Source organism: Castanea sativa, chromosome 9, assembly GCF_040712315.1.
Source record: "Castanea sativa cultivar Marrone di Chiusa Pesio chromosome 9, ASM4071231v1".
NCBI classification, from domain to species: domain Eukaryota; kingdom Viridiplantae; phylum Streptophyta; class Magnoliopsida; order Fagales; family Fagaceae; genus Castanea; species Castanea sativa.
Window position 1 is genome coordinate 38721168 of NC_134021.1, and position 72089 is coordinate 38793256.

The 72089-nt window shown below is 34.5% G+C and overlaps 2 protein-coding genes, 1 long non-coding RNA gene and 2 pseudogenes across 3 annotated transcripts; 2 read left to right on the forward strand and 3 right to left on the reverse strand.

The window, feature by feature from the left end:
• Positions 1–20870: 20870 nt before the first annotated feature.
• On the forward strand, positions 20871–25960 carry LOC142609182 (protein FAR1-RELATED SEQUENCE 5-like; annotated as a pseudogene).
• Positions 25961–31022: 5062 nt separating this feature from the next.
• On the forward strand, positions 31023–34422 carry LOC142609183 (F-box/kelch-repeat protein At3g23880-like; annotated as a pseudogene).
• Positions 34423–39534: 5112 nt separating this feature from the next.
• On the reverse strand, positions 39535–43088 carry LOC142611092 (F-box/kelch-repeat protein At3g23880-like). The gene is made up of 2 exons (XM_075783124.1): positions 41816–43088; positions 39535–40013 (listed from the first exon to the last, which is right to left on the reverse strand). The coding sequence occupies exon 1, from the start codon at positions 42977–42979 to the stop codon at positions 41819–41821; it is 1161 nt and encodes a 386-aa protein (XP_075639239.1). The 5' UTR covers positions 42980–43088; the 3' UTR covers positions 39535–40013; positions 41816–41818.
• A 14664-nt stretch (positions 43089–57752) lies between these two features.
• Positions 57753–60598, reverse strand: LOC142609515 (F-box/kelch-repeat protein At3g06240-like). Its single transcript, XM_075781109.1, has 2 exons — positions 59432–60598; positions 57753–58075 (listed from the first exon to the last, which is right to left on the reverse strand). The coding sequence occupies exon 1, from the start codon at positions 60596–60598 to the stop codon at positions 59435–59437; it is 1164 nt and encodes a 387-aa protein (XP_075637224.1). The 3' UTR covers positions 57753–58075; positions 59432–59434.
• Positions 60599–67823: 7225 nt separating this feature from the next.
• On the reverse strand, positions 67824–71695 carry LOC142610750 (uncharacterized). Its single transcript, XR_012839872.1, has 3 exons — positions 71444–71695; positions 71102–71152; positions 67824–68056 (listed from the first exon to the last, which is right to left on the reverse strand). It is a non-coding gene; the product is annotated as an uncharacterized LOC142610750 (long non-coding RNA).
• Positions 71696–72089: the final 394 nt, after the last annotated feature.

Genomic DNA, 72089 nt, shown 5'->3' on the forward strand with positions numbered 1-72089 from the left:
AAAGAGGTATCATTTATGCAACTATTTGTAGTATAAGAGTGATATTAAGGATGTTACAAATTTTATTACGTAGTCTTACAAATTGATGTGTCACCAATTATATAAATATTTTAAACATTAATTTATAATATTGTTGAAATGATATAAATTACATTCATTACTATGTCGGTTTGTAATTTTTTAATATGAAATTTATAATAGTTTTATAATTTATCTTTCAATAACTTAAAAGCATGTTGGGGTAAATCATTTTTTTCTTTCTGGGCAAGAGTAAACTATAAGTTTTTAAGTATGAGAATAACACAAAAATTAATATTGTACTATTTTAACACCCTCCCACTTCACCTCAGTATTGCTGTATGTATGAGATCTCCCATATGCTAGTGAAGTGGGATTGGAATCCGGGCAATTATCTCATTTCCTTCACAATTTTTTTATAAAAATTTTTAATTTAACTTTTTACTTATTTTTAATATTTTTTATTTAATAATTGAGATTAAAAGTTTATTTTTCTAACTTTTAATTTCAATTATTTATTGCTATTGCTCCCTAAGTATTGCATCTCATCTCAACATAGTAAAATGAATGCTGAAATATCAGAAAATTAAGCTTTGGGAACGGGCGAAGCCAAAAGTGACAAGGAATGGAATGGGATCAGCCCTTGCGATTGGGGTTGGTCAGTGTTTGTTTTCTTGAAAGTTGAAACTGATGTTGTTAAGATGAAAAAGATATGGAGATAAGTGGGCCCCACTTTTTGTGGCCCTGATTAGCGGTCCCCACATTGTCAACCTTGAAAGCTTTGTATAACTGTGTCGTTTATAGACCTCATTCTCTGCCATAAAATAAGTCTTATGAAACAATTAATTTTGCTGGGACACAGGTTTTGGTTAGCCACAAAATCAGGGAGACCAGATCCATTTTGAATCACATTTTCAACGTATTCCTCAGAAACCGGTCTTCCTTTTCTTTGACAAAGAATTCAACTGTTTATTTATTTATTGTTTTTGGTAAACAATAATTGGGAGTTAGCTAAGCTCCGTTAGCTCCAAAGCAAAGCGCTCAAATTAAGACTTGCGAGCTAATCCATATGGATATTCATCAACGAAGGACTATTGGCAGCATGATTCGAACTTAGACGAAATATCTGAATCTTACCAACTAAACCATCCCTCGTTGGCAAATTTAACTGTTTATGTTCTTTGACAAAGAGCAACATGGTTTATTGGTGTAGATTATGATGAGCTTGCTTTATATTTTAAAAGATATTCATATTCAGCATTGCAAGAAGATAGACAAGATAACGCCAAATCATCATTTTGTGAGTTCCATTTTTTCTTCTAACCAGTAATAGTCAAATTTTTGTTCAGACATTAATCAATGGGAGAATAAGTCACAATTCTGATTCTCATATCATCCATGGACTATTTTGAATGAAAATTACATATATAATATCAATTAATTAAGAAGATTTTGATTCTTTCGCAATACATTGTGTTAGGCCAGTTAAAATAAATAGTTTGATTTTATCTCTGTGATTTGTTTATCCATGTTTCAATAACTCATAATGTGTCTTCTTACAACTATAATCCGTAACATTTTCCTTCTTTTCTTCAATTTAGGGGAAAAAAATTATAATTACCAAAATTTTCTCATTTATCATAGGATTCTAATGGAAAATTGTTTGGAAGGAGACGAAATTGGTGAACTTCTTGCAAAATTTCCTCTTTCAACAAAACAAAGTTCAAGCGAGAAGCACTTATTTTATGTGCAAATTTTTTACAATAGAGAGTTTTGTATAGAGATGGATCCGATATTTTAAGTTGGAGGAGGCTGCAGTTTAAGCAAAAAAAAAAAAAAAAAAAAACTCCAAATAGCTAGGCATCTATATAGTATTAGCAAATTCTAAATACACAAAATCATTGTTTCTTAATACATTAAGATGCAATTATCTACCAGCTAAGAAAAAAATATTGTTTTTTAATAATATGTTGGTCCAGATTTTTTTTTGGGTTGAAATTAGAGCATTTAAAGTAGTAGTGCTAAAAAATTTAGCTTTTAACACTTCAAAAAATTACGTTATTTATTTTACTACCTCACTTTTACAATAAGCCAAACATTAAATGTTTTATTTTTTTACCGCTTCATTTAAAATAATATAAACAACTCATTAAAATAATAAAGTAAGAGAGAAAATTTCAGTTTTTTTAATTAAAGGAAGATGGAGAATTTTAATAAAATATTGTATTTTATTTTTAATAATTTGCTATAATCAATTGGTATTTATACCAGTTTATAGTAGTTGCAAAAAAATTAGTTTTAACTTTTCTAATAACACATGGTTTTTTGGTTCTTTGGTGGTAAAATAACTTTTTTGCTAAAATACAATCACCGTTATGAATGTTTTTATTGTTTTTGTTAAGTTTTTAGGTTGTATAGTTGTTAGTTGGACAAGACTGATTGGAGAAGAGAGGGGCTAAGGTTTTGGAAGAGGGGGGCCCAACTACAAAAAATTATAAATATAACAAGTAAAAAAAAAAAAATTTAGGCCGGGGCGGCCCCCTTGGGTCTGTCCTTGGTTTTGTATACCATATATATGACATGGAGCAAACTGAATTTAAATTTGAGTGTAAGAAGGGTTATCCATGTAATGGAACTATCAAAAATCTTGAAATATGTTAGAAATATATTAGACATATTAGCTCATAGTATAGGCTGAAGTCCACCTACTTTATATGCAAGACAAATTTCTTACTTGTACTAGAAGTCTAAGATTTGTGCTTGTATTATGGGCTAATATATCTAGCTTATCTCTAACAAAATAGTAAGGTGCATATTTTAGAAGAATTTGAATTTGTATTAATTTTTGAAACCTAACACTGTAACTTTTAAAAACTTGGACTTATCATATAAATTTGAGTTTCTTGGTTAGATTTCTATCCAACGCCAAAAAGTTCAACATAGAACTTGTATCTAAGACAATCAATTAATTAGACAAAATTTTCCATTTTTTCCCCTCCATCACCTTTACCGACAAGAGTTCACCATATTTTTAATTAGTGGTCCTAAAATTGTTTTGGGGGTAATATTAGTGGATAGAGTTGGGGACAAGGATTGAATGAGATACAGCAGCAAGCAAAAGCAGACCTCAACCTCAATCATAGAGGATATGTGGACAAAACAAGGAAAATAATGATATCAATGTGGTTGAGAATGCAAGAAATGAGTGGTCATCACAACCTTTGTCTATTTTGGGAAGTGGAAAATCTGATGCGAATAAGTAAAATGGTCCAATCTTTTGATTCTATACAGGTGCAGAAGGAAAATCTTAGCCTCATATTTTCTTGATTCTTTTCAATAATCAACCATTGCAGTTGGGAACCCTTTCAATTTTCATCCACAAATTTTTATTTATTTATTTTATTTTTTCCTCTCATGCAAAAGTTTTTTTGGGACCTTTGAGTCTTGGCATGGTGTCACTAATTGGGGCTGAAGGTGACATTTCAGTATTTCACATTTTAATGAAGTCCTCATTTGTCTTCACAAAATAACATAATAGATAAATAAATAAATAAATAAATAGATAAACATAAAAAAATAAAAATAAAAGACAACGGCCTTTATAGTTCATATAAGCTCAAAAATAAATTTAACTATCTCCCTTATCCTTCTTTCTCCAATCTGGAACCAAAGAAAAAAAAAAATCCTTCTCCAAACCACAATGATTTTTCTTTTCTTTATTTTCCTATTAAATAGAGTTAAAAAAAACAAGGTTAAGAAAATCTCAGTATTGAACTATTTTTTTCTTTGTAAAATAGAAGTTTACAACTATTAAGATAAGTACCCACATTGCTTGCACAAAAGCATAACTGTGTAAAATAATTATAGTAATTATTATTTTTATTTCCCAAAATTACAGGACTAGTTTTAATTAATTAATTAATTAATTTTAAAAATGAAGTACTTAGTTAAATAAACAAAATAAACTAGAAAATAAGCTAAAACAGGCATAATTGTGAATTATTGCAAGATGTTCCATAGTTCTCCACTTTACGTAATTGACTGGCATCTATGTCTACTTTTTGTGTTCACATAAATCCATAATGTCGCCTTCTTCAATCTATATTGCTTGCAATCCACTCTCACTAGAAAATATGTGAACACTCTTTACTGGAAGTGAGTGAAGTTCAAATGAAATTAAAGTTAGAATAATAGCTATAAGGATTAAATTTATTATTCTTATCAATCAATTTATACTTTTACAAATAATGATAATTTTTTTTATGGTATTAGAATTTATGTGAGTTTAGTTAGCTCAATTGATAAATATTTTTTGCTGTCGAATAAGAGATTGGAGAGTTTGAGCTCTGCTTACACCAAAAATCAATTAATGTCTTGATCTGATGATAATGAGCAATTATTATGGAGTGGATATCATATGTTGAAATTCCATCACATTTATTAAAAGAGAAAGAAAAAGAAAAGAAAAAAAATCACACTTGTAATAAATTGCAAGTTGAAGGATGTGATATTGGGTTGTATTTAATAACTAGAAGGAAAAAAGAAAAGAAAAAGGAGAGCAATTGTTATTCAAACTTACAAAAGAGCCGATTTTAAAATACATTTTTTATTTTCGAAGCCTTGTTTGTTTTTTGGATCACATTTCAATTGCTTTCCTTTCCTGGTGCTTTCCCACATAGTTTCGTTGAGATTAATAAAAGTTTGCAGTTCGCTTATGAAAGATAATGCAAGTGAGATATCTTACTAGCCAGTAGATTCTTTTACATAGCCTGGTTTGCTTGATTCATAAAGAATGAGATGCATTATTGCGAAGTAAATGCCATGGCAATACTTTTATTCAAGCAACTTTAGTGGTAAAACTACTTCAAACTTAGGAAGGGTGAGCTTGCTTAGCTTAATAATAATAAAACTTATTTGAGCTCTCGCAATTATGAGGATGTTTATGTTGATTCTTGCAGCGCTATTGTTCTGAAAAGTTTTAAAAAAAGGAACTATAGATGCTACAAGTTTTACTATATGAAGTGACGTAGCTATGCATACAATTGATGGACTTCAACTACTAAATAACAAATCTTTGAAGTGTGTTTTGATAATTAATTACACATCAGTTTGTAAGTTTCATGTAGTAAAATTTGTAATAATCCTACCATTACTCCTTCAAGAAAGTCTTTGGGATGCTGATATGGCATTTGATGGGGTTAATGGATGCTTGAAATTTTCGTGGTTTTGTTTGAACATTTGTGGAATTGATGGCTGATTTGTGGGTGATTTGGGCTTTATTTTTCCTTAGTTTTGGTAGGATTATTGGGTCTGGTTTTTCAGTTGGGTGCTTTGCTTCATGGTGTTCGCTGCAACCGGTAGATTATGGGTGCTTATGTTATTGGCCTGAAATGAAAAAAATGAAAGAGAAGGAAGAGAGAGAAGGCGCATGCGGTAGGCATTGGACCGTTCTAATGCAGTACAGTAAATGGGTCCCACCATTTTGTGCAAGATTTTGAGTTTGAATTATAAGTTATAGATGGTGCTCAATCCAAACAAGCTTTAAAGAGCCCAAGATTAGATCGTTGAATCCAAATATTAGATAATTTGATATGGTCCGCTATCCATGTCAATTTAATGTTGAGGTGGTATAATTTTCTTTAAGTCCTAATTCGAGATTTGGAGAATTTTTTTGGGTGTCAAGTTGGGTTGATTGCTTAGAGTGTGTTTTTGTTACGTATGAGTTCATGAGGAAAAAAAGAAAAAGAAAAGGAAGGGCATCCGCTTAACACAATCACTGCATGTTGGACATGGTTAGATAGTATCATAGTACTATACCCATGTGATGCACGGATTTAATCCAAATTATAAGTAAACAAGAGCAAATATTCCAATAATTGATAAAATTAACCAGAAAAAACTATAAACCCAGTTATAGTTACATTTGGAAAACTAAAGTATTAAAAAGCATCATAAGTCATAAAGCTTTACAATATAGGAAGGGATCTTGAGACGATGACAAAGTTTCCAACTTGGGTACACCCCAAACTAGCGAACACTTCATTTGGAAGCTTAACTTGGATTGACATCAATATCAGAATCTGCACATTAACATACAAGAAACACCAATTAGGCCTTATGCTTTTGCTTGACAAGATTTGGGATTACACCATGTTTGGCAAAATGGGGACAGAAATAAAGAAAAGGAAAATGAGTAAGGGGAAGAAGAGGTACGGGAAGAGAAGGAAAAAATTACTAATCTCAGTTTTTTGGTTAGTAGGTAAAAGTGAAAAGAAATGATTTATTTTATGAATCAGTTTTTAATTAAAAAAAAAAAAACTAAAGATTCTCTTTTAATCTCTCTCTCTTCCCTTTCAAATTGGAAAGAAAGAGAGTAACAGATTTGGGAGGAAGGGAATCGTATCATTTATTTTCCCTTCCCTTTCCTTCACTTTCACCAATCAAACAAGGTAAAAACCACTTTTTCCCCTTCTTCATTTTTCCTTTTACCCACCAAACAACCAAACAAGTGTTTTTCCACAATTTCTTCCCATCCCTTGTTCACTTCAGCCATAAAAGGAAGTAGTAATTGGCAAAACTTAGGTATAGTTCTTGAACTGTTATACCTTAATTTCTACGCAAATCTTCTTCTTTCCAAAATGTATTCATAAATATATATTAAAAAAAATTAACCGGAAGGGGACTATAATAACAGATTACTATTATACATTTTTTTCTTTTTCTTTTTAGCAGAGATAACTCTTTTATATACATACATACATACATACATACATATATATATATATATATATATATATATAGTGTCTACTGACTTTATAAAAAAAGATTTGGAGGGGGAAGGCCCCCTTTGGTCCCAATGTGGCTCCACCACAGCTGCTTCGATGAACACATTGCCAAAAAAAGCACTTGATTTTGGGAATAGTGGCAGCTTTCCAAACCCGACTTCCCATAAAGGTGCCAGCTTGGGGAGTATCTTCGCCCAAACAAGCTAATCTATAGGCCTCTTTAAGCTCAAACTCTCCACTTGGAGAGGAAGCCCAAGAGATACGATCCTTACCATCTGCAAATAAGGGAGTCGGTGTTATTTTTATTTTCATCAGCAAATTAGGAGGGATCACAAAGGAAATACTCCCCCAATTCCAATGGTTGTGTTGGATAAAATCTTTGAGAAGAAGGGCTTTCTCCCCTTTATTGAGAGTCCCTACAATGAGACTTCTTAAAGGCCTTTCACTCATCCATTTATCAAACTAGAGAGATAAGCAACTATTTTTACTTGCTATCCACTTAATATCATTCTTGATAACTTCTTCACCTAAGAGAGCGGACCAAGTCGTGGAGTAGATTCTAGACTTGGACTGGAGGTTCCTTCTACGATTTAAGTGTTTATGGGAAAGAACACGAACCCATAAAGAATCTTTCTCTTGATGGAATCTCCAATAAAGCTTGGCTAGAAGAGCAGTATTTTTTTCTTCGCTGCTTGAAGGCCTAGACCTCTTTCATTCTTAGTCTTGGTGATTTTCTTCCAACTAAGTAAGTGCATTTTTTTCTTGCTGTCTGTTGATTTTCATAGAAAGTCTCGGCACAACTTATCCACACATTGCATAGTTTTGAGCGGTAGGTCAGCACATTGCGTAGTTTTGTTACATCACTCTATGTTTTATGTTGAATAGATATATGATGTATTCTTATTTACAGTGCGAATGTGTTGTATTATCTTCTCTACTTAATTAAGGTTTAGATGATTAAATCTTTATTGCAATTTGTTTATTAGCAGTATGCATACATGGGTGAGATTTAACGTGTGACCATGAAAATAATTTCAATGCTAATGGACTAATGGTAGTTGTAGTAATCTTTTTGTTCATGTATGTATTTTCACGAAGCTACAACATAAATTTCTCCATCCCTTATTTCTGTTTTTATAATTTTGAATTTGGCACAAGCTACATTTAATTATATTGAGTGGTTGGTTAACATTGAAGGAAATTTTAATTATGTGTAATAATAGATGATTGTACTATTGTTTTTGTATAAATTTGGTGCATCACATGGGTTAGTAGTGGTAGGTAATATGAAGATTTAGTAAGCTTATTTTTTTGAGAAGAAAGATTTAGTAAGGTTGATTATACAAGTAAAATCCCACTTTAATAAATGTGACAACACGTTAATTGTTTTGTGGGGTAAAACATAGCCTTAATAACACACTAGATTCAACAATAAAGAACTAAAAAAAGAAAAAAGAAAAAAAAGAAGAACTAAAGGCTCAACCTAAATGATAAATATATAAACAAGACAACATTTATCTTTTATAAACAATTACAATGAACGTTGAAATTATAGTGCGCAAATTGATAGATCATTTTTGGCAATGACGGGAGTCTTTATTTCTTCAATGATAGTAATTGTTTGTGGGTGACAATCAAATTAACGTGTAGTACCTTCCAACTGGTGGTCATTATATGTGTTACTTGACATTTGGTTCTTCCCCAAGAATACATTCAAGATGGGTAGGAAAACTGCAATCTGCACAGTATAAAAAAACATTGCTTGGGATCTCGTTCTTTTTCACAAATATTACAGTAATATTCACCCGAGTCATCTTCAGGTTTATAATAAAGAGTGAAGGGATGTTCATGTTGGTTGTACCATGCAATTTGTGGTAGTGCGGCACATTGGAAGTCTAGAACAAATTCACAAGTGGCACAATAGAATACTTGGTATCGATGCTCACCACAACTACTACACTCCTGTTTAGTGTTTGTGCCGGAGAGGTAATGTTATGATTCAGCAACAAACCAACAACATCTGCGTGTAACTACACTTGGACTCTCAACTTGCACATCAGTTTCTGCAGAGACTTAGGATAAGGATAAAGAAGTGTAATTGGAGTTAAAGATTAGGAATGACAAGTATTGGGAGCAGTTTAGGAGTTTAAATAAATTAGGAGTTATTTATTCAGCCATCCCTATTACGTAGGAAGAGATAAGTGTAGATTGGTTGTTAATCAGCAGTTGTTTGTATTTGTAATTTGAATTTCTGATGTAACTGTTATATGCCTTTTTAAAGGGCAGAACGTATGAATAAAGGTAGCAGAAAAATTATCCTAAATTCTCTTTCTTATTTCCCCTTCAGGAGAGTGGTTATCTCGAATACAACCAACAACCCTTCATTTAACTCTATAAACATCAGGCCTTAACAGGTAAAGACGATGCTCATGACAGGCATGAGTAAGGGTGTCTGAGATGAAACTGCATTGAACATTGAGATCATAATTGCATAATTGACAATTGTAGCGTAAGCCATTGCACTCTTGGCCACAGAAAGCACAACAAAAAGAATAGCTCCAATAATTGAGGGTGAGTGGGTGTCGATGAAGTGGGTGTCGTTTTATTTTGGATAATTCTACACAAGATTTATGAAGAAAGAAGTTACATCGAGTACAACTATAAAATGGAGGGAGAAAGTCTCGTATGCACCCATCGCATTTTGTGTTATTTAGAACCTCATTAGTAAGCTTTAAAACATGCTCATGACTAAAGTATTTGATTTCTGTGGCTATTTTGGTTCTGTCCTCCCCCACATTGAATTTTTTGACTTCATAAGTTGCTGAATCAACAGATTGATGGAGCCGCTCCTTTACAAGTTCCTGCAGATTTATGTACTCCCTATTTCTGGGGTTCATACCACAACGGAGGTGGGCAATAAAATCGCATATTGAGCAATAGTATACCCAATGTGTGTCCACTTTTTTAACATAGAGTAGACAAATTCGAGAATTAGATTGATGGATTTCTAGAGAATGGATGAGTTGGAGAGGGTGCTCGTGACGTGTAACTTTGACTGTGGGTAGGCAAGCAGCACAACTTGTATGTATACCAAAATTGCACGGGACACAAAGAAAGGGCAGATTGCCTTCTTTGCCACAAAATCGCATGTGAACTTCATTAGCTTCCAAATGTGGGTCAATGAGTGGTCGTGGTCCTTGTGCACTGCAGATTTGATGGTGAGTGGGAAAGAAGAACATCCACTGTGAATGCTGAAGTTGCAATGGGAACAATGATAAATGTATTGGAAAGAAACGAAATTCACTGCAATCTACACATTTATTATATTCTTTGATGCCAAGGGTTTCAGTTTCATTGATGAGAAATAAGAGGATGATTTGGGTGCAAGGGATGGTGCAACTCAAGGGGCAGTTCTGCACACGATTTATGATGGTAGAAAGATTTTCATGTTACACAATTGTAGCTAAGACCCCATACTAAATTACTACACCCCCAACAAGGAGCTCCACCTCCCTTGTTTGCATTAAAGACCAATGGATGCTCTGAATGAGAAAAGTGTTGAAGCGCCATCCTCTAGACAACATTCAATTTGGATAAAAAATAAGAACTTAATAAAACAGGGCTAGGTGCTACCCATACTGAATCCAAATCTATATCACAGAGAAAAACAAACATACAGAGAGAGAGAGAGAGAGAGAGAGAGAGAGAGAGAGAGAGAGAGAGAGAGAGAGAGAGAGATAAGCTTACACAATTCAAAATAGATGCATTCCCACTCCCAGTGTTAGAATCATCTTTATCTTCGTTTAAGTCGCCACAGGAGCAGCTTCATCCGGCTTCCAAATCATACAGGGAGCCATTGAAGAAACCCATCACTATCGCAGGAAAGATAGCAACCGTCAAATCTCTTATTTCCCTCTCTCACTATTAATCTCTCACTCTCTCAATTTGAATCTCAAGTTTTGCATTCTTTTTGCTTCTCTTAGTCTCACCAGATGCATTTGGGTTTCTATAAAAATCATCAAATCATAATGGAGTATGGCTCATTGTTTTATACCGATAATTGATTGTTTAGGACACCAATTTAAAAAATAAAATAAAATAGGAGTTACCAAAAAATAAAATAAAATGCTTACACTAGCATCCGCGGTGTTAAACCAAAATTTTGAACCCACATATTATATTTTAACATTTAATACATTAAAATAATATTATCATCCCATTAAAATAACACATTTTTTTTTTCATTCATTTTAGATTTCACATACTCTCTCCCCCCAAAGCTCTCTCTTCCTCCCCAATTCAACGTTTTTTTTTTCTCAAAACCCAACAGATCAAGCACAAATCAAACATCAAACCCAAATTAGCCAAACCAAATCCCAGTATCAAATGTATGAGAGAGAAAAATAGAAAAGAGAGGCATAAAATAAAATAACACTAAATATTATAACATTTGGCTGTAGCATGTGTCAATTTTTTTTTTTAATATAGAAAATGTAGGTTTTTTTTGGCATTTGCTACTAATATTCTAATCCAAAGGGAATTTTTTAATTAAAAGATAGAAAATTGGGGATTTGAATTTGATTCGGGTCTCCATCTAAAAGTTCAACCTAATAGCCTCTCATTTTGGTGATCTAACACTCCAATATAAAATTATGAAATTAACGAAAAGGACCCTAAAAAGCTAGGAATAAATAATAGTAAGACATTTTTTTTTGAGAGAGAGTATCAACCTATGGTGTTTGCTTCTAATGATAGCTCTTTATCATCAGACCAAGACACCAATCAGTTTTTGATACAGGTGGGGATTGAACCCCAGATGTCTTATTCAACCATCAAATCATGACACCAATCAGACCAAGACACCAATCAGTTTTTGATGTAGGCGGGAATTGAACCCCAGATCTCTTATTCAACCATTAGAGACTTTACCAGTTGAGTTAACTGAAACCTACTAATAGTAAGACATTAATTCTATATATAAAATAGACATTATACTTGCACAATAAAAGTTCCAACATTATAATTTTAATACCACTAACCAATCCACCATTATTACCCCCTTGGACAAAACTACATACATGCTTGGGGCATTCAAAATAGTTTCATATGTTGTGGCCTTTTGTTGTATCCATAGCATCATTTATAATATATCTCACAAAAATATACTATTATAATTCAAGTACTAAATAAGTTCAAAATTTTATTGCATTTAACATCAATATCAAAATTTAAGTAAGCAAATTAGCTTACTATTTATGAAAAGTAACAGAAAAACACATAAGTATAAACAAATTTGCAAAAGCAACCATCATTACTTACAATAAAAATAATTCAATTTTGACTTCAAAACACACCTCAGAAAGCTTCCAAGTTAGCCTTAATTTTAATTTTTTCAAAGATAAGTTCATATGAAACTCATCTATAACTTCTTCTATATATAGGATTATTATGTCTTTGGCATAAAACATTCTTTAACACAAAAGAAAGAATAAAAGCAATTAGACAAGGAATTGATGCTTGCTTGCTTAAATTTATATACTTATCTTTCTCTTTTGTCTTATCATTTTCTTTTATTATCTTCTTTTTATTATTATTATTTTTTATCCATGTCTAGATTTTATACTAACATTTCCTTTTTCTTTTTTTCCTATACATGTACATACTAACAATTTATTTCATCATTCATTTATAAGATTTCTTTAAGCATCTCTATCTTGGTTATACATGCATGAAATTCTATCTCTTATGTTCCTAGGGTTCACTGCAACACTAATGGCTGCTTAAAAAAAGTGATAAGATAGTATTTTTAAGTATTATTTATAATTCAATAGTTATAATAGAGAAGAGGAAATTGAACATTGAATGTTTATGTTAGAAACACTAAAAGGACAAGATGTGCCAATTGAGTTACATGGTTCTTGGTGATAAGATAGTAATTCTTTTTTTGAGAATCAAATAAGATAGTAATTGGGTTATCATATATCAATGCTAATTATGTCATATATTCAACACTTACAAGAAGTATCATATATTGTATTATATTACATTAATTATTTGTGTGACTATATTAGGATGTGTTGTGAAATTTTTATGTCCCTAGCCTTACTTATATGACATAACTAATTGAATTTATTTTATTATCTTTTATATTAATTAATGTATAATTGTTGATAAAGATATGAATAAATCACGTATTTGGTCCCTAACCAATATGCTATTTTTCAATTTGGTCTCTAACCTTTTAAAGATGTCAATTTAGTTCTTAACTTTTTGCTATTGTGTCAAAATGGTCATTTTCATCAAGGGAAAGATGAAAAATGCTGATATGGCTAACGATCCAAATAAAATAGTATTTGTATGCCACATAGACTGAAACATGTACTGCATGTCAGCATTAAATCAAAAAAACAAAGAACCTGATAACTCAAAAACTCACTCACGTGCAAGCAAGGGAGATTTGAGATCAAAATCCCTAATTACTCAGTTCTCAGTTGTTTTAGGGCACCTCAAATTTGTCCAAAGAGAATAGTGAGGGATGAGAGTCATGTGAGTGAAGACTAGCGATTCTACGGGAGCTAGAGGAGGGAACAAAAGATTAAGGAGTTGAAGGTGTATTCAAAGCGTTTGGAGTTGGTGCAGGATCATATAGCATTGGAGAAGTTGCGGTCTGCAAGACAAGAGTCTGATGGAGAATAAATTTGGTTTTAATGAACATTGTAGACTTTGGTCAAAAAGGTTTTACTTTTTTGTCACAAAATTTTCTTGGTGATTGATAGTGTAGCAAGTAATTGAGTTTTGGGTTTTATACATCTTTAAAAGTTGAATTTATTAGAATAGTTTTTTAACAATAGTTTCTGAAGTCTGATAGTTTGTTCAAATTGTTTGGATAAGATTTTTCCAATTGACACATTTGAAAGGTTAGATACAAAATTGACAAATAGCATAAAGGTTAGATACTAAATATGTAGTTTAATTAATTTAACTAATTTCTTTTATCCCCCTCAAAAAAAAAAAAAACTAATTTCTTTTAGAAAAGTAGATTAGTAATTGTAATTAATTTGTAACTTGAACATTTAGTACATTTAATGCTTTTGATTCAAAGTGTTACGGCTTTGTTGGGAGTAATAATTTAGTACTAGAAGCTTGTTTTCCGTTTTTTATTTTTGGTTTCCCCTTTCCATTTTCCATGTTTTTGAAAAATATAAACTTTAGATTGTCCTAGAAAAGAAAAGGAAAGAAGATTGAAAAAAGAAGAAGAAATTATGGTCTGTAAGAATTCTTACCATCTCTTCATATATTCTTTCTTAATAACCAAGAAAATAAAAAACAATGTAAAGGCAAAGATATTTAAAGAAACTGACTTCTTTATCTTTGCAAGTTTGCATTGATTCTACTCAATCATTTTAATACAATAGATTATTCCATACTTGAATGTTATAGTTTGAGTAACTTAATCAATTCTTTATCTTTGCATAAATTCTACTCAATCATTTTAAAAGTTTGATTATTCCAAACTTGGATATTATAATTTTTGTAATTTGATCACCTCTTTATCTTTGCATAAATTCTACCCAATAATTTATAAAAAAATTGATTATTCCAAACTTCCTTGAATGTTATACTTGATGAAACTTTTTTTTTGAGAAAATATAATTAGTGTACTTAATCATGTCAAATGTTATTAATAATATCTAGAGCCTCTAATAATCAAAAATGATTAGTTGGTTATATTATAGTTTCTCAACACCTATAATAGCTTCCAACAATATTATATCACTTAATAAATTTAAATTTTGATTCTAGAAAAAACTAAAAATTTGAAAATTCCACAATCAAATTACTTCTTCTTTTTGTTTCTTAACATGCATTGATACACTAGCAATGCTAAGGAGGAAGTCATGGCCACCTTGGGTTTTTTAAATGGGCAGTGCTTATTGGACAAATTTGGATTTCCTTGTTTATGTTTTATTATTTTATTTTGAGTAATACAACGATATTACAAATTTTACTACTAATGTGTTACTAATCACTAAAAAACCATTTAGACGTTCTTTTGTAATAGTAAGTTGTTATTATTTTAAGCAAAAATATCATTTTGGTCCCTACATTTTAGTGTCATAGTCAATCTGATCTTTACATATTAGTAGCATTCAATTTGGTTCTTGTTATTTTTAACTTACAATCAATTTAATCCCTTCCTAACAAAAAATACTTACGTGACAAATGATTTACATTATTGGTGCACACATGGCTAAAATAATAATATAAAATCAAATGATTAAACATTAAAAACACATAAGCATTTTAGTGAAAAAGAAAAATCCATGTCAGCCAAAAAAACTGAAAAAATTAAGGCAAAAAAAAAAAAATCATTTTAGTTCTTATATTTTGGATCAGATTCAATTTGGTTCCTATATTTTGATAGCAAACAATTGGTTCATGTTATTTTCAACTTATAGTTAATTTGATCCCTATTTTTAATTCACTAACAGAAAAATTTTTAGGTGGTAAACAGTTTGCACTATTGGCATGTCTAATATTAAAAAATTAAATGAGATATTGACGTGCCTAAATTTTAAAAATAGCAACATCACTTTAAAAAAATATTTTGGGTAAATTGCAAAATAATCTCCTGAAGTTTGAGGGTCATTAGATTTTACATCTGAAGTTTCAAATTTTGGATTTACATGCTAAAGTTTCCCTCTGTTTGCATTAGTAGCCATTCCATCTATTTTTGCTGACATGTCCGTTAAATGCCAAGTCAAATTGTCACTTAAGTATATTTCATCCAAAGAAAGAGTGCCATGACAATTAGTAGCGACATATCACTTAAATAATTTTAAAAAAATTTTAAAAATTAAAATAATTATCTAAATATAAAAAACTTATATAAATAAAAATAAAAATTATCACAGATTCACAGCATTTTCTTTGCAATGTTCTTGACACCAAAACAGAGGATCTAACAAACCAAACCATGCCGAAGTCCAGCAAATCCCATAAATTTTACAAATATAGAAGATCAACAAACCTAGAAAATTAGCAAATCCAAAAATATCATTATCAACAAACCCATAAATTTTCTTTGGAAATAAAACACATACAAAAAAAAAGGGCAAAAACACCATTTTGGTCCATACCAAAATCCAGCAAATCCCATAAATTTTACAAATACAGAAGATCAACAAACCTAGAAAATTAGCAAATCCAAAAATCTCATTATCAACAAACTCATAAATTTTCTTTGGAAACAAAACACATACAAAAAAAAGGGTGAAAACATTATTTTGGTCCATACATTTTGGGATCATGGTCAATGTGGTCCTTACATTTTTGTAGTAGTCAATTTGATCCATGTTATTGTCAACTTAGAATCAATTGAGTCCTTATCGTTAATTCACTAACGGAAAATACTTACATGGCTAATGGTGAGCTTTGTTGTCATACACATGACAAATATATATATATATATATATATATATATATATATATATAATCAAATAATTAACATTTAAAAGGCCAAGAAAGCATTTCAATAAAAACATAGAAAGTCATGTCAGACCAAAAAATAATCTGGAAAAATTAATTAAAAAAAAAGAAAACAATTTTTTATTATTATTATTTATAATCCTCAATTTCTTTAATTTTCTTGTGTATTCTTGCACTTTTTTAGCTGCCAAACACAACCAACAACACCAATCTGAAAGATAAATTATATGTCCACAACATTTTTACAACAAATTCTAAGTGGCAAGTTGTTACTGGTTGTTATTGTTGGGACAAAAAAGTAATCTTAGTGTTAGATTCAAATTTGAACCTATAACAACTAACCACCTATGATTTGTTGTAAAATTGTTGTAAAAATGTTGTGGACGTAGCACCTCTCAATCTGAAAATCCCAAACAAAATAAAATCCCTTACAAACATTACTGATTAGCAACTCATACGATAAATTATATACCAAATCCCAACCAACCCCTTACAAAACCAAACACACAAAAAGAACTCGATCAAACCCCCAATCAAGAACAAGTTCTCAGCGATGAAACACATACATCACAAAATTGCAACCCATAAAATAAATTCCTCTATTCGCAAATAACTTGTCGCCTAGTTACACAAATTATAGACCTTGACAACCTCCATTTCACACTCTCTGATTTTAAACCTTGACAACTTCCATTTCACATATCTCGAGCCACGCGGCATTGATGTTCCTTTAGGCACCAGTTTGAGAGAGAGAGAGAGAGAGAGAGAGAGAGTAGAATGTTTAGCTGAAACAGATAGAGAGTTAAGGCTAGAGTGAGGAAGGGCAAAGGAACGAAATCACCATCGGAGATGCTAGTGGTGCAAGCTTGCTAGATTGGCTATGGAGGCCTGATTAGAGGTTTGGGTTGTGTGAGTGAGAGCGTAAGAGAAAGTGAGATAGAGAGAACTTTAGAGTGAGAGAGAAAGAGAGGTTTGCTAAGAGAGCTTCATGGTGAGAAATGAAGGAAAAGGCCATGGAGGTTGAGGTTTGGTTAGAGAGAGAGAGAGAGAGAGGGGTGATTCCTAGAAGAGAGAGAGAGGGGTTTTGGTACGGATTTATAGATTGGCGTATTGTTGGCTATGTTTAGTAGCTAAGAAAGTGCAAGAATACGCAAGAAAATTAAAGAAATTGAGGAATTTTTATTAAAATAAATCATTTTCTTTATTTTTTAAAAATTAATTTTTCTAGATTAGGTTTTGGTCTGACATGACATTTTTTATTGTTATTGAAATTCTTATGCGGCCTTTTAAATGTTACTTATTTGATATTATATATATATATATGTATATATATATATATATATATATATATATATATATTGCCACATGTATGCCAACAAAGCACACCGTTAGTCACGTAGACATTTTTCATTAGTGAGTCAACGGTAGAGACCAAAAAGACTCTAAGTTAAAAATAACAAAGATCAAATTGACTGCTATGTAAATGTAGGGACCAAATTGACTGTGACTTCAATATGTAGGGACTAAAAGAGTGTTTTTACCGAAAAAAGAAAAACTCCAACCAATTCGGCTCACAACAACAGCAAACCAGCCAACAACAAAAAGTTTCTTTGAACAAACCCATAAATTTGCTTTGAACAATTATCACACACCTAATTTAGCTCACAAGAACACCACAAATTCTAAAGAAACCCAGCCAACCATATAATTCTTGAACTGTTATACTTTAATTTCTTCAATTGAATTAAGTCACATGGTTGTATAAACTTGTACTGATCAATGTGGTAAAAAACATTGCTATATTTTCTAAGGGCAAAATTTAGGTACAATTCCTTAGGTGCAATATGTTAGGTTTCCTCACTTTTTTTTGATAGGTTAGGTTTCCTCACTTAAATTCAAACACATGATTGCTTTGATCAATAAAACCCAAACATTGTTATCTTTTCCAATAAAAATTAATTCAAAAACATATAGTTGCATTGCATTTAATTGGGAAACCTAATGTGCTACACATAAGAAAATGTACTTAAAATTTACATACCATTTTTCTAAAAACAATTGAATTTGACCATGTGATTTATTGGTCAATACAATCACATTGTTGAATTCAATTGGAGAATCTAAGGTACAACAAATAAAGAATTGCACTTAAGTTTTAATCCCAATCAATACTACACTAAGAGTGTTTCTTTTTGAGAACTCCACCCGCCCCAATTTCCATCACACCAAACAAGGGAAAACTCCCATTGTCCTTCCTTCATTGTCCGTAGTCCTTTTTCCACCAAACTAAACAAACCATAAACTGGAGAGAGAATGAAGATTCCGATGAGTGACTCACGCAATTAAATTTCAAGAAGTGTGCTACCCTTGAGCTAACAGGTATGAAAAACCAATTTAAGACATGGTTTATACTTAAATTCACTTCTGGCACAAACTTATCAAGCTAAGTATCTAGCAATTCCCCTCTGTTTAATTCTAAGGTGTAGTCATCTGCTTCATGGGGATGGAATCATGAAAAATCATCCTCAATAGGAGGGGAACTCTGTCATTGAGGATGTTTGGCAAGTGGGCAATGGGTAGAACATTTTGCTAAATCATGCTCATTGGTCAACATCGAATGGAAACAAACAAATGGAATGAAGGAAGGTTAATCCAACTCTATGATAGAAACACAGTCTTGGACACTCTGCAAAATGTTCATTCTATCACACATGAAGAAGATTTATTGATTTGGCCATATTGTTTAACAGGAGAATACATAGTGGGACAAGCTTATAAATTGATACAAACACAACAGAGATAGAGGCAGGGGTGCAACCCAAAATTCTGCTGAATTCCATTGGCAATGCCTTTAAAAGCATAAAATCCCTTACAAAGTAACAATTTTATTTGGAAATTTGTGAAAAACTTTATGCTAGTCAGAAAAGAACTCATTAATTGATCTATCACACTTCCTCAAACAAACTGTGCCTTTTGCAATAGGGAATTGGAGACTATTGACGATTGATCACTTCTTTCTTCAGTGCCCATTTGTCAGTATGGTAGCTCTTCTGTCACTCTAAGAACAGAATGTATGAATATTAGCAGAGTCTCCCACTAGGTAGCAAAATGAATTCAAAAGGTTCCCACAAAGAGGCTATAGAGCATTTTCCCCATGTTAGACTGTTGTGTACTCTATGGTCTATATTGATTCACATGAAAGTACCATTTTGGGATCACTTTCAATTTGGTACCCCCTTAAAATTCAGCTGTATGAACCAACAAGCAAATCATACATGGGTAGCTAGGAAATATCACCTTGCACCATTTGTCCTACTAGGGTAGAGAAGCTAAATATGAGAGGACCCAAAACACATACCACTTTCATACAGAAGAACGAACTAGCAAATCATATATGGGTAGGTAACAAATCTCTTTATTTAAATCATCTTTCAGATCGTGTTGGGCTTTGTGGAGCCTAGTTATGTTTGATTTGGTTGACGACCCGATCCGACTCAAATAATGTTGCGCGGTTTTTAAAGGGAGATTTTCTAAGGCTTAGTCCATGGAGCGGAGGCTTGGGCCGCAGGATGTAGAAAACGCTGTTTTTGTGATTAGGGTTTGTTGTTGTCGTGGTGCGTGAGAGAGAAAAAGACTGTAGCCGCACTTTGTATTTTTCCCTGATAATAGTGAAATCCCTGCAATTTTGTGGACGTAGGCAAATTGTCGAACCACGTAAATATTGTCTTGTGCGTGTGATTTTTTTCTTTGGTGTGTGTTTTTTCTATTTTTGTTTCTCACAGGTTTAGAAATTCGTGGAAATTTCCTACAGCAAGCATAGGGAATAACAATAGGAAGCTATCACAAAAAGAGAGAGTATACTGTTAGAAGGTCAGGTTGGCAAGAATATGGTGTTAGAAAGTCAGGACAATGGGAGGAGAGGGTTAAATAGAGAGAGAGAGAGGAGATTTGGAAGAATGACATACTATGATAAATCGATATCAAGGGTTCCCAGAATTCCATAAAAATAGACCCATTTTTGTTGTTTTGATGGTACTGATGTTACTTGAAAAGGCTCTGCTTTATTTGCTAATCAAGGTACTTAGATGGGATTTTATTCATTTGGCTTCCCCTCTGTCATTTATGGCTATGTCCTGTTAGCTAGTAAGATTCAGGTACTTAGTGTTGAAATGTCATCGTGGACCCCTAATAGGATGAGTTACTTAGCGAACAGATTCAGATCTTCTAGAATTTCTAGGGTACTCTACCAGATAAATTTCTTTAAATCCTCACCTCTCATTTAAAATTAATGGTTTAAGATGTTACCATATCATCAATCTATTAACTTACTCTTTTAAAAATACAGAAAAGGAGATAAGCTCAGGAAGTAGCCGTGATATTTAATGTTAGCAAACGGATCTAAACCTTTTTTTTTTTTTGGATGGAACAAATCTCAAACTTGGGAAATTCATCATCCCACAAATTACTCCTGCCATTTTTCCCATCTGAATCCAAAAGACACTCCTGGGCAAGAAGAAAATCGGACTTTCTTTTACAACTCTCCTCCATCCTTGAAATTTTCAATACTTTCAATCATAAATGATGGATCCACCTAGCCCAATCCCTTCAAACCGTCCATGGATGACCATTGAAAGCCCAATGGAGGCCAAGTTTATTAGCTATCTTACTCTCTCTCTAGCCTTTGTTCTCTGTCTATTGTCTACTGATTGTTAGTTTCTTCCTTTCCTTTCCTTTTTTTTTTTTTTTTTTTGTTTCTTTATTTCATACCTATGGTTGATATTAGATTTTTGTTGTTTTGCAATTTCCCTACTGCAAAATTGTTTAATGATTACTCAAGAAGGGCTGTGTTTTTTTGGGGCTATATCCTCTGCTTGTAAGGTGTTTGATAAATGTTCAAGATAAGAAATAGAGCAGACAAAGAAGATAGTTGTACTAGTTTGTTACTTTTAGTATAATCTTAGACAAAGAGCAAGGCCACCATAATCAGAGAGAAGAAAAGAATGATTCAAGTTGAAGATATATGCATAGGCCTAAATTATTAATTAATTAATTAAGATGAAGATACGTAGGGCCATTATAATAAATAATTAATTATTATAATTAATAATTAATTATATATATTGTTAAGTTTTAGATCCCTGTAAACTAGATTGTTTAACCTAATTAATTAACCAAGTGAATACTTAGGTTTATTATTCAGATCTAGGTTAAAAAAAAAATCACAAATATTAAAGCAGCGGAAAATAAAGAACACAAAGATATGATGACCCAGGAAAACCAAACCGGTAAAAAGCCTGGGGAGGATTTAATCTAGCTATCCTCAAGGTAAAACAGATTCACTATGAAAGAATTGAAATTTGTACAATAGAATTTAGACCACTAATATTCTATTACTACATCGAGTAGAAAACTTACTACCACGACCCCATGATAGCTCTGATTCCATGGACTACTTTTTTCTCAGATCCACAACATCAACAAGTATACCACTTGTTTTGCTTTAAACTCTTTATGCAGCAACTGAAACGATCACCAAGTTCTCGACATCAATCTTGATCTTGCTAACCCTAAGTGTGTATGAAGGCAAACACCTTTAGATCTCATAAGAGATTCACACATACAGCATAAGCAACAATTACAAAACGTGGCTAGGGTTTTTCCTTTTATACTTAAGGCAAAACATAAAACCTTACACGTCATATGGACTTGGGCTGAGTTGGAAATTCTACAGAAAAAAATTCTGCATGAGCTTCGATCGATCGAGTCTAATTTTCGATCGATCGAGCCTTGCAGAAATTGAATAGTAATTTTTTGCAATTACTCGATTTCAACTTTACACATACATCACTTTGAGCAGCCTTAATCTAGACTCTAAGTTTTGATCATGGTTTGCCAACATTACATATTGAAGTTCTAATACATTTAGATCCTAAATCCTTAGAACCTAGTGTGTGTGTGTGTATATATATATATATATATATATATATATATATATATATATATATATATATATATATATATTTGGAGTGGCACCACCCCCTGCATCAAGAATCAATTCCTATCTCCTTGTAACACACAATGAGTTTACAATGCATTTGGTTTAGTCCCTTCCATCTATGCTCATGTCCATGCTTATGCTTTGGCTCCTAGAGCACCTCATGCACCTACTACTGGCCTGAGTTTTGCACCCTTAGCTGGGTAGATGAATTCTACTCTTAGAGAGACGGCTTCATTTGGACAGATCTCTACCCATCCTTCGGTTAATTGAGCACATTTAATGTACCTATGTCATCAATTGAATATGTAGATTATCTGATTAATGTACAAATCTTGTTCACAAGCACAACATTATGGCATTATCTGAGCAATGTTGGCTACTTGGCTTGTTTTGGCCAGACAAATTAATGTTAGTCCTGAAACTCAAAAAAGCTCTATATATTTTTAGATGTCACATGTCTTTCAATGCTGTTTTTTACTTTTTATTTACATAATGCTAATCCTCATCTACTCTTTAGATATCCTGTCCTTTAGTTTTAGTCTTTATGTTTTTGGTTTTAGTATCTGACTGAAGGTTTATTATATGTCCTTTTATCTTTGTATCCCTTTTTTTGCACTCTTCTTCTGCTTGTAAGCAATGTTGCATGTGCACTAGAGGAAACTTGAACTCCATTCATTTTTATTTAACTTTTTGTTGTTTTTATTGTCTTTTAGAAGCCAATATATATGTATTGGTGTAATCAATTTTGCTTTGTGTTTTCGCTAATTTTTCTAATGATTTGCAAGCTGTTGGATTTGGAAATCTGCTTTGGTGCTTTTCTTTTCATGTTATTGGGTTTTGCTATTGCGATGATTGTTTCAAACTTGTCTATTTAGTTTGAGTATATTAGTAATGGGACCTTGGTATATTAGTAATTTTTGAAATATTCAGTTTCAGTTAATTGAAATTGAGTTTTATTTTTTTATTTTTTTTGGTTGTGTTTTTATAGGATGATGGACAATTCTTGTCAAAACAAGGGTACCATGAATGATTGTACCCCAAAGGTTGGTATGGAGTTTGATATGTTAGAGGCAGCTTGGATGTTTTGGAAAAATTATGGAAAACAAATGGGGTGTAGTGTTTGAAAGCATTATGCAAATAAAAGTAAGATAGATGGAGAAATAACATCGAGAAGATTTTTGTGTTCTAAAGAAGGTACTCTTAAGCTTGATAAACGAGATCATCTAACCAGTCAACCTCTACAGGAAACAAGGACTAATTGTCTAGTACGATTGGGTGTTTCATTAGTTCGTGAGACTGGAAAGTACAAGGTATACAATTTTGTATCTGAGCACAACCATGTTCTTCATCTTGCAGCAACTACTTTCATGATGTGGTCAGAACGAAAGATGTCTGATGTCCAAGCTTTTGCTAATGATTTAGCTTATGCTTCTGGAATTAAACCTAAGGAGATACATGAATTAATGAGTAGAGAGGCTGGTGAAAGGGCTAATCTTGACTACATTGGAATTCATAAAATAAACTATCTTCGAACTAGACGACAACGAAGCTTGATATATGGTGAAGCCGGTAGTTTATTAAGGTATTTTCAACAACAATTGGTTCATAATCCATTGTTCCATTATGCTGTATAGTTTGATATTGAGGAGCAAATAACTAATATATTTTGGGCTGATGCTAAAATGATAATTGATTATGCCCATTTTGGTGATGTTTTTAGTTTTGACACCACATTTGGCACAAACAAAGAATTTAGACCTTTAGATGTGTTTATTGGTTTCAATCACCATAGAGAGAAGGTGATTTTTGGGGCTACACTTTTATACGATGAGACAGTTGAATCATTCAAATGGCTTTTTGAGAGTTTTTTAAATGCACATGGTGGTAGAAAGCCTAAATCTATTTTTACTGATCAAGATTTTGCTATTGCAAAGGCATTAACTGAGGTGATGCCAGAGACGTGGCATGGATTATGTACTTGGCACATAATGCAAAATGGAATCAAGAAATTGGGAAATTTGATGAAGGATGGCTCATTGCATGTATAAGTATGAGAATGAGAGTGAATTTGAAGAAGCTTGGAATAAAATGATTCAGACCTATACAATTAAGGATCTTAGTTGGTTAAATGGTATATACAAATTGAAGGAAAAATGAGCTAATTGTTACATGAAGAGGGAAGTTACTTTGGGAATGCGAAGTACTCAGCTTAGGGAAAGTTTGAATGGAGATTTGAAAGATTACTTAAAATCAGATTTGAATATGGATGATTTTTTTGAGCATATTGAGATGGTAGTAGGGCAAATGCGGGATAAAGAGTTAAAGGCTGAGTATAATGCTAGGGAAAAATTGCCTCCTTTGTGCTTGAAGAATTCACCTTTATTGAAGCAAGCATCACAAGTGTATACCCCTACAATATTTAAAGTGTTCCAAAATGAGTATGACTATGCATTAGTTGCAATAATAAAAGATCGGAATTGTAGCTAGCCAGTGCATGAATATACTGTTGTGCTTCTTGAGAAAGTTGGAGAATATAAAGTATTGTGTAGTCCTATTAGTAGGACAATCTCATGCAGTTGTAGGAAGTTTGAAACATTTGACATTTTGTGTTGTTGCTTTGAAGGTTTTCAACATACTTGATATAAAGATAATTCGTGGTGCTTACATTTTGAAGCGATGGACAAGAGAAGCAAAAAATGGGTATGTCATAGATAGTATTGGGAAGGATGTCAATGGGGATGTTAACTTAAAAGTTACACAATAGTATAGAAGATTATGTCCCAGGTTAGTTAGATTAGCCTCATGAGCTACTGAAATCAAAGAAGCATATGCTTTGGTAGAGAGTGTTACAAAGGAATTAGAAAAGCAGGTTGAAGATATTGCCATGAAATTTTCAAGTGGGAGTCTTGATAATTCTAAAGATCAAATGTCATTGGGTGGTAGTGAAATTGTGGATCATGGAGAACCTATAAGGAATTTAGTTGAAAAGGTTAAAGGCCTCAAAAAGAAAGAAGGTCGTAAGGGTCGAAAAATATGTAAAAGTTGGGTTGAACAACAATCAAGGAGAAAGAAAAAAACTTCAACGAAAGATACTATTAGACAACAATTATCCAAGGTATGCTCTTGATGCAAAAAATATTGACAAATTTACATGCACTGTGTACAAACAGTTTATTTTTTTTTATTCTTCGTTAAACTAACTCCTTATATTTTACCATACAGGAAAACAATAACTCTTCTCTCATAAATTACAATAACTCTATCTCACGTGTGCAATGCTATTCACATAAGGTGAGCAATCTTGTGAGTTTGTAGGTAAGCAATTTTAAAGAATTTTTACTGCTAAAAATCTGAAAGTTTAACAAGAACTATTTGTGATTTGTCATATAGGAAACAGATCAGGCACCTAATTCAATGGCATGGATGACATATGAAGGTCCCCAAGGAAATAGATGCCAAAACAGTTTCATTGAATCATTAACGGTAAACTTGTTCATTAAGCTTTTCTAAGCTATTAATAAGTGACATGTTCTTTTATGCAATGACATATATGACACCAAATCATTATAATTTCTCGTAGGGAATGGATGATGGGTTTGATCAAGCACAGGTTCCTTTGGGTGACAGAACAAATAATTATGATGCTCACATGAATTTTCTTGGTAAATGATTAACAAATGATGGAAAGTTTTTTTTTTTTTTGCCTTTACTAAGTTATCAAAAGATAAACTTGGGTTTTTGAAATATGTACAGGTATGTGATTGTGATGCTGCCAATGCTATGGACGTTGTAAAAAGAGAAGAGGAGATAGACCTTTGTCAATGCTGCCAATGTTACATTTTTCTTTTGTTAAGATTGTCCTGATATAATACTTGTGCAAAAATTCTTGTGCAAAAATTATAGCATCAACTGAAGATCTTTTCAACCACTTCCTTCTTCTTTCAGGACATTGTTTTGATAGGAGAAATTTAAGGAACATTTAAATGTGTAACAGTCAAAAGATTGTTCATGATAGCTCATGCAAATTGCTGAAAGATGAGACTGATGATTATACCATCTAGGGCTCCTAAATGACAAAAAAAGCCTTTGTAAACTCTAACTTGAATGAGACCATAACTTTCATGTCCAAATTCGATAAATGCATTCAGAGAACTGATTTCCAAGGAAATGATTGAGAATCTATTGACCTTCAGTTTCCCAAGGTATAGGGTATAGCCATATACAGTTGAAATTACTCATCAATCCTATAGAAGAAGAAATTACTCATCAATCTTTCAATTATCTCTATAAATATGAAGGAATTTTAATCCATTATGGTTCCCAATATTTTCCATAAAAGAAATGAATTAAACTTTGATTCTGCTCCAAACAATAGTAGCTGCTCACCAACATCACCAATAACCGTTAAAATTACTTCATGATTGGTCAATCCTACATAGATAGAATACAACCACAATAGAGGAAAGTGTAGAACATACAGACGTTGACAATCATGACATATTAACAATAGAATATGTGGATTTAATGTTGTGTTTTGTAAGTCAACTATTACAATTTGGATAGAACCTTAGTATGAAGTAACATAGCTTGGAAAGACAACAAGGTTTTCCTACTTACAATTATCAAACATATTGATTCAACATGTTCGATTAACAAGGTAATGAAATCAAATAGTTTATTGGTCAAAATGGGCAAATGCCATTTTCGCGAAAAAAAAAATAGCATTATGTCCCATTTCCCAAACTAATTAGGGAAATGCCCTTATTTTGAAACTCGATTTTCTCAAAATCAAGTTAAGCCCTATAATAACGTTTTAAGGAGCCTATAGCGGCGTTTTGGAACTCGAGCTTCATGAAATCGAGTTATAGGTAAAAAAAAAAAGAAAAATTTACCTATAACTTGATTTCATGGAGCTCGAGTTACAAAATGCCGTTATAAGTCCTTAAAACGTCGCTACAGGCTCCTTGAAATGTCGCTATAGGGCTTCATAATTTTTTTTTTTAACTCAATTTTGAGAAAATCGAGTTTCAAAAGAGGAGCATTTCCCTTATTAGTTTGGAAAAGGGGGCATTTGCCCTTTTTTTTTTTTTGCAGGAAATGGGCATTTGCCCATTTTCGCCCAAAATGTTATATTTAAAGAGTTGTAGGTTGCACCAGAGAATCTTGCTAAAATTATAGAATTTTGAAACTTTTAAAGGGTGTTCATGATTAATTAGGATAATTTAAAATATAAAATTCTAAAGGCAGTATCATTTTTTAGAGTTCTTAAAATCTTATCACCCATAGTGAGCTAAATAAATTTGATTTTGCTACCTTAAGATAATATTGGAGTATGAGATTAAAGAAGTTAACAAACACATGTAAGTTTTAAGCCTCACTGTGCGGATTAATTTGTTGAAATTATCATGACATAGTTTAAACCCATGAATTAATATTTTTTCGAATATATAATTTACCTTTTTTGTGATTAGGCTACAAATAGGTTGCGTAGAGAAAACACTTTTTGAATAGAGTAAAATAACATGGGATGGTCAATCTCTTCCTTAAAGATTAAGATGAGTCTTTAAGACTTTCCCATAATTCTTTTTTTCCCATATAATAAACATTCAATAAGATTTGAATTCATGACACCCTCTTAATGATGATTATTCTTTATTATCATTAGTTAAGACATTGGTTGATTTTTGGCTATAGTTTGTAGTAGACATCTTCATGTGGTTAGATTTAAAGGATATAATAAAAAATGTTTGGCTATAAGAAATGATATTATGCTTTATCATAAACTACTTTGACACATTTTTTTGGCCCCAACAAGGGTTTTACTTTAACACTACCAAAATATATTATTTTATCTAAAAGGAAAACAAAAAAAATGCCAAAATACAAAATAGAGCTTTTAGTTCTATTATACAAAATAGATATTATTTTATCTACTGAAAGCTTTTAGTTCCTAAAGTTTCAAATGAGTTTTAAGACCAATTATTTTCCAAAATAGAGTTTAAAAAAATTACTATTAATCTTTACAAAAGCCTAGAATAAATCTTTTTTTTTTTTTTTGTATAAGTAATCAAGAATTGAAAGATAAGAGGAAGCTCACATAACAGAGCCTTTTAAAATTATTATTACTGGGTGTGTGTAAGATTCTCACAGTTAATATTGGTTGTAGTACCCTTAACAAGGGGTACCATGACCCATTAATCCCATCATTTATATCTAATAGAAGCCAATTGTTGAAGGTCATGAGTAAAATTCTGGAGCTCAACCTACTCCCAGCTGGAGGGGATGTTGATAAATTGGGCATAACTTACAACTTCGGTACTTAAGTTAGATATACAGATTGAGAAAAATGGTGATGATGCTGCATCTAAGACAATCTCTATGAGTTGCCTTAGATGTCCATGTGTTGGTGTAATAACAAAGTTAGACACATTGAAACAAGTTCTTGGCTAATGGTATTAATCCCAACCAAATGTATGAGTACAATTGCCACTTCATTTATTGCATTTCATCACATATTGATTATATGTTTAGGATAATTGAGGTCAGTTATCAATGCATGTATCTAATTCTTTCTATGTGCCTTGCTGAAGTTAAGAAGAGAAGTGCATACTAGTAGAATTCTCTGCATATACAATCTTTGGATGTACTTCAAAAGCATTCAAAACCTTATTAATTTCATGAACAATGTTGAAAAGTTCAAGATCCACCAAGTGCAAAGGCCTTGCTCATTCCACCAAATCACTAACATTGTTCTACATCCATATTACTTCCATCCAAATTATAACACACAATCATTCCCAAACACTAAGGTTGTGTTTGGATGGCAACATTTGAAATTGGATTTGGATTTGAAATCCATTGATTTAAAATGACTTGATTTGAAATCCCTTGATTTTAAAATTCTTTGTTTGGGTCTTTTTAAACAAAGAAGAATTTGAAATTCATCATTTGAAATTTCATTGTTTGGATACCTAAATTTGGATTTGGATTTGGATTTGGATTTAAGATCAATAAAATATATTTTTAATTATTATTTTTCTTAATCCCTCTGCATTTTGATTTTAGTACTAACATTTTTAATAAATACATGAGGTAATATTAATAATTAAATTGACAAGATAATGACCAAATATCTTAGTGATAGACAACTAGAAAAATATCTTGCCAACTATTGACAACTAAAATTTTTATATCAACTTGAGAGGAAACCCAAATGCATGAATTTCTTCACAACATTCAAAATCTCAAACTAAAAAATTATTCTAAAGTTCATAATAGCTAAAAAGTTATATATCAAGAGAGACAAATTAAATAGTTCAAAATAAGAAAATTACACATATATAATAAATATAAAGTCTCAAATAATACAACGATGCCGAGATTGATATTCCTCAAACATTTCTTTTGTCAAAGTATCTCGAAAGGCTGCCCACTTTTTCATTGAATAGACATATCTCTTCCATCATTGGTCATTTTTGTCTCTATTTATTTTTCAAAACACAAACAATAAGAAACTATAACTAATAAAAAGGTTAGCAAAGAAAATCCATGAAATCACACCAAACAAATTAATGTAATTGCAACTACAAATATGAATAATAAATAATTAACACAAATAAAGGTAAGCAACCCAGTAAATACAAGAGTAACACCTGGTTATATTTAAAAAGAGCTAGCTCCTAAAATTCAGAAGTAATAGGAAATCTAGTAAAGTCAGCTTTCTTTCCAGTAAATTCTAATAAAATCTTCTCCTCCAGTCCACCTATAGTCAAATGAAAGGCTGAAGCATCCCATCTTTCCAGTGTACTAATTATAGTGTTTGATGGCCTTTTTAAAAGAATATAAAGCACAATTAAATCACAATATGGTGTTCTATAGGTCAGTAACTCCCTTCTATATGTAAACTAGCAGGGATTACAATGCTAATGATTGAATATTTGAATTAATGGTATTGGGGATGCAGCCTGTTTCATGATTGAATTTTTTACTAGGTTCTAGTCATGGGCTTCCAAATGTTCTAAAATTATGTGATTGAAGCTCCCAGTTTTTAGATCTATTCAATATTATCACTACAAGTCATCCTTTGAGAAGCACATTTTCTGGGATGACTTCCTAACTTCTGAATTGCAAGAACATTTGCCAAGCATTGCCAATGTACTTTGTGTTTTTCTTCCGTTCTTGAATTTAAACATTGCTAGTCTTTATGCAGGGAACAATGACTAATAAAAATAAATCAGTACAATTGCTTCTTTGTTTTTGTTATAGTTGTGCTTACATACATATTATGTTCTCATCAAGAATCTGTCTTGTTTTAGGGGTCATAAAATAGAATGGTTGATACCTAAACAAGTGTGTATGAGACAGATAACCAAATGTAATATGATGCCCCTCAATTATATTTCAGCATATACAATCATACATTAGTACTTAAATAAAATAGTAGATATCTTCTGGTATTCTTTAAACTGGGCTAAATTGAAATCTTTTGAATTTCTCAAAAATCTAATCAGTAAGAAGCAAAAACATAAATATTGAATAGAAACAAGAAGACTCACCAACTGCACAAATGCTTATTCCCTTTTTTATTTTATTTTTATTTAATTGTCTTCTTTGATTGGAACAAGCCAATAAAATTGTCCCTTAGACCTTAAAAAATTTAATTTCAAGTCCTTGGCCTGCAAACACAAAGAAAGACTTTTACATTAAAAGTCAAGAGCCAGGAGAACATATAAATGCCTATAAAAGAAAAACAGCAGGTGAGCAAAACATAAAAGAATATATCAAAATAGTGATGAAAACAAAATTGGATACTAGAAAAAATAGCTAGTTTTGAGACTACAAAGTTTGAATAAAATGAAAAGGTGCAGCCATGAGTTCTAGGCAAACATCTTAAGCAGAAATATAGTAAAAACATGTCCATGTCGAACTACCAAAAAACCAATCCATGCATAAGATGTCTCACTACTAGAAGCATCGTTGCAAAGTTATTTAAATATTTATCATGTAAATGCAAGAACATAATATAGGACTCACAAGTCTCTTTGCTTAACCCAAAGAGAGTTGAATTTGAAATCCTTTAACTCCCATCAAAAAAAAGAAAAAAAGAAATCCTTTAACAAAAACCAATGGACAAAAATACATACCAATATGAACAGCTTCACTGTAGAAAGTGAAAGAGAGAGCTTGGGAAAATTATATCTTCTCTTTGACGGTAGTCAACTATAAAGAATTTTCCCAAAAACAGATTCTCAAGAAGTAAGGCAGAACTAATTAAACATGAAAGCCATTTGAAAGCAACAAGTACCATTGATATTGCTTCATAGCAGAGTCTCAAAAAAAAGCTTGACTGTGCTTTAGGAATTCAACCATAGGAAATAAAACTAGAGGCACGCATTGCAAACTGTCTATCTCTTGTTAGCCATTTATAAAACTATGAAAAAATTAGTTCCCAATTTCTCTTGGACTTGGATGTTTTCCTTGTAATGTATGTACATCAAAGTAGCTCAAAATCTCATACTAAAAACTCATGCATTAAAATACATTGTTGACAGAGGCATTTCATTAGACAGTTCATTGCATTTCAATTAGACCAACTTTGAACTCTAAAAAAAAAAAAAAAATCCAAAAATTTCTTAACAAAACTAAACCAGCCCATGCTTACCAGTAGATAGAGACCCACATAGAAAAATCCAAAAGAAAACCACACAACCCAAATACAAACAAAATTAGAAAGAAATACCTAAAACAAAATGGTTATCTTTTATATAAGACAGCAAGAGATTATCTAGATCATTCTCATTCATCTAATGAAATTATTTCAAATAAATTGAATTATTTTTTCTCCCTCAAGTTAAAAAGGAACGAAAATTTTCAATTTTTATTAATTTGATTAAAAATACTAGATTTATTTATGACTGAAATTTTATCACACTGAAAAGAAAAACATCATAAAATCTAAAATTGGATGGCATTCATATATTGAAGAGTTCAGAGGTTCTGAAGCGGTAGAAGGTTTCTGTTATAAGTTTATCTACGGGGATTTTAGAGTTTAGGGACAAATGTTTTGTACTAGATATGAAACTTCTCTTTACTACAGTGGATTACTTTTCGGGAATGTTTCTCCCCAGGTTTTTTACTGTGAAACTAGTTTGTTTCATTGGTTTTCTTAGGTCATCATATCTTGTTTTATTTACTATTCCGCTGTACATGATATTGATATTGGTTTGTTTTAACAAGGTTTATTTATAATAAATCTAATTAACAACTTGAGTTTAAAACTTGTTAATTCTATCAACCGCGGTCTAAATTTCCCAACAAGTGATATCAGAGCAGGTGCACTCTGATTGGATTAATTTCCTGAGTGTGATTCTTGACCCTTGTTGTCATGGATCGTGGACAATCTCTTTTGATTCCTCATTTATTTGATGACACTAATTATGTGTACTGAAAAGTTCATATGAAAGTTTTTTTTTCAGGCTCTAAGTGAAAAAGTATGGCAAGCTGTTGAAGTTGTCTAGATTAAGCCAACTTTTTTGTACTATGACTCATAGGTCTCACGATACTATTTTATCTATTGTACTTTTAAAAAAAGTTTTCAATTTTAACAAAATAAGTGAATCCCGAACAAATCCTAAAACTATTATTATTTTACTTGAATTCATAATTCAATATTGCTCAGTCTTCTTCACAGACACAAGCAGCGATACAAATATATATATATATATATATATATATATATATATATAAAAATAAATTTCCCAACCTTAAAGCCTCGCGTTTTTAAAGAGCCCAGAAAAATTTAAGTGAACCCTCGGTTATATAAGTGAATTCCAATTAGGTTTTGTGCTTCCGTTCTTTGCCCTAGCGTAAATCAAAATTCAGAAATCCAAATCAGCCTCAGACGTTGAAGATCAGCCGTTTGTAATCGTCTTTCACCGATCGAACCACTGATGTCTCAACTACTGTTGTCCCAGCGTCTACCGGACGACATCGTATACGAGATCCTCACTTTGTTACCAGCGAAATCCTTAATCCGATTTAGATGTGTTTCTAAATCTTGGTACTGCACAATCACCGACCGCAATTTCATTATGGCTCAGTTTGACCGATCTAAATCATTATTCAATAACAACAGCAACGACAATAACAATGGTTATATGTTGACTATACCCCCATTATACAGAAAAGAATTTTGTACGGCTGTTTACAATAGCGACCGCACATTGACCGAGACTTCTAGATTTCAAGCCCCCTGTTGTTTCGGTGTTGCTGGCTACTGTAGGGGCATGTTCTACTTTGTTCATGAAGCAGAATATAGAGTAGAAAAAGAGAATAACAGAATGTATTTTTGGAATCCAAGCATTAGAAAGTCTAAGAAGGTTCAACTTACTCCCTCGACTATTCGTGATGCAGTTGTTTATGGACTTGCGTATCATTATCAAAACAATGACTACAAGATTCTAAGAATTATTTTTGATCCAATTTTTCATCAAGGAAACTTAAAGCCAAAGCCAGCTGAAGCTGAGATTTACACATTGAGTACCGATTCTTGGAGAAGGGTTGTAATATCTGTGGAGTCCTCAAGTGGGTCTAAACCCATTGAGTCAGTTCATTATGAACGTAAGGGGGACCCTGGCTTTGTATTTTTTAATGGAGCCCTACACTGTATAGCACGTTCTCAGTACCACAACAAATTCATTATGTATTTTGACGTTAATGATGAGAGATTCCGTGAGATATTGCTGCCTCAAAATTACTTAGATGGAATTTTTCCATATTCACAACATCTGGCAGTGTTCAAGGGATTGCTGGCTTTGATTGTTATAGAAGAAAAGAGTAAAATATGCCATATATGGATGATGAAGGAGTATGGTGTGGCAGAGTCTTGGATTAAGAAAAGTGTACCGATGAAAGGAGATTTATGGTTTTTAGGCTTCACATTCAATGGGGAACTTCTGATTCAAAAGTATAACCCCTTTCAGACGCTTAGAATATTTCACCCTGAGAGTTTAAATAATGAGGAAATTCTTGAAAGTCCAGATTATATATTTATGTACACAGATTTTTGGGTGGAGAGCCTACTTTTACTTGATGGGATTTAAATACAAACTTAGCAAGTTGGAGATTCTAGCAAGGTAGTCATCTTTTTGAAATTTATATTGACAACTCATTATGCTATAAGAAATTTCTGTTATTTATGTATTTGCGATTAAATGAATCTGGCATTATATCGTGTTTTCTTTTCTTTCTGTTTGTTCTAGGCCTGCAAGTAATTCTTTGAATGTAGAAAGTATATCTTATTAAACAGAATAGGGTTTCTTTAAGGAGTGGGGACTATGGCTACTATTTGTAAGCTGAATTTGTGTGAGAAATGTTGTGCACATTCTACAACATGGTATGTCACGATGTAACATACATGTATTGCCAACATAATCTCATTTAATTGGTCATAACTTGATGAGTACTAGTTTTGGAATCAAGTTGACAATTAAGATTTGTATTACCTGTTAACTGTTGACACTTGTTGGTACCCTTTTTTGGACACACCATATTTTCATGTATATACCCTTAAAAAAAATTTAATTAATTGCACCCACTCACATATATGCATCTTTGTCAACCACTGAATACTAGAAGAGTTTCTACTAAATGCGTTGAAATAAACACTACCAGCCTTCAGCTAACATGTAATTGGTTGGCGCCCCTTAGCTCCTGCATCAAACCTACTGGCTTGTAGGTTGTCCAAATTTACCATTCTTGTCATGTTCTTTTAAATGATAAGCTCCTACAAAAGTTTCACAATCTGTTAGTCACTCTATACGACTTAGAAAGCATTTGAAACTTTCACTAGTATCATAGCATCATCCAAAGGATTATGATGTAGGATCTGAATTTCGGAAAATACTTCCTATGAATCACTACATTGGAGTAATTTCTTAATAAGGGATCGTACATGTTTGTTTTTTTTTTCTATTGATGTCAATGGTGAAAGATTCCAAGAGACAATGCCTCTTGGCATTTACTTGCTTGGAATCTGTGGAATAATTTGACAATACCATAGAATTCAAGGGATTGCTGGCTTTGGTTAAATTCAGTGAAGCTGAGAAGGAAGTACAGGGAGTGTGATATGCTGCACATATGGTGATAAAGAAGAATGATTGCGTTTAGTCTTGGAATTTACAAATGGTACTACCACTGCATCAAGTTGCATGTTTTTTTATTTTTGCTGTACTGGCAATGGCAAACTTCTAATTAATAGGCGTGCAGGCTCATATTGTGTAAACTCTTAGCATTTGTATGAGTTCAATGTTGGTACCATAAAGCCTATAATCATGCTGTACTTACACATAAGAGCTCTCTTTACAGAGTTTGGCAACTGCAGATTATTTAAATTAGAATAAGAAAACTCAGACGATGGTTCAGTTACAATATATTTTAAGCCAGCTCGGGTAGAATATGTATAGGATGAATTTATTATCTTGGTTGTTTTCCATTCTTTCTTATTGCTCTGTGTTAATATTGCTATTCACATGCTAGAATGTGACTCAAAGTCATGGACAACTAGATTAGCTTAAGCTCTTTGGCTACAGCCTGAATATTAGGAAGACAAAAAAAAAAAAAAAAACATAAAAGCATGGTTGTTTGAAAAAGAAAAGAGAAATATAAGGTGTACATTATAGGGATCCTCTTCTAGCTCCTTAAAATTGGTAGCAATTTTTGGATTGTGGCCAAATTGTTACATAAATAATCAGTTCAAAAAGTTTCAGCCACCTTTTTCAAAACGTGCTAGGTAGCAAATTTTGATTGAAGCTATTTATTCTCCGCGGATGATCATCCAGCCAACATGATTTGGTATTGTTTGCCAAAGCCTGTAGGAAAAATTGTCAAGATCTAAAAGCAGTCTTGGATGTGTCCTCCTTTCAATGAGAACCCTTGATTCCCTGGATAGAATTTGTAAGAATTTCTATGGGGATCAACTGAGGAGAAACTCAAGTATCATCTTGTCGGTCGGAAAAAAATCACAAGGCCTAAGAATGATGGGGGGCTTAGTCCTCCAAGCTGATAAACCCAAAAATTTAGCCTTGTTATCTAAAGTTAAATTGGAGACTAAAGGTTCAAAAGGATATGCCATGGTTCTAAGTAGTAATTATAGGAACCCCCAATCTACCTTGTTCTAGATCATGGACTGCCATAAAGAAGGATTATAGTGTATTCGTTAAGGGAACTAAATGGATGGTTGGATCTAGTTTGATAAATGGCTTGTTGATGGGGCATTACGGAGCATGATTGCTGGACTTCTATCTCCTGGAGAGGAAAAACTGCGGATCAAGGAGGTGGCATATGAAGGCCTTTGGAATTTTAATATTTGCTCAATTGTCGTCCCTATAGACCTGGTGCTCCTATTAATTTTTGTGACTATGATCTTTGTAGTTGATTAGGAGGAACTCTTGTTGCTCTGCTTTATGTCAGGGGTCTCTCTTCTCTTGGAATGTATTCTTTTGTTTAGCAATTTGAAGTCTCAAGATCCATAGATACAGGGTGATCTTTAAACTTGCCCCTAAAAACAATGATTTAGTTAGTGAAGTGAAACACTTGGCTGTAGAGTATTTCTTTTGCGTTGGTCATTCACAACTCACAAGCGTAAGACAAAGCACTTGGTCAGAAATAGATTGAATATTCCTGAGTCAAATTGGCTAATTGACATAAACTCAACATGGCTGGCTCTTCCTTGGGCAACTTGGTTGAGGCAAGTGGTGGTGATATCTGAGACCATGGAGGACTATAGATTATAGGGTACACACAGGCCATTGTTGTAGCTTCTAGTGTAGATATGGAGTTATGGGCCCTTAGATATGGCCTTAAGATGTCTCTTTACTTATATTCGTTGGCTAATAGAAGTTGAGATTGATGTTAATGTGGATGTGGAATGGCATGATGGGCATCCTTCATTCCTTCTAGTTGTATTTCTCTGAAAATCTCTCGTTACGGATTGCAAGTGAAGATTAATCATGCTTCAAAGAAGCTAACTAGCTTGTTGACGCCTTGGCTAGGAAAAATGGTTAGCATGCAGCTAGAGTTTATTTTCCTTTACTATTACAACATGGGTTTGTATTACGAGAGGGTTTGTTCTAAATATGGTTTAAATAATAAATATTAATGAAGTCTTTTAATATATATATATATATATATATATATATATATATATATATATATATTAATTGATGAAGCCAAAAATCACCAATAAGTTGCACACACTCCCAAATCTAAACAATACCTACAAAACGAAAAGAGAAGACCTAACAGAGAGCACCGGTGTGGTGCCGGCCAAAAACCCTCTGAAGGTCAAGTTAGAACATTTTTTCACAACCCTAAAGTACCAGAGTTGAGTCAATAATGCGTACATTGACTTATGAGGGTTTTGAGGTATTTATAGTAGTGTAGGGTTAACATCTATGCCTTGGCCACGAATTCCTTTCCTTCTGGGATAGAACTTCTTCGACTTTGCACGTCCCCTAGAGTTCTTTTCCTTATTGGAGTCTCTTGATTAGGGTTAAGCGTATAACGCAAAAACTCTCTTTACGCTTGCGTGGGGATTAAGCGAAGCCACATCAGACCTAACGTGAGACGCAAGTCAATTTCATTTAGGAATCCTTTGGGGCCAAATCTGGAAAGATCACTACTACATGTCGCTTGCGTTCGTCCGCTGTGGGTTAGTGTTCCTTGGATCCGTCGTCCTTATACCGTCACATCTGTTCAAATAGACCCGTCTTATTCATTTTTATTCCCCTTCATGTATATATATATATATCTAAAATTGATTGAAGCAACATCACCTTTCACTTTAGTACAACATTGACACTACTTTTGTATATACCAGTCACAACATGTTATGTGAATGGTTGTAAAAAATGTATTCACTAAATTTATTGCTTCCCTTTATATTTGTATATATTGATTTGACCATTGGATTTTTTTTACCTGATGGAAAATTGGATGAAAGTAAAGAACATAGTTAAGAACAAAACTTAAAATTGAAAGTTTCCATACTATATTCTTACAATTGAGTCCATTACAGTAGCTAATAGCGTAATATTTGTCTATGGATTATGTATGCAGCAAGCCTTGCCTATAAAGTGTTGACTTATAAGCGTCGTTTGTTCTCTTTCAGGCTTCTCAACAAACTTCATTGGATATTGCGTTTTTGTTAGATGCGATTTGCAAATCATCATTATTTTTTAATCGATTTTATTACAGCTTGTGCAATTTAATGACTCCTTTCTTTATTCTTTTATAGTTAGTAAGACCATCTAAGGTACCATTTTATAGTTTATGCACGTCAAAATCTGATAACTATTTTGATAAAGTGAAAAGAGTGAAGTGATCAATCAAAATCATATACTATGTAGTTAAGTCATAAAATAAAAGTCATGATTGTGTTAAGTGACTATTTTCTATCCGTGCCAATTCCCACACTTATTTTACTCTTTGTAAATAGTTTTTATTAAAATTTTTGATCAATTATGTAATTCCATTACAATTTGGGGTGGTTTCAATATAAACTTCATTTTGTGTCTGTGTACACATATAGACACTCCATTTTCTCTTCATGAAACACTCTAGCATCGATAGTGCGGTGGATTGAACTTATAACCTTTAGTTTACCTCAAGCTTAAAATCAATGTGCCCATTACCCAAGCATCTCTTTGGGGATATATAAACCTTATATTTAAAAAAATTATAATTAGAACCCATTAACTTTTTAAATTGTTTCAATTCACATTTCAATTGAGTCTTTTTAACTAAAAGTAATCTAAATTCAAGTAAGTTGTGTCTAAAACTTATCTAAACATATATTAAAAAAAATTATAAAAAAAATCCTTCCAAGTGTAATTATAAGAGCTTTGGTGCACAAAAATATTCATAATAAAAATTAATATTATATTCATGTCCCAATATTTATCATCATAATGTCATAATTTGAAATAGATAGAACATAATTATATAAGAGATTAACACGGTTTGGTCATTACACTTACATCCAAAACACCAAAACCATAAGCTACATCTTTCATTCACTTGATTTTATAATAGGTAATAATTGAATCAATATTTATAATGGAGATTACATATAAAAATCAGTGATAATCATTACATAAAATGCATATTTATTGCTCCAATCTCAAAATTTTCTCTAGCAATCAATCCTAGTGAAATATACTTTTGAACACATATCATATACCCTGTAATAAAATTTGTGCCATACATGATTTTCTTTGGCAATTAATGTTTTGATCTAGCACTCCATTGTTACATCAACATTTTAATCAAAGTCCAACTACTTTGAGATCAGTTTGGTCCAACCTATTTTACATTATTTTCTTTAGCATATATACCTTCTGTTTATTATTTTTCTATTTTTATTGGACTCATTTAATAATACAACTCCTTTTTTTTGTATATATAATTCGATATTCGGGGGAAAGAAAACCAAATACCATTAGTAATATTATTATTACAAATCCCAAACAGCTTTGGGTACACAAGTGCTTTCTAAGTTGCTAGAGCAATTGGGTTTGAGAGGACTGCAACTAATAAAGTACCAAGAACAAAGAAATCCCATGTAAAACAGAAAAGTAACAACATCCCATCGATTTCTCTCTCTTGTCAATGCTTAATGAACCAATAGTGCCAAGAAGCAACTGAATACAAGAGCCCATTATAACCTGTCATTGAATTGACACATAAGGAAGGCTAAAAATTATTATTGAAACAGGGATTAACCCTGTAAAGATCAAGCAGAGATTTTCCATGCTTTTAAAGAAAATCCAGTACATCAGTACACATAGAAAAGCTTCCAACTTTACTTATAATTAGTCAATGTTTAATCTTTGAGCAACTAACAAAACTATACTTATTCACAAAAGATAAAATAAAAAAAATTCCACAGCTCAAACCAAAACAAAAGAGCAACTCCAAACAATTTCATTTATGATCATTTCACAGGGACATTATTTCCATTTCCCTTACCCCAAAAATTGAAGTCATACGGGAGACCAAAAAAAAAATCCTGGTAGAGTCGATTTTAGAAAATGAACCTTAGCAATAAAAGCAATCAAAAAAAGGAAAGAAGAGCTTCATGCATACCATTCTACTCCACAACTCATCAACCCCATTCGCATACAATCCCTACACCAAATGATACTTTAGAGAACCCAGAACAAACATAACATTCAGCCTAAAGTACCAACAAGCAAATCATATATGGTAGCTAACAAATATCACCTTCATAATTTTTCCTAACTAGGCAGAGAAGCTACATATGAGAGGACCCAAATCCCGTACAACTTTCAGACAGAAGAACGAACCATCAAATCATATATGGGGTAGCTAACAAATCTCTTTATTCAAATCAACTTCCAGATTAGCAAGCATAGGGAATAAAAAAAAGGAAGCTATCACAAAAAGAGAGAGCATACTGCAGGAATATGGTGTTTGCAGGTCAGGACAATGAGAGAGAGAGAGAGAGAGAGAGGTGATTTAGTATACTGACATACTATCATAAATCGATATCAGGGGTTCCCAGGACAATAGGAGGAGAGGATTGTATTGATGTTACTTGAAAAGGCTCTGCTTTATTTGCTAATCAAGGTATTTAGATGGGATTTTATTCAATAGGCTTCCCCTCTGTCATTTATAGCTGTATTTTATTACCCAGTAAGATTCAGGTACTTGGTGTTGAAATGTCATGGTGGACCCCTAATAGAATGAGCCACTTATCGAACATCTTTAAAAATAGTTGTGTTGAATGGACTATTTGTTATCACAGTTCATTCTTTTCTATTTCCTCTGCTTTGGTCGGAATGAGGTTGAAAATTACATACAAGTCACTATATTGGCTTACGTCTATTCTGGTTTGTGTTTGGCCTCGCTACCATACTCCTTTTTGATGAGTAATTGTTTATTTTTAATTTATGGTTCACTGCATTACCATAATCCTAATTCCTAGACCCCAAATTTGTACTGTTTTTCCTGATTCTAGAAGCAATAAATAACACTGTATATAAGGTAATTAGTTGATAAAAGCAAGAAGTAACGTTTCAGTTGGGCGGAACACCTGAAAATAGGGAAAACATTATGCAGAAGATGTTTTACCTTGAAACAAACACAGCCTAAGTACCGATAACTCTGTGTTAAGAATAACAAGTATGGGTCACTGAAAACTTTCTTTTGTTTCCAAGGGATCAAATTTCAATTGTTAACTTGATTCCAAACCCAGTAATCATTATGTTATGATCAATGAAGTAATAGTATGATGGGTAGACTTGCTTTTCATTATTAAATGGACATTACTAGACTGAGCACATAAAGTTGGTTGATAGATAATAGTCACAATGCATAACCTCTAAAGTGATTTTGTCCTTCTACATAGAAGCAATATGATCATGTCTACAACAAAAGGAAAGAAAAACAGCAATAACATAGATACAAAAGCTTCCCAACAGCTTCACTAAATAGAAAAACTGACCTGTCAATTACGCTCATTGAGAAAAACTAAGCTCTCCATGAGATTAGCTGTGTAAATCTCTGGTGCAAGATCTCCAATTCCAATACTTTTCTCATCTGCACTCTTAGGGTCAAATAAAATGAGTTTATGAGGTGAAGATTTCCTAATAACAAGTTCACCACTGCTCGTGCAGCCAAAGAAGTTCTTAACATCCTTCAAATCTACAATGTTCGGAGTCCAAGAGTCAACATCACCATAAACCCCCATCACCCATATGTGGCACTTCTCAATCAATACATGACTGTCGAAAGCAATCAAAGCCAATGATCCCTCCAATACTGCAAGTTGTTCAAGCTTAAAAAATAATCCATTTGAGTAATCCTGTGGCAGTAGTATCTCCCGGAAGTTATCATTATGGAGATCAAAGCACAGAATGAATTTGTGGTCACGAGAATATGCTATAAAGTGCAAAGCTCCGTTAAAAAACAAATGAGGTGGTAGATCAATCCTAGTAATAGGTCCTCTAGATCCATTAAATGAACTTAACTGTCTCCACGAATCGGAACTCAACGTGTAAACCTGGAAGTCAAGCCGGTTTTGTCTAAAGAAACGCCCATATCTTAAAACCTTGAAGTCGAAGTCATTGTTTTGAATATGATAATACCCAAATCCATAACCGAAAGGCTCAAAACTGTCATCAGTAGATGGAATTATCTTAAACTTTCCAATGTTTGGATTCCACAAATATATGTCAAAAACCCAAGTACCATCGATTGGTCGACTATCAGCACTAAATGTATGTACAGTAAATTGCTGAAAAACAAGGCAGAATAAGCCCTTGCAGATGCCAACAATGGTGGCATTAGAAACTGGTACTTTCCACCTGGAAACCTCAGTCAGCGTGTGGTCGCTGATATTGCAAACGGCAGTACACAACATGTCTTGTTCCCTATGTGACCGTGCTTTACATAGTAGATAATCATTGTTTTTGTTGGATAATAATGATTTGACTAGGTTGAGTTTGAAGTGTTTGGTAATGAAATTGGAGCTGGTGATGATGGAGTTATAGTATGTGGAAACGCACCTGAATTGCAGCAGCGTTTTCACTGGCAGCCGAATTAGGATGTTGAATGCAATTTCGTGAGGGAGATCATCCAACTGCGTTGGTATTGTAGCCATCATCATTGATTATACTTATATTTCCATTTTGTATGTATCTATCTGAATAGCAGATTTGGAAATGAGTATCCGAAGGTGAAGGTTTAGGCTTCTGCAAAGTTAACTTTTTTACATATGTATATATACTTGGGGATCGGAATATGTTCTATGAAGGGTTTAGGCTTATTTAAAGCAGGGACTGGGAGAGTTATCCTAGGCAAAATCAACGTTTACATACATACTTTGGTAAAAATTAATTCTTCCATTTGGGTAGTTTACAATTCTTTGGATGAACTACAAAAGCGTTCGAAACCTTTATAATTTCATCAAAAATGTTGAAAAGCTCAAGATCTACCAAGTGCAAAGGCCTGGACCACGCCACCAGGATTATGTCACATAATATGCATACTATTTCTGGAAAATAATAATCTAATAAATCATTATTTTTTTTTAGAAGAATAAATCATTATTTTGTAAGTGCTTGGTACATTTATTTCACAACAAATTCTAGTTAAGGGTCATTCTTAGTGCGTTTAGTTGGAGTCTTGGAGAGAAGGAAATGATGGAAAATTGGTGGGGCAAGTGCCTTTTCTCTTGCTATTCCAAAATTTTATCTCTCTAATTTAGAAAGAAAATAAAAGGGAGAGGAATAATTACAGGGAACTAGCTCGTGCTTGCTAGCTTGCTTGCTTTTTTATTTATATTAATTTTATTTCATTCTGGGCGTGAGTTGTGGTGCTTTCTTTACTTTTTTTTTTCGGTTGCCTTTTTTTTTCTTTGTTTTTATTTTTATTTATTTATTTTTTACTTTCCTGGCGTGAGTTGTGGTGTTTTTTTTTGGGTTGCTTTTTCTTTGTTTTTTCCCCCGGCGTGAGTTGTGTTGCTTTTTTTTTTCCTGGGCAAGAGTTGTGGTGCTATTTATTTATTGGGTTTAACTAGACATGAAATTTTTTTTGGCATGATTTTTAGATTTTATTAAATGTGGGTGGTTGGTGTAAGTGCACAATTACACCTGGACCCAAGAACAGTTATGGGCTCAGGCCCAATGAGCCTTAAACAATATGAATTTGTAGAGTGTGGGCTTTAAACCTAGGTTAGAAATGTATAGGGATTAAATGACAAATTAAAGATTGCCAGTACCTGGAAACAACAAAGAGTAATGTAAATAGGCCTCCTCGGACGTAAGCCGAGAGCTGTTCTTATATTATATCTCTTTCTTTGTCTTTTTTCTTTTTTAGGTTCCAAAAAGTTCCGTCCCGTTTCTGTTCTAGGTCCCCCCTTAAATACTCTCCTTTTTAATACTTTATACACGTGTTGCCCCCAATTCCTCCCTTAGCCTAGATATTTCTTTTCTTAGTGCCTTTGAACAGTAACTAGAAGTTTCCCTTCCACTGTTCAAGTGTCACTTCCCCATTAATGCGGCCAGTGTGGTAGGTGCAGGGTCTTTAATGTGGAGGTAGCAGCCTTTATCTTTGATATTCTTCCAACATCGGTGCTTCTAGGACATTCAAGGGTTTACCCCCTTTAACCATTGGTCTTGACCGCGTCATTCCCTAACCTTTACCATGAAGTTCCGGGTTCTCTAGTGTCAGTCCGAGGGGAAAACCATCCTCGGCTGGACCCTCGGATCCTCGGCGTATGGGCCGACTTAAAGTACTAACAAGTCCTAAACTCAAGAGCAGGTCGGCCTTACTTAGTAAGACCCAACGACCCATATTACTATCAAGATCTTTTTACTCCCCACAATAGCCCCTCAAAACTCTAATTTTCGACATCCGAGGAGAAAAATAGGGTTTTGATCTAACAAGGATCCATTCCTACCACTTTACAAGTGATGGCACGTGTGGAAATCGTTTCGCGTCCCAGAAGATGCCACTGGGCGGTTTTATTTTCAAAAACGCGCGCATTTATTACTGTAAGTTACTCTTTGTCTCCCACGTTCAACGGTGAGATGGGCATCAGACGGTCCTCGTTACTCCACGAAATTTTAGGCGGGACAAATATAATTTCGAGGCCGCCTTTTTCGCACGTCGTGACGCTTCGGGAACCTGCGCCTTCATTTAAGTCATCAGGGATCAATCCCATCAAAACAACAACAATCATTCTTTACCAGCAGAAAACTGTGGAAACCTGTACCTTCAACTTTGTAAGTTCTTACTCTCTCTATTCTTAACCTTTTCTCCTCGGATACAGTCCTCGATTTGTCTTCGTAAACACCCTCCCCTTTAGAGTTTAACTTTTCGTTCCTTTCTAATGGGTAAGTTTAAGTGTCTAGTTGATATCGTCGCTGGGATAGAGGGTTTTAGGGCTAAGTACCGTATTCCCAGCGATGTAGGACTAAAATATTGCCCGGCAGAAGCCGTGGTCGGTTCTAGGAAAGAGGGAGAGGTTATCATCCCTATGATAGCCTTTATAGAGGGTGGGATGACCCTTCCAATGAAACCCGTAATGAGGGAGTACCTTCGCAACCACCGGTTGTGTCCCGATCAATGCCTCCCAAACGTTTTTAGGGTTCTAGGTAGTGTAGATGCTCTAAACGAGCAGATGGGTTTAAACCTCACATGGCACGATGTCGTGTTCCTATATGAGTCCCATAAACTTTCTAAGGTAGGTTATTATATGAAATCTCGGTCCAGCACCGTTAGGTTAATTTCCTGTCTGCCCAAATCAAATAAAGGCATGAAGGACGACTACTTGATCGTGTCTGGGAACTGGCACGACGGCCTCCACTGCCCAGTTCAGTGGGGGCATCTAGGTGCGACGCCATAGGATTAATCTTCCCACAGCACAACTTCTTCTAGCACACACAAAAATGCATATTCGTACTTACTTAAATTTGTTAAACATCTGTGTGAATCTGACCAGGTTTGTTTATTTTGACGTCTTCTTTGCAGATAAGCAACACGTGCGCCCTCGTCTAAGCCACTGTAACATCGCAGATCTAAACCGAGTACTTCGCTCTGAAGTGTTCGTTAGTGAAGACTTACAACTCCGGGCTGCTCACCTTATTCTAGGATACACTCCCCTTTCCTCGGACTTCCAGGAGATAAAGAACGCCATAATTGCGGGCGACCGACGACGAAAGAAGGTAAACGTAGCTCGGCCCCACTTCCTGGACGATCACGACCTCCCGGACGCTCCTAACACCATTTTGTACAACCGGCCAATAGCAGCAGTTCCCCTTGCTGTGCACTCACAAGCAACTGTCGTTCCAGAAGAGCAGGTGTCTTCTTCACATACACTCGACGACGAGATAGATCAATTCCATCTCGAAGACACCGAGAGACCTCGCGGGAACCAATTTGTGGTACTTTCCGACGAGGAGGAAGAAGCCACCGAGGCCTCTGGAATTGCTGGGTTTGTGATTGCCCTTCCCGAAGACGAATTAGAAAAAAACATGGGAAGAATGGAGGGTCTCCTCACCAACAAGGCTGCCAAAGTTGCAGAGAAAAAGAAAATGGGGACGTCCCAAGTTCCCCCAGCTTTACCTCCTCCTCCTCCTCCAGCTGAGCCAAAACTGCTAGCCGAGGATCCTAAGAAGAAGAGGAAGGGGGATAATGAGGGGACGATTAGTAAAGACCCAAAGAAACCACGCCAACAACTCCCACCGGCCCAGCAGTAGAAGCTGGACAAGGGCAAGGGTAGAGCCCGTTCAGTTGAACTCGGGGAAATCAGGGATGAGGCTGTAGTGCGCCGAGCACCGACCACCTGGTCCCCCGATCTAAGGCTGGACGGCGCTCCCATCTCCTGCCAGTCCAGTATAAGGGCAGTTCAACAAGGCCATGCCCACCACCTGGCCGAGGTCTTGGAACGCCCTCTCCTGCTGCCCAAGGACATGGAGACCTTGGAAAAAATGGGCCAGCCACAACTATTCCTCTCCTTAAAAAGAGACTTAGCGCTGGTAAGTGTTTCTCCTTTTAACAATATTTATAAGTAAGTTTGTTTTTGTTACTCCTAACTCCATCATACTTTGTTACAGGCTATTCAAGAGGTCTTTGTAGCTGAAAAGTTTATTGAAGACACTCGGAAAATAGCCAGAGCTGAGCTCGAAATTAGGGTGGAGACTGAGAAGTCCTTGGGTACAGCCCTTGCCGAGAACGAAAAGCTGACCTCGGAGGTAGCAGATCTGAGGAGAGAGAAAAATGGGGTCGAGTCCAACTTGAAGACTATGAAGACCCAGATAGAAGGACAGCGCAAGCTCCTTCGTGAAAGAGATGAAGAGCTCTCCCAAGCTCAAAGGGAGTGCTCGGATCTGAAGAAGCAACTGGCGCTGATGAAGGAAGAAGCCAGCGCCTTCCAACTCTCTCTTCAAGCCGCCAAGCGTGCAAGTTTCGATGAAGGGGTAGCAACCACCGAGGAGCAATGACAGAGGAATTCGCGACTTTATGCCGCGAATACTGTCAAAAAGTATGGGGCGAAGCTTTAAACGTAGCAGGAGTTCCCCAATCTTCGGATTTGAGGAAGTCCGAGAACGTTTGGCTTCCCCTAGAAATACAGGAGATGGAAGAGGCTCCTGCTGCTACTCCTACCCCTGAGACAACTCTTCCTGCTCTACCTCCAGTAGTCCCACAGCAAATCCCTGATCCTACAGAACCTTCTGGTTCCAATAAAGAGAAGGAAGGAGGAGTGGATGCAGAGAAGGACTTAAGCCAGACAGTGGAACCCAACGTCTTTCCAACAAAGACAGCGGATAAAGGAAAGCAGGTTATGACTCCTTTTGAGCTGGAGTTGAGAAAGACCGAGGGCACTAGTACCTCTCAGCAAGATCCTCCTCCAACAGCTTAGGACTTAGCTTAGGGCTTCTCTTTTTCCATTTTTCGAATTATATATGTAATGCATACTCAACTGATTAATGAAGAATGATTTCGTTTACTTTTCACTTGGATTGTATCTGTTTTTACTTTATTCTTTTTGTACTTATTACAAAAGTTTCCCATTGAGTCATATCAAAAGTTTCTAAGAGTGTAAAAATCTTACTCCAAGGATTGCACAATCATAACTTCCACACAATCATGCGTATATTATTAAAGATTTAATACAAGGTGACATGGTTAATACATTTAAACAATGCCTCAATTAAAAAGAAGAAAGGACCTCATATAATGATTAAACCTTTGTAATGCATATCATAGTATCTAGTAAGATGTAAGATCCGAGGACCATTCCCTATACAAATTTACTCAACACTTGAGACATAAAACTTAAGATTCGAGTTTAATAAACAGTAACGCATTAACATCCAGACATGATAAGGAGATAACCTTGATCAAAATGGTGGTCCGAAGATAAGACTTAACCAATTTTACATTTAATTCTTAAAAATTATAGCTTCAAATGTTAATTTTCCCAAAGTAGGAGGTCCGAAGACCCGGCATAACTAAGGTTCTGTTTAACAAGTGACAAGACATCAATTTCCACAAGGTTTGTGGTCCGAGGACTGCACTTAACCAAGTTTCTGTTTGATTCTTCAAAATTGTAACTTCAAATGTTAATTTTCCCAAAGTAGGAGGTCCGAAGACCCGGCATAACTAAGGTTCTGTTTAACAAGTGACAAGACATCAATTTCCACAAGGTTTGTGGTCCGAGGACTGCACTTAACCAAGTTTCTGTTTGATTCTTCAAAATTGTAACTTCAAATGTTAATTTTCCCAAAGTAGGAGGTCCGAAGACCCGGCATAACTAAGGTTCTGTTTAACAAATGACAAGACATCAATTTCCACAAGGTTTGTGGTCCGAGGACGGCACTTAACCAAGGTTCTGTTTGATTCTTCAAAATTATAGCTTCAAATGTTAATTTTCTCAAAGTAGGAGGTCCGAAGACCCGGCATAACTAAGGTTCTGTTTAACAAGTGACAAGACATCAATTTCCACAAGGTTTGTGGTCCGAGGACTGCACTTAACCAAGTTTCTGTTTGATTCTTCAAAATTGTAACTTCAAATGTTAATTTTCCCAAAGTAGGAGGTCCGAAGACCCGGCATAACTAAGGTTCTGTTTAACAAGTGACAAGACATCAATTTCCACAAGGTTTGTGGTCCGAAGACTGCACTTAACCAAGTTTCTGTTTGATTCTTCAAAATTGTAACTTCAAATATGAAAGCTAGCCATAACTTTGAACTATTAATTGACAAAAGCTTATTTGATTAATAATAATACCTTCTAAGATTATTTACATTCCATGGACGTGGTACAATTCGTTCGTCTAGGTCAGCTAGCCTATACGACCCTATGCCTGCTATTGAAACAATGCGATAGGGGCCTTCCCAGTTAGGTCCTAACTTACCCCATACTGGGTTCTTAGAAGTGCCTACAACTTTCCTTAATACAAGATCACCAGGTGCAAGCGGCCTTAGCTTCACGTGGGCATCATATCCTCATTTTAGCTTTTGCTGATAATAAGCCAATTGGACCATAGCTGCCTCACGCCGTTCCTCAAGCAAATCAAGACCTCTCTCTAGAAGTCCCTGGTTATTCTCTGGGCTAAAAGAACTTGTCTTTAGAGTAGGAAAACCAGATTCTAGGGGTATCACCGTCTCGGCTCCATAAGTCATAGAGAATGGTGTTTCTCCAGTGGACCTGCGCGGTGTGGTCCGATATGTCCACAGGACATGAGGGAGCTCTTCTACCCATTTGCCTTTCGCATCATCCAACCTCTTTTTGAGCCCATTGACTATGACCTTGTTAACGGCCTCGGCCTGCCCATTTCCTCAAGGATAAGCTGGGGTAGAGTATCTATTTGTGATGCCCATGTCACCACAGTACTGCCTAAAGGCGTTGCTGTCAAATTGAACGCCATTGTCTGAGACAAGTGTATGCGGTATACCAAATCTAGTAACAATATTTTTCCATATAAATTTCTTGGAATCAACATCTCGGATATTGGCTAAGGGCTCAGCTTCAACCCATTTAGTGAAGTAGTCTGTCCCCACGAGCAGCCATCTTTTGTTGCCAGCAGCTCTCGGAAATGGCCCTACAATGTCCAGGCCCCATTGTGCAAAAGGCCAAGGGCTGGTGAGAGGGTTAAGAACCCCTCCAGGTTGGTGAATATTAGGGGCGAACCTCTGACATTGATCACATTTTCTGACATAGTCCTGAGCTTCCTTCTGCATATTGGGCCACCAATAACCCTGAGTCAGGGCTCTATGGGCTAAGGACCTTCCCCCAGTGTGGCTCCCACAAATTTCCTCATGCAATTCCTCCAGTAATGCTTTTGTTGATTCAGGGTGTACGCACAACAAGTACGGTCCTGAAAAGGATCGTTTATAGAGCTTCTGATCCTCGGACAACCAGAAACGCGGCGCCTTTCGACGTACTTTTTCTGCTTCAACCCTGTCTTCGGGAAGAATGTCATTTTTAAGAAAAGATATGATTGAATCCATCCAGCTAGGACCAGGCCTTATTAGATGGATGCGAGGTGCATTAACAGTTACAAGAGAAGGTTCTACCAGATCCTCAACGAGAATAACCCTTGGTAGACCTTGAGCCGAGGAGGTGGCCAACGTAGCCAAAGAATCTGCATGAGTGTTTCCACTCCTAGAGACGTGAGCTAAGGTAAATGAGTCGAATTCAGCCTGCTGACGTTTAACCTGGGCCAAATATTCCTGCATTCTGGGGTCTCTAGCCTCCATGGTTCCCATGACTTGGCCGATCACTAACTGTGAGTCCGAGAACACATGGATTGCCCTGCCACCCATCTTATGTACCATTTGCATGCCTACCAAGACTGCTTCATACTCAGCCTCATTGTTAGTAGCCGAGAAGACCAATCTCAAAGATTTTTCAAAAACAATTCCTTCAGAGGACATTAGAACAAGTCCCACACCAGACCCTTTATGATTAGCAGCCCCATCCACATAAACTTTCCAAGCCGAGGGCGATACGGCTGTGATCAAACCAACTGATTTTTCACCCACGTGTGCTTCCTTTGAAGTGTCTTCTAACAATGGTTCAGTAAACTCTGCCACTAAATCAGCGAGGACCTGACCCTTCACCGAGGTGCGAGGTTTGTATTTAACATCAAAGGCTCCCAAAATGGTTCCCCATTTTGCCACCCTTCCAGAATAATCAGCATTACGCAACACAGCCTTGAGCGGCAACTGGGTCAAAACAACCACAATATGAGATTGGAAATAATAAGGAAGTTTGCGCGTGGCGTAGACCACAGCCAGAAACGCTTTTTCCAAGGGCAGATAGCACACCTCGGCCTCATTCAAGGACTTACTAACATAGTAGATCAGCCTCTGCACTCCATTTTCATTCCTTATAAGAACTAGACTCACCGCATGAATAGCCACGGCCAGATAAGCGAATAAAACCTCGTCCACCTCAGGGCGAGATAAAATGGGGGGCCGAGAAAGAAATTGCTTAAGCTGTTGGAAAGCTGACTCACAATCCTCGGTCCATTGAAACCCTTTCCACTTGTTCAACAACTGAAAGAAAGGACAGCACCGGTCAGCTGACCGAGAAATAAATCTGTTCAACGCAGCAATCATTCCGGTCAATTTCTAAATCTCCTTTGGGTTACGAGGTGGTTGCAAATTCTGAATAGCCTTAACCTGCACTGGGTTCACCTCTATGCCCCTATGAGTGATCATATATCCTAAGAACTTTCCAGATCCCACGCCAAAAGAACACTTGGAGGCGTTAAGGCGCAACTTATACTTCCTCAGCATCTGGAAGGTGTCGGCCAAATCTGTCATGTGCGAAGGTACCGTCTTACTCTTCACCACCATATCATCCACGTATACCTCTATGGTTTTCCCCAGTTGCTGTTCAAACATTCGGGTCATCATTCTTTGGTAAGTAGCCCCAGCATTTTTTAACCCAAATGGCATGACCTTATAATGATAGTTCCCGGTTGGAGTAATGAAAGCAGTCTTCTCCTGATCTTCTAACGCCAAGGGAATTTGGTGGTAACCCTGGAAGGCGTCCAAAAAACTCATCCGAGGATGTCCAACAGTAGCATCTACCAGTTGATCAATCCGTGGCATTGGGAACGAATCTTTAGGACAGGCCTTGTTCAGATCAGTAAAGTCTACACATACTCTCCACTTGCCGTTCTTCTTCTTAACGACAACAGTATGGGCCAACCATTCAGGGTAGAAAACTTCTTTGATAACCCCCGCCCTTTTGAGTTTAAGAACCTCTTCCTTCACAGCCTCAGAATGTTCTCGGGAAGATCGCCGAGGTGGCTGCCTCCTCGGAACAATGGCCGGATTGACGTTTAAATGATGACAAATAAAGTTCGGATCTACACCCGGAGCGTCATAGGGGTCCCACGCAAAGACATCTAAATTATCCTTCAGAAATTTCAACAACTCCATCTTCTCTTGGTATGGCAATCGTATGCCAACTTGGAAGAACCTCTCTGGATCATCTGTTATTACAAACTTCTCTAACTCCTCACAAACAACCTCATCTTCTGTCATCGCTCCAGGTGCCTCCGGAGCTGTTAATTGCTATGACTCCTGGATGGGCAAGGTTGATGACTCAATTTCCGACTGACGAAGCACCGCAGCCAATATGCATTGCCTAGCCACTACCTGGTTGCCGAGGATTTCCTCAACATGCTCCCCCGAGGGGAATTTCACCTTAATATGTAAGGTAGAGGAGACAGCTCCCAAGGCGTGCAACCATGGCCTGGCGAGGATGGCTGTATATGGAGAATACGCGTCAACCACGATGAAATCTACCTCAACCGTTTCTGTGCCGGATTGAACAGGTAAACGGATCTGCCCCTTTGGCACAACGGCCCTTCCTTCGAAGCTTATAAGTGGGGAGTCGTAAGGAGTTAAATCTTGCAACTCCAACCTCAGCCCTTTAAATAGATCAGGGTACATGATATCTGCACCGCTGCCCTGATCTATCATCACCCTTCTCACATCATAATTCCCTATCCTGAGGGTAACCACAAGAGCATCGTCATGGGGCTGGATGGTCCCTACTTTATCCTCCTCGGAAAAACCCAAGACAGGTAAAGTAGACTTTAATATCTTCGGCCAGCTACCCACATCCTCGGCCTGCGGATGGGAAACCGCCATAACCTTAGTGGGACCTGAGCCGGTCCTACCAGGTGCAGCGAAGATAACATTAATTGTTCCCAATGCTGGCCGAGATGAACTGTTCCTCTGGTTGTTAGAACCAACCTGACTGACTTGCCCAGTGGGCTGATACAAGTGCTGCTTTAACTTTCCCTCACCGACGAGCTGCTCTAGATGGTTCCATAGGGTCCGACAGTTCTCAGTAGTGTGGCCCACATCCTGATGGTACTGACAGAAAAGATTTTGATTTCTTCTCGCAGGGTCCCCTGCCATCTTGCCAGACCATCTGAAGAAGGGCTCCTTACGAATTTTTTCTAACAACTGATGCACTGGTTCTCGGAACACAGAATTTACAGCCTGAGGTGCTGCCGAGCCGGATTGTCCAAAGTAATCCCTCCTCGGCTTGTTGTTGTGATATCTGTCCGACCTGAAATCCCTTCTCTCCTGCGGGATAACCTTCTCCTTTCCTTTCCCCTGTTGCTGGTCTTCCTCTACCCTTTTATATTCATCAATACGATCCATAAGAAGGCGTACGCTGCGGACGGGCTTTTTCGTCAAAGACTTTCTTAGGTCGTGATCAGTAGGGAGGCCCACCTTAAAGGTATTAAGGGCCACCTCATCAAAGTCGCCATCTATTTCATTAAACATTTCCCAGTATCTGTCGGAGTATGCTTTCAGTGTCTCCCCTTCCTTCATGACTATGGACAGCAACGAGTCCAATGGTCGAGGAACTCTGCTACACGTAATGAACCGCGAAGCAAATGCCCTAGTTAGTTCCCCAAATGACCCTACAGATCCCGATTTGAGACCGTTAAACCATCTCATAGCCACAGGTCCCAAGCTGGAGGGGAAGACTTTACACATCAAAGTCTCGTTGTGAGAGTGCACTGCCATCCTTTGGTTGAAATGACTCACATGCTCCACCGGATCAGTCCGGCCATTATAGATGGTAAAGGTGGGTTGGGTGAACCTCCTAGGAAGCCTCCCCCTCTCAATCCTCCGTGAAAACGAAGATTTAGAGAGTTGGTGCAACGCCCTACTCATGGTATCGTTGCCTAAGCCCCTAGATCGAAGCTTCTTATGTCTACGGGTTGGTTGGTCGTCTTCCTCACCGGAGGACGTTGCACTGGTGGGGGAATATGACCTTGAACTGTAGCCAACTTCCCTATCCTTCTCTGAGGAAGAACTAGACGAGGACGGGGAAACCTTACGTTTAGCACGGCGTAACTTCCTTTTCAAACAATTGATTTCCTTCTGCATGGATTTAGAACCCTCATCATGGGTAGCGCTACCCCCTCCATGAGTATGGCTAGCCCCTGGGTATTATGTATGGACGCTTCCCTCACGATCCCTACGATGTTCAAGACATTCGAAATGATCTTCCGGTTGTGATCCTTGTGACTCTGCATGGTGAGAGCCTAAGCCTGCCATAATATCCCTACTACTTCTAGACTAGATTCCCACAGACGGCGCCAATTGTAAGTGCACAATTACACCTGGACCCAAGAACAGTTATGGGCTCAGGCCCAATGAGCCTTAAACAATATGAATTTGTAGAGTGTGGGCTTTAAACCTAGGTTAGAAATGTATAGGGATTAAATGACAAATTAAAGATTGCCAGTACCTGGAAACAACAAGGAGTAATGTAAATAGGCCTTCTCGGACGTAAGCCGAGAGCTGTTCTTATATTATATCTCTTTCTTTGTCTTTTTTCTTTTTTAGGTTACAAAAAGTTCCGTCCCGTTTCTGTTCTAGGTCCCCCCTTAAATACTCCCCTTTTTAATACTTTATACACGTGTTGCCCCCAATTCCTCCCTTAGCCTAGATATTTCTTTTCTTAGTGCCTTTGAACAGTAACTAGAAGTTTCCCTTCCACTGTTCAAGTGTCACTTCCCCATTAATGCGGCCAGGGTGGTAGGTGCAGGGTCTTTAATGTGGAGGTAGCAGCCTTTATCTTTGATATTCTTCCAACATCGGTGCTTCTAGGACATTCAAGGGTTCACCCCCTTTAACCATTGGTCTTGACCGCGTCATTCCCTAACCTTTACCATGAAGTTCCGGGTTCTCTAGTGTCAGTCCGAGGGGAAAACCATCCTCGGCTGGACCCTCGGATCCTCGGCGTATGGGCCGACTTAAAGTACTAACAAGTCCTAAACTCAAGAGCAGGTCGGCCTTACTTAGCAAGACCCAACGGCCCATATTACTATCAAGATCTTTTTACTCCCCACAGTTGGCTTTTTATTTTTTGGTTGTTTGCCATTTTTCGTTGTTGTAATTGTGCATCATTTTTTAACAATGACATATGAGTAAATTTATATAAACTGATTTTTTCCATCTTTCTACCTTTTCACCTCCAACTAAAACTCTTATATCCTTCCATTTTTATATTCTTTTCCTATTTTTTGTCCTTACACTTTTTCACCCCCAAATCAAACGGACCCTAAAAGTCTCTAGAAAAATAGTTTACAACTACTATTACAATACAACCAATAAATTGCTTTAATTATAGGTTTTATTTATTTATTTTTATACAAGATAGAATTTCTCCTCTAGCCTTAGTCTAAGTGTATATGTGTGTGAAGTTTCCTCTTAGAGATTTGAACCCCGACCCTTACTGCCACACCTTACAAGCACTTATACTTGTAGAATGACCAACACACTAAGGGTGTGCGGTGGTTAATTATAAGTTTTCTAAAATAACAATAATAATGGTAAAAATTATGCTAATAGACAAGCTTTTCTCCCTTTTTTGTTTTTGTTTTTTTTAGAAGGAGGGTGTCTAAATCACTTTCAACACCTAACTATTTTCTTGGTTGTGTAGCTCCCTGTCCCACACATTGACAAGCATTCTTGTTTTACAAGATAAAAAAGACAAAAATGATTTAATCCAAAGTTGACAACAAATAGAGTGAATACCTTGTAACAGACTTTTCTTTATTTGGTTTATGCTAATTCCACTTTCTTAAAAAAGGAAAAGAAAAGAGAGTGACAACAAATATAGCAAGGATTCACATGTGATCATTATAAGCTTGAAGCAGGAAAACTGATACGTTTAGCATAATGACACTATTATCCATAGAAAAACTCGTGTTTTAACTTTTAACTGCCTCCCCTCGCATACTCTAATGCACCAAAGAAAAGGAAGAGCATTCTCTTTTGAGGGTATAAAATGAAAATCAATAGTTATTACCTCTTTTAGCAGTTCCCTTTTCAAAAATCAATTTACACATTCCCTTCAAAGAGTTTATTATATGAAAAATGAAAGTAAGACAGTCATGATCCATTCTCAGTTTTCACATGATGTGCATTAAGGCCCAACTTTTTTCATTGGGAGTATTCTCACTCATCATAAAGCTTCCAACAATCCAACCCATATTCTCAGAATTGAAGCATATTTTGAAATATAACTTGTAAAATAATAACAAAAAAAAACCCCTCGATAATTTCATAATGCAACTCCTACAAAATCATAAGCATATTCATAAACGTTTTTGGCAAATACATATATTTACATATTATCCTGGAAAAAAAAAATCAAATTAGCATCTGTAAACATGTTTCAGAAGTTGTGATCCACCAAGATGAATGGCCGGAAACTTGCCTGAGTCTGGCCGTTGGAACACCAAATATTTGGGTAAGAGAATCTAATTTTGTAAGTCAAGAATATGATTTCACTACAATCAATAAAAATTTATGGAATTATATTGTATAAATCTTTAGAGCCGCAATCCTATGAAGCAACATGGATATGATTTTTGTTATTTAGAAATTGCTTATTTATAGTAGCTTATTTGCCAGGTGTAAGACAAAAAATTAAGAGTTAACTTATTTCCAAAAAATTGAAACTTAAATTATTTGAAATAAAACTGAGACATAAACTAAGTAATAAATAATAAACTAGTTTATAATCAAATGCCAAACACACAAACAGCACTAGTCTGCTCAACAACATAGGATCAACAGAATAAATGAAGGAACTATAGTAAGCTAATCTAGAGACAAAAGACATGGTCAAACAGATAAAGCATTTGCTAATGAGAGAGCTTGAAAACTTATTAAAGATAATTTGTAGTAGCTTTGTGCATTGCGGATTCCTTGGACCTTGGCAACTATAAGCCATTCTGGGGTTCAGGAGTTAGCAGGTTCCCCACAATTGAAACCTTATTTACAAAGAGGAAGGCTATAATAATCAATCAATAGAATAAAGATGAATAAATGCTGAAATAAAGATTCAAGGAAACATATTGTAATAGCAACACGCCTAATATAATTAGGCTTAAATACTTTAGTTACCTTGGTTTGTTGTTAGAATATAGACCACTTTAAAAAAATCAATCAAATACATCCAAGTTTGTTGTCAAAATATAGATCACTTCAAATATTGTATATCTATATTAATTCTAGAGAGATGGAAAATATCAATCAAATACATCCAAATTTCTTTAAAAAAAAAAACCCAAATAATAAAATGATATATTTGTAGAGATAGAAAGATGGAAAATATTATTAGAAATAGTTAATTTTTAAAGAAAGCAAATTATCTTCAATAATTTTCAAAGAATAAAATATATACTATGCCACGTTACAAAATAATTAAATATTTTCACGCATCGTGTGAGTCTGCAACAAGTAACAATTAATTAATAAGTTCCATATTGATCCAAGCATAAATTGCATAACCATTCCAAAACACTAAAATTTTTCCATATCCCTACTACTGAGATCCAGGTTAATACATTACCATTCCAAATCACTAACATTGTTCTACATCCATGATACTTCGATCTAAATTATAATACACAATCATTTCCAAGGACTAAGATTATTCCAATTCCAAAAGACAACCTAATACCATTAGTAATACTATTATGAATCCCAAACAGCTTTGGGTACTCCAAGTGCTTTCTAAGTTGCTGGAGCAATCGAGTTTGCGAGGACTGCAACGGATAAAGTACCAAGAACAAAGAAACCACATGTAAAACGGAAAAGCAACAAGCAACAACACCCCATCGACTTCTCTCTCTCGTCAATGCTTCATGAACCAATAGTGCCAAGAAGCAACAGAATACAAGAACTCATTAAAACCTGTCATTTAATTGACACAAAAAGAAGTCAAAATTATTAGTGAAACAGGGATTCACCTAGTCAAGATCAAGCAGAGATTTTCCATGCTTTAAAAAAAAAATCCAGTACAGCAGTACACATATAAAAGCTTCCAACTTTACATTAGAATTAGTCAATGTTTAATCTTTGAGCAAGTAACAAAACTCTACTTATTCAAAAAAGAAAAAAAATTCCACAACTCGAACCAAAACAAAAGAGCAACTTCAAAAGAATTTCATTTATGATCATTTCACAGGGACATATTTCCATTTCCCCTACCCCAAAAATTGAAGTCATATGGGAGACCAAAAAAAATACTGGTAGAGTCAATTTTAGAAAATTAACCTTAACATTAAAAGAAAAAAAAAAAAACACAAGAAGAGCTACAAGCATTATCATTGTGCTCCACAACTCATCAACCCCATTTGCATACATTCCCTACACCACATGATAGTATGATAATACAGAGAACCCAGAACACATAACATTCAACCTTAAGAACCAACAAGCAAATCATATATGGGTAGCTAACAAATCTCTTTATTTGAATCATCTTTCAGATCAGTAAGCAAGGGGAATAAAAAAAAGGGGAAGCCATCATAAAGAAAGAGAGATTATACTGTTAGGAAGTCAGATCGGGGAGAATATGGTGTTTGAAGACATGGACAGTGGGAGGGAGAGGGTTAGGCCGAGAGAGAGAGAGGTGATCTGGTAGACTGATGCAGATTAGCTATGGCTCTCTTCTGGTTTTTTTTTATTTGATTGTACTGATGTTATTTGAAAAGGCTCTGCTTTATTAGCTAATCATGGTACTTAGATGGGTTTGTATTTATTCAGCTTCCCCTCTGTCATTTATGGCTATGTTCTGTTACCCAGTAAGATTCAGGTAAAATGTCATGGTGGACCCCTAATAGAATGAGCTACTTAGCAAACATCTTTAAAAATTGTGTTGAATGGACAATTTGTTATCAGGGTTCATTTCTTTCTATTTCCTCTGCTTTGGTTGGAATGAGATTGAAAATTGCATACAAATCACTAGATTGGCTTACATCTATTCTGGTTTGTGTTTGTCCCCGCTACCATAACCCAGTAATCACTAAATTATGATCAACGGTATAACTGTATGATGGCTACACATGTTTTTTCACTATGAAATGGCCATTACTAGAACGAGCACCGCAAGTTAGTTGATAGATAATAGTCACAACACAACCTCTAAAGTGATTTTGTCCTTCTAAATAAAACAATATGTTCATGTCTACAACAAAAGGAATGAAAAAACAGCAATAACATAGATACAAAAGCTTCCCAACAGCTTCACTGAATAGAACAACTGACCTGTCAATGAAGCTTTGGCTCATTGAGTAAAACTAAGCTCTCCATGAGATTAGCTGTGTAAGTCTCTGGTCTAAGATCTCCGATTCCAATATTTTTCTCATCTAGACTCTTAGGGTCAAATAAAATGAGTTCATGAGGAGAAGACGATTTCTTAATCAAAAGTTCACCACGGCCTGTGCAGCCGAAGAAGTTTTCAACTTCTTCCAACTCTACAATGTTTGTAGTCCAAGAGTCAACATCACCATAAACCCTCATCACCCATATGTGGCACTTCTGTTGAGGACTGTGGAAAGCAATCAAAGCCAGCGATCCCTCCAATACCGCAAGTTGTTCAAACTTAAAACACAATCCATTTGAGTAATTCTGTGGCAGCATTATCTCCCCGAATTTCTCCTCATGGAGATCAAAGGACAAAATGTATTTGTGGTTATGAGAATACGCTATGAAATGCAAAGCTCCATTAAAAGACAAACAAGGTGAATTTTCAATCCAAGTAACAGGTCCTCTAGACCCATTAAAGGACTCCAAATGTTTCCACGAATCGGTACTCAACGTGTAAACCTGGAAGTCAAGCTGGCTTTGTAAAAAAAAAACCCCATATATCAAAACCTTGAAGTCAAAGTCATTGTTTTGAATATGATGACACCCAAATCCACAACCGAAAGCCTCATCAGTAGATGGAAGTATCTTAAGCTTTCTAATGTTTGGGTTCCACAGAAATACGCGGGAAACCGAACTACAATCATCTGCTTCATTATTAGAATCATATGATAGTATAGTAAGTTTCTGAAAAGCGAGGCAGAATAAGCCTTTGCTGATGCCAACAATGATGGGATTATAAACTGGGATTGTCAACCTGTAAACCTCAGTCAATGTGTGGTCGCTGCTGATATTGCAAAAGACTGTACGCACAAAGTCTTGGTCCCTGGGATCTGGCGGTGGCTTACATAGTAGATGATCGTTGTTGTTGTCGTCCAATAATAATGATTTGACTTCTAGGTTGTGTTTGAAGTGTTTGGTAATGAAATCGGGGCTGGTGATGATGGAGTTATAGCATTTGGAAACGCATCTGAATCGCAATAAAGGTTTCCCAGGCAGCCAACTCAGAATCTCGAAAGCGATTTCGAGAGGGATATCATCGAATCGAGTTGGTGTTGTAGCCATCATCGACGGGTTTCTATCTGATTCTGATGAAATTCGAATCCGAAGGTGAAGCCGTGAAGGGTTAGACTAGGGTTAGACTGTACTACCGAAGGGTTATTTATTTAATTCTGAATCCTAGAGTTTAAGAGAATTTGAATTTTAAGCATGAAATTTTAGAATTTGAATTTTATCTTTGAAGTTTGAAAGTATTTGAATTTTACATTCTAATGTGTTAAAATTTAAAATTTATCCTTTAAATTTTGGGAGTTTTTGAATTTTACTCCATAATTTAAGAGGTAAAATCTAAACATCCTAAAACTTTAGGAGATGGAAAATTTAAATTCGATAATGTCAAGGTGTAAAATCCAAACACCCAAAATTTAAGAGGATAAAATCTAAATTCTAAAATTTCAGAGTGTAAAATCAAAATACCTCGAAATTTTAAGGGTGCAATTTGCAATTTATTGTAAAATTATATGTAAACCAGTATTATGCCTAATTAAAAATCATACATAAATTCCTATAAAATAAATCATATGTAAATAGTTTTTTTTGTTAATTTACTTAAAATCAAATAATAGAATAGGTAATAAAAATAAATTAATATTTCACTTTTAAGTTATAATATATATATATATATATATATATATATATATATATATATATATAGTTTAAAATAAGCAAATAGCACTATTTGCCGAAATATTTAGGAGAATACCATTGTTCGTGAAACTTGATTTCACTAAAACCAAATTCTATGTAATTATTAATATAGAACTCAATTTCACTGAAATTGAATTTTGCGTAATTATTTTAAAAAGGAACATTATTTTACTTGAGTTTCTTTAACTCGAGTTTCATTGGCCAACCCAAAATTTGAGATTTTATGAATTGAAGTTTCTGCCATTTACAATGAAAAGTGGGTGATAGCATGTCCAACTGAATTCTCTAGTTGCCATAGAATTAGAAGAATTTAAAATTTGTTAACATACGGAATCCAACAGTTTATTAGAAGTTTTGTAATCACTGTGAAGGAATGCTAGACCCTTATTAGCAGCACCAAGTGCAATCTTCATACGGTAGTTCCAAGAAAGTGGTTGAATGTAAGCGGTCCATGTTCCCAAGATCCTTACAATTCTTTCTAGAATATGATTTTAACAGAAAATTTAATGTCCTTAATTAAGAATGCATAAACAATGAGTACATTGAAATATTGAAAGTAAATAAAGGAGATGGATACGAATAACTCACTCCTAAACAGATGATTCTTCAAGCTGCCCCCAGGCATGAATTCATACACCAAATGCCGGTGGTCATCCTCTACAATCTATGCAGTAATCGATCAATTTTACAAGATTGGGATGATAAAAGCTGCCCCAAGTATTGTTCTAAGTGGAACTCGTGTTTTGGCATTTTAAATTCCTAAAATATATACACGTCACTAGTTGCCAACCTAGAATTTCATTAATGGAACTCAATGTCCATGAACTCGAGTTTTATATAGAACTCGAGTTTCATGAACTCAAATTTTAAAACAGTGGTGTTCTCCTAAATTTTTTGTGAACAATGGTATATTCCTATATATTTTGCAAATAATATTATTTCCCCATTTTTGCATATATATATATATATATAAAGTTCAAGGTTTTATTTATTTATTATTTTATAGTTAAAATCTTGGTAATTAGTTTATATTGATAATTGAAAATAAATTTATTAGAATTGAGATATAATGTGAATTTTATTATTGAGAAATAGATATAATGTGAATTGAGAAGTAATACCCAGAATGAGATGAATACAATTCATAAGCTATTTATTTTTTGTAGTTAATTATATATTAATGATGGAAATTGTTTCATTTTAATGTTATATATTAAGTTAATTATATAAATATAATTAACATTTTATTTCTAGTAATAAAGATTATAATTCCTGTCGTAATCTTCAATTAGTGTACCAAACATACCCTTAACTATATATTTCCTCTAGTGTGCATCCCTCCTCCCCCACACCATGCATAGCATTGATTGATATTCCTTGGGAACTAATTTACGAAAGGAAGGCTATAATAATCGATCAATAGAATAAAAATGAATTAAAGTTGAAACAAAGATTCAAGGAAACTTATTGTAATAGCAACATGCCTAATTCAATTACGCTCTGTTTATTTCAACAATGATGTTTTCTAGAAAATGAGTTATTTTCTATAAAACATTTTCTATAAAACTATCCCATTTTCCCATGTTTGGTAGCAACTTTAAATGAGTTGAAAAAAAATTTCTTCACTTACCTTATTTAGCTTGCTGTGAGATAGAGTTATTTTCCAAAAAAATTTAATGGAAAACAATCTCTAAAAATAAGCCATACTTTTTATGTTGACCAAAGATAGTTTTCCTTTGACTCATCTTTTTTTATGCTATCAAACACTGAAAAATAAGGAAAACTATCTTTACACAAGGTTTTCTATTGAAACAAACGGAGCGTTAGACTTAAATAGTTTAATTACCTTAGTTATTGAGACACTAAGAGTCCGTTTGGTTGAAGGAGTGGAAAAGTGGGAGGATAGAAAATATTTGGTTTTCCCTCTTGTATGTTTGGTTGGAAGGGTGGAAAAGTCTTTTGTTTGGTTGAAGAGAAAAAGGGAAGGATGAAAAATGTAATATATATAAATTGACTATTATACCCTTGTTACATAACATGTAAGAAATAGATTTATTTGTACTCATTAAAGTGAGGAGTACGTGAGAGGGTATTTGTGTAAAATGGATTTCTAACCACTTTTCCCCTCCTCATTTTCCTCCCAATTTGGGAGGATAAAAAAAGTTGGCCTAGGAGGGAAAACTTTCTCCCATATTTTCCATATCTCCTATTTTCCTTCTTCAACCAAACAGTGGAAAACAATATTTTCCACCCTATTTTCCTCTTTCTATTTTCCATCCTCCCTGTTTTCACCCCAACCAAACACACCCTGAGATTTTAAGAGAAGAATGAAGATACAACTAACTGTTACAAGACCATCGCGCATCCTTGGTACGGTGGTCACTCTACAAGTATAAATGCTTGTAGAGTGTGAGGGGTAAGGGTCGGAGTTAAAATCTCCAAGATGGAGTTTTACACACATATACACTTAGATTAGATTAGAGTAGATATTCTATCTTGTGTGTGTGTGTGTGTGTGTGTGTGTGTGTGTGTGTGTGTATAAACTGTTACAGACATCAATTAGAACCCCTGTGTAAAAAAGGAAAAGTAATGAATATATACTAGTACTAGTTGTTAACCTGTGTGATGTACAAAAAAATTATTAATTTTGAAAAAAAAAATCCAAAAATGAGTAGGTAGACATTTTGCTAGATAGTATTTTTTTTTAAAAAAAATTAAGCAATATTTAAGTTCTATATTTTTCCATAGTTTAAAAGTGTTATCTAACATTGAACGTTATTGAGTTGCAGTGCATAGTTACTGAAACTTACAAAGTGATTTACAATTCTTAAATTAATAAAGCAAAACTCCCAATAGTTACACACACACACACACTCAAAACTAATATAAACTACAAATATATAAACAAAGACCATGATGTGACACCAAGTTTCAAATTTGAGTAGTAATATGATTTTCTAGTAGTAATAACAACATAAACAATTCAAAATATGGAACAATATCAAATTATAATACCTAATTCCATTATCTTTTATGTTGAATCCAAACAATTAATTAATTGAAATTAATCCAAACAAATAATTAATCAATCAAAAATCATAACTTTTAATAGGAAAACAAAAAATCACATGATTCTAAATAAAAAACATTTAAGGTGAAGGATTAAGATCAACCTACTGAGGCGCAAATACCAAAAATTCCAAGACTTAAAACTTTAAAATTTATAGAATCCTTAAATTCTACTTCAAAATCAAACCAAATTCAACTTATATATAACATACCAAATAAAAATTTATTGTTCTTTTGGCTGGAAGATATAGGTTGCAGCTTTGATTTTTCTCCAAAAAATAATTCATAGAAATTTCAACCTAAAAACCAAACCCACTAAAACAATGTCAATATAAATATGGAGATTAACCCAGATACTCAAAAGAAAATCCATTCTAAACATAACGAAATAATAAGAAAGAAAGAAAATCTTAGATATAAACACGTATCCACATATGTTGAATTGAAATTTTATTAATAATAACAATATAAAAAAATTTTGACATAAAATTCATTAATCAAAGAAGAAAGTTGAATTAGATTGCTTGCATTTTTTTTTTTTTTACGTTAGTCGCTGTTATTTGCTTTGGTTATATATATATATATTTATATATATTCACCGTTTGAGTTTGAGTTTGAGTTTAAGTTAGACTTATTAAAGAGATAGAGTTTCACTCTTTATTAAGTTTGGATTAAACAAAAATAATTTTGTTTAAAAAAATGATACTGATGAATTTGAGTTTAAGATAGACTTGTTAGAGAGATAGAGTTTCACTCCTTGTTAAATTTGGATTGAACAAAAATAGTTTTATTTAAATAAAATGATAATTTTATTTAAATATTGTGCTGACGTGAAAAATTGTGAGAGTTTCAGAAGCTTCGGTTTTATATTTATTTATATATATATATATATATATATATATAAAGATTTTTTTTAGCTAAACATCAATCAAAAACACTAGTGTCCTAAAAATACTATGGAAAATATTTTCTGATGTTTGGCTTGTATGTAGAATAAAAAGATAGATAAATGAAAATGATTTTTTCTTTTTACCTAACATTCATCCATAAACTTCATCATAAGTCATGAAAGTTCATGTTCAAAATACGCCACTTAAACTTGGTTAAAACATAAGCATCCACAATTTTCACATTACCAAAATACTACACAATAGTTAATTAATAAGTTCCATATCCATCCAAGTTAATACAGATCTCAAATAGCTTTGGGTACTCCAAGAGTCCAAGTGTTTTCTAAGTTGCTAGAGTAAATGGGTTTCATAGTATATTAGATAGTATATCGGAGAGTTTTGTCATTTCTATATGACTCTTGCGCACATTCTCAAGGGGAGAAATTCTTAGGAGAGATGCATATACCAAGGGGGATAAAACATCTTTTATAAGAGAACCTTGTTTTGTATAGCTAGGGTTTTCTCTCTCAAAAGTTCATTGGAAAAACTCCTTACAATTTCATGGGTAATGTTGGCTTATATAGTGTTGGTAAAGGATTGAGAAAAAGCATACTTAAAATGTTCATGTAGTGAGTTTCGCTGGTCACTCGCGACTTGGCCGGAGTTACGAAGTGATTCCCAAAATTAGCCTGGCATGAGACTGTTTAGATTCTAGCATACTGTTCTTTGAAAATACTCCTTACAATTTCGTGGGTAATGTGAGCTTATATAGTGTTGGTAAAGAAATGAGAAAATGCACACTTAAAAAGTTCACGCAGTTAGTTTCGTGAGTCACTCGAGACTTGGCCTGAGTCACTAAGTGACTCACGAAATACAACCTGGCAAAAATTGTTCAGATTCCAACATGTGTTTCTCACCTAGCCTTTTGTGGGTTGTCCACTTGCGAGCCAACTGCTAGCTAGTCAAGGACTTCACTTTCTTCACAAATCTTTATCAAACTCTTACACTCAAACCATTACATTAAATCTCACAAAAATATAGAGAAATAATTAAACAAAATACAATCAAATTTGATACAAAATTAAAGCCAACAAAAACATAGTTGTAAATTACAACTTTACACCAACAATGTCAAAATGATTAAGAGCATTAGGACTAGGATGTGGAAATTTGAATCTGAAAATCCTAGTCAAAGTGTGGTCGCTGCTGATTTTGCAAGCAACCTAATGAGTGTTTGTTTGAAACTTGACATACAAGATTAACATTGTTGGGGTCATTATCATTAAAATTATTGGGTAATAATGATTTTTTGGCTATGCTTTGGTTTAGGTGTTTGTTAATGAAATCTGGATTGGCAATGTTGGAGTACCAAGTATTGGAAACACACCTGAATCGGATTAACGATTTTGGTGGTAACTAAGGATTTCTTCGACGATTACTGACTGAATCCGGAGGAGGAAATGGAAAGAAATGAAAAGAATATTTTTAGAATATTCTTCCCTTCCCTTGTTTGGGAGTTTTAATGGAAAGCTCATTCCCTTGTTTGAGAGTTTAGGTGGGAAAGAATGGAATGGGTAGGAGAAAACACTCATTCCTCTCTATTCCTTTAAAACCTCAAATTTTCATTCCTCCGAAATTGGGAGGAATGGGATGGAGTGAAATTAGATTTAATTATATTTTTACAAAAACTCCCAAAATACCCTTATATATTCAACCATTTATTTTAAAATAGGAGTAAAATAGTAATATTGTCATAAAATGATTCCATTCTATTCCCTCCATGTTACTCTCAAATAAGATTACTTACATTCCATTTATTTTCATTCATTTCCATTCCTCTATTTTAAAACATTCAATCAAGGTTACTTAATTCTATTTCATTCCATTATTTTCCATTTCTTTCCATTACTTAAATACATTCTATTCCATTCCTTTCTATTTCCTTATGATCATTTCATTCTATTCTATTCCATTCTCTTCTCTTATGAACTCCCAAACATTATGAACTCCCAAACAGAACCTAAAACTCCCGTGCCACAATGCTGGTGGACGAGCCATGAAGATATAGAGACTAGAGTAGATCTATAGAGTATCCTATCGGTCCTCTATATCTAAAGCAGAATTGGAAACTTTTGGCTTATAAAATAGAGAAACGTTGAGGAATGTTCTAGAGCATTGGTTGAGGAAACTTTTGATTTATAAAATAGGGAAACGTTGAGGAATGTTGCATTGGTTTATGAACTATTTTTTTTGTTTTTGAAAAACCCAGCTGTCAAGTATTAAGATTTCTAAATCAGTACTGAAATGTAGATGACCCATATTTATGGTTGTGTTTTTTTTGGTGTAAACTGCTCTCTGATGAAAAATATTGTCAAGAAAATTATTTCTAACCTATAGTTCGAACCATTTCCTCCCTAGACTCTCAAACACTTTGTACATAAAGATGTGTCAATTTAGCTACGAGACAATTAGTTGCTATAGTTAGTTAAATAGTTAATTTGATGATTTTTATTTTATTTTTGGGTGTCAATTTGGGTTGACTGCATAGAGTGGGGTTTTTTTTCTCTTTTCTTTTTGGGGGGTTAATGTATGAATTCTTAAGGGGGAAAAAGGGAATGAATATCCACTAACATAATCACGCCACAGATTTTATTTCAATAACTAATAACATAAATAAATAAAAAAAACTACAAAAATAGTAACAGTTACATTTTTAAAAGCATCAAAAGTCATATAACTTTGCATGCAACATAGAAGAAGATCTTGAGAAGATGACTAGTTTTCAACTTGGGTACACCCCAAACTAGCTAATTCTTCCTTCGTTTGGAGGCTTAACTTCGATTCACATCAATATCAGAATCTGCACATTAACATACAAGAAACACCAATTAGGCCTTTTGTTTTTGTTTGACAAGATTTGGGTCTACATCATGTTTGGCAGAATGGAAAGAAAGATAAAAAAAGAAAGGAAAATGAGTGAGGAAAAGAAGAGGGAAGGGAGGAGAAGGAAAAAAGTTTCTATTCTCAATTTTTTTGGTTAATAGGGAAAAGTGAAAGGAAATAATTTATATTATGTATAAATTTCTAATTAAAAAACTTAAACATATTCTTTTAGTTTCTACCTTTCCTTTCAAATAAAAAGGAAAGGGAGGAGGATTAGAGGAAAAGAAAATCGAATCATTTCTTTTTTCATCCCTTCACTTTCATCAACCAAACAAGGAAAAATCACTTTTTTCCTTCACTCATTTTTACTTCCACCTCTCTTCACCAAACAACCAAACATACTATTGAATTCTATCACAATCCCTTCCCATCCCTTGTTACTTAAGCTATAAAAAAATTAAGAAATAGGCAAAATTTAGGTATAATTCCTTGAGTGTTGTATCTTAATTTCTTCAATTAAATTCAATCATATGGTTGTATTGATCAATACATTAAAAATAAATTTATCTTTTCTAAGAGCAAAACTTAGATACAATTTTTTAGGTGCAATATATTAAGTTCCTCCACTTAAATTCAAACACACGATTGCTTTGACTAATAAAACCCAAACAATGTTATCCTTTTAAAGGATAATCAAATTCAATACAACTTGTATTGAAATTTAATTGAGGAACCTAATGTATTATAAATAAGAAAATCTACTAAATCTTAAGACAATTAAATTCAACTATGTGATTTATTGGTCAATACAACTACCTAGTTGAATTCAATTGGGGAATCTAATGTACAATATATAAAAGATTGCACTTAAGTTTTAATCCCAAATAATACTATGCTAAGATGATCCTTTTCAATATTAATACTACTTTTTTCAGAAACTTCACCCACCCCTTTTTCCACCCTCCCTCATTTCCACCACACCAAACAAGGATAAACTCCTATTTTCCTTCATTCATTTTCCATCCTCTTCTTTTTCACCCAACCAAACAAAATATAAAATGGAGAGAAAAAAAGAATTCCAATGAGTGACTAACACAATCAGATTTCATGACATAGTTACCAACAAGTGTGCTACCCTTGAGCTAATCAAAGTTAAAAACCAAATTAAGACATTGTATATACATAAATTCTCTTTTGGCACAAATTAATCCAGAAGTATCTAGCAATTCGCTACTGTTTTATTGTAAGGTGCAGTCATCTACTTCATAGGGACGGAAAAGCATCCTCAATAGTTGGGGAACTCTGTCACTAAGGATGTTTGGCAATGGAGCAATGGGTAGAATTTGCTAAACGATTCTCATTGGTCAACACCTTATGGGAAATTTACACACTCATAAGATCCACTATCTCAGGGGGTGAGTGAGCTTTTGATCTATCTACAAATAGATGGAATGAAGATTAATCCAACCCTATGATAGAAATACTGTATTGGACATTCTGCAAAATGTTCCTTCAATCTCACATTAACAAGATTTTTTGATTTGGCCATATAGTAGAATAGGAGCATAGACTATGGGACAAGCTAATAAATTGATACAAACAAAAAAGAGAGACGCAGGGTGTAACCAGAATTCTGCTTAATTGTATTGGCAGTGTCTTTGAAAACTTTAAATCCTTACAAAGTCACAGTTTTCATTTGGAAACTTTTGAACAACTCTGTCAGTCAGGAAATAACTCATTAATAGAAATTTCACACTACCTCAAACCAACTATGCCTTTTGCAACAGTGAATTGGAGGCTATTGATCATTGAAAGAACTCATTAGTCATTAGAATTCAGTGCCCATTTGTCAGAATGGTATGGTTTATTTTTTCCCCTCACTCTAAGAACACAATGTATGAATATTAGCAAAGTCACCCACTTGGTAGCAGAATGGGTTTTAAAAGGCTCCCACAAAGGGGCTACAAAGCATTATCCCCTTGTTAGACTGCTGTGTAGTCTATGGCCTATATGGATTCATAGAAACAACATTTATTTCAATAACTAGTCTCCAAATCCACACACTGTTATAATACATGTCAACTCTTTGTTTAATTATTGTTTAGCAGCCAGGGAACCTAGAGTCATACTTGGCAGGATGAAACAAACAATACCAGATATTACAAGCCAGACATAACCCAATACCCATAAACTGGCATACTCTAATGGTGGTTGAAGCCTCAAAAACAAGAAAAAGGACAATAGAGAGGAGGAGCAATACAATAAAGAGACAGAAGGGAAGGATTAAGCCCCAATGATGCTATAGCTGGACAATAGAGCAAAGAACAACTACCTTTACTAACCATCAGAGAAGCATTACTTCGATTCCACTCCTCACAAAGGACCAGCATCATTGTCATGACTCCCAGCAAAGAAGTTTGCCTTTTGGGTCATCAAAAGCTAAAACAAGATGGAGACATAGGATGGACCATGCAGATATTTTGAATCTAATAGTCAGTCTACAGCCAGTGGGCTTCATCATAGTGCCTCAGAGAATCACAGCATCTCAAAGATCATGAGCCGAGGAAGCTGCTATGTCTCATATCTATCTCACTTGGCAATGAACTAAGTGGTAGAGTAGGAAGGCTGTGTTATAGTATGCTTTCACTTTTGTAATTATCTGTCGTACTTACCTATTGTATAAGTAGATGCAGAATTTCATTTGTTCATAAGTACATGGAAAAGTTTAAAAAACACACTATCTATATCTCCAAAAAAAAAAAAAACCAGCTGATCCATAGATTGTGTCAAAACCCCAAAATTATGAGGGGAACTTCCCCAATACAGACAACAAAAAAACAGAAAAGAAAAGAAAGAGGCGCACTTATAGAATTTCAGAAGTAGATAACAAAGTGAGGTGTAGTGGTGCACTAAATGTGGATATGGGGTGCGAAATATTATGAACAAGTGTAAATTAAGGAGTGTGTGAGAATATTTTTCCAAATTTGATCCAGGGAGACATAAAACTTTTTAATGTGGTTACCTGGGCCGCACTTGATCTGGCACTTGCGATCACAACGTTGCATAAGCCTTGCTGCATATGACAGAAAGCAATGCATAAATAAATAGAAGAAAGGATATGATTTATGAACACAATAATCTCTTGTGGACTGTAAGTTTCCGATCAATATATTGCATTACTAGATCTTTGATCGTGTAGAAATTTTAGCCAACTGAAATTTTCTTACACAAAATATTTTCATGAAAAAAGAAAGTATGCTAAGTAATACTGTGTTCTTAATCAGAATGGTTATGATAAGCTTCCCGATAGTACTAATTTCTCCCTATGAAAAAAGGGTGCAAATATATTTAGATAAGCACTTACTGTCGCTTTGAACACAGCCAGTGGAGCACTGGTCGTAGCAGTCGGGTGATTGAGCCTCAGCACTGTCCATATGTGAAAGGATCACACATAAAACCATGACTACAACTATGATCTTCTTCATCTTCATCTTCATCTTCATCTTCAACTTCTCTTCCTTTCTTTGTTTGTTTCCTATTCTGTGTTACTTTACTCTTATGTGGTATCTTATCCTTATATCATATTCTTTGTTTTATATACAAGATATTTGGCCATGGCAGACTATTTTTAATGCAACTCATAAATGTGCCATGTGATTCGAAGAGCCGCCTCCATTGAATCCTTGATACACGTATGGTATGTGACTTTCAAATCACTCATGTATGGGTTACACGTGTGTAGGAGACCGACAAGCCTTACAAAACACATGATTTGCCACTTGTGAAGATGGCAAAACTTTGACTAGTTTTACAAGTGTGCGCAACTCACTCATAGCATGACAAAATGGAAATCCAATCTAAAGAAGAATGAACAATCAATTCAAGATGTTGTAAACACTTCAGTATATATTTGCCATGATCAAACATTTTATCGAAGATCCAAAACAATTCAAACATAATTCTATTGATTTTTAATAAAAATGTTTGATCATGGCAAACATGTATCAATT

Excerpts from the sequence above, each read along its gene's own strand:
- LOC142611092 (XM_075783124.1), bottom strand. The coding sequence starts at position 42,979 with ATGATGATGGCTACAATACCAACGCAGTTGGATGATCTCCCTCACGAA.
- LOC142609515 (XM_075781109.1), bottom strand. The coding sequence starts at position 60,598 with ATGATGGCTACAACACCAACTCGATTCGATGATATCCCTCTCGAAATC.